Genomic DNA, 72,089 nt, shown 5'->3' with positions numbered 1-72,089 from the left:
GACACCAGTTTACTCTGCGGGGTCAGGGGCTTCAGGAGTCTTCTGAGTAGAAGATGAAGTGGAAGATTAATACAAGATGGATGAGTCAGAAGGGCATTACCAACCAGCAAGTACAGAGGTATAGTGTAGTTCAGGGAAATGCAGGAAGTTGAGGTCTCAGATGTTTTGCATAGATCTCTTTGGGGGCGTCCACCAGCCACGGTGGAAGAATCATGATAATCCCTTCTCTGTTTCCACATTTGACGGGCGTCTAAAATCCTTTCTATCCTACCTTTATGACATTGCTCATATCTGTTCCCTCTGCTCTTTCCCCCTGACTGGTGTTCATCTCCGCATCTCCCCCAGGGCCGTTGCCTTTGCCCTGTGAATCATCTTGCCGCACTCAGCCTTTACCACCTTGGATCTGTTCTCCACAGTGCTGCCAGAGTGATCTTCCTATACTCAAACTTGACCTTTTCTGTGTCTTTAAAACCCTTCTAAATCTGCCTTCCATCTGCCTCCCCTCTGGCAACAGAATAAACTTTTTGCATATTGTTGGAAGCTCTCATGATCTGGTTCCTGTTTGACAAGTTTTATATGTGTTTATATCTTGAAAGCAAACATGAGGTTTTGGGGGACAGAGATAAGAGTTATTACTTACAGCAATGACTGCCCTCGTTTTCCCATATCCAGTAATTCACAAGTGATGCCATGAGAGCCATATGGCCTCCTGTGTGTTGAGGGATGGGAGAGTCTATACTGTGGGAGAGGGCCCTGGAAATTATGAATCTGGGAGTTTATACAGACTACATGTTTCCCCCATCACCTCTGGAGAAAGGGAGAGAAACCTTTACTCTCTCTCTCTCTCTCTCTCTTTTTTTTTTTTTTTTTTTTTTACAGTCTTTTGTAATGTAAAAGACTGGCTTCAAGGCTCAGGGTTTCTCTCTAGCTATCCAATCACTCTTTAACTTCCAAGTTTTATCTTTTAACCCAGGTTCCAATTTTGTTTGGTCAGAAACATGAAAATATTTTCACTTCAGTTTCACGCTGCTGACCTGTCTTAGCTCATGCTCTGTTGCTTCTTTGCTCGTACACCGTGCTCCACAACTGCTGCACTGGTTCCAGTTTTCTATATGACGCTGTTTTCAGCCCTCAGGCCTTTGTTTATTTGTTTCAATTATTTCCTCAATTTTTTCGACTCACGATTTCTATTGAGGAAAAATTTACACACAGTGAAATACACTGATCTTAAGTTTACAATTTGGAAAGTTTTGGTAAATGTAAGTACCTGTGCAACACCACCCCAATCAAGATTTAAAATCACACCAGGAAGTTCCCTTTGTGCCCTCTTCTGGTCAGTTCCCCCCCCCCCCCCTTATTGCAACTACTGTTTTGATTTCTATCATAATTGATTCGTTTTGCCTGTACTTGGACTTCATATAAGAGGAATCTTACAGTTTGTGCCCTTTTGTGTCTGGCTTCTTTAGGTCAACATAATGTTTTTTGAAATTCACGTATGCTGTCGAGTGAATCAATAGTTTATTCTTCTTTCTTGTGTGGTCATTTCCATTGTGTGAATATCGCTCAATAATTTTGTCTTATTCTTATGTGATGACATTGGGTTATTTCCAGTTTTTGTCTATTATAAACAGAGCTGCTGTAAACACTCTTATTCAATAATTTTTTGTGGGACTATCTTTTTATTTTTCTTGAGTAAATAGCTATGGGTAGAATTGCTGGGTTGTAGACAGAATGTATGCTTAACTGTACAAGAAACTCCCAAATAGTTTGCCAAAATGGTTGTACCTCCAGGCTCCATGCTTTTTAAATGTGCTGTTTTCTCTGCTTGGAAGGTTCTTCTGACCTCTTTGCTTGATGAACTCTCTCTCATCTCTCAAGTCATAGCCCAAGTGCCATCTCCTCTGTGAAAGCTTCAGGAGAGTTGATTATATCCACTTAGGCCCCCACTTTGTCTCAATTGTCTCTCTCCACTTCTGCTCCTCCCCCTAGTCTGCAGAAAGCAGGAATAGTGTCCTATGTACCTTACACACTCAGACTGAAATGGTGCATTAGGGGAAGCTACCAATGTTGTATGTTAGATGTCATTCCTTCACTCCATAAACTTCTACTAAGTAGTTACCATGCCAGGCAGAGTATGTGATAAGTTTATAAATAAAGAAAACATATGACATACAGATGTCAATTATTTTTTTTCCTTGGCTGTTGGAGGAATCTGATTGATGAAAGATGTTATATTGAGGATGAGGAGGTTATGGCTGCCAAACTGGCTATGTTCTCCTTTTTCTCTTTATGTGATGAAAATCCAGGGATAGCTAGCAAGAAGTCACATAGGGTTGAAATAAGGCTACTGTTACCTCAACAAGGTAAGAAGAAATAAACATGAAGGATCTGTATGGATTATTTAATACTTAAGGTCACGAAACATCATTATCCTCTAATTCAAACGTAAAAAGGTAGCACAACAAAGAAAACTATCTTATCACTACCATCTTCCATTTCTTTCGTGACATTTTTTGACTTGTGAAGTATTTTATCTTTAATTTATCAAAGGGTCATAACGTTTTCTGTCTCCTGTGAAGCTAGTCTAACCACAGAGCTTCCCCTGACTAGATAGTGGACGCCGTGGGTTGTGGATCAAGATGTGAAACAACATCTAAATGACACGTGTGCTGAGCAACAGAAAACAGAAAATGTATTTATTCTAACGTTTCTATGTGTCCTTTTAAACAAAAAAGATTTCACGACAAGAAAATATTTTAATAGTTCATTGTAGAAAATCAATTGAGGTTTCTCCTCCACCTCCACAATTCCCAGGTAGAGGAGATGAGTTATCATTGCTTAATAGTAAGGTTGATAATTTTAATGAGAAAGCAGTTCTGCAAAGGGGATGGTTTTTAAAGACCTCAGCATGAAGAAGTTGAAATATTAAAGGTAACAGCTGCCTGTAAACGATTTCTGTTAGCTTCAATTTACATATTAAAAAGCAGAAAACTTCTAAGATTTCTTCATTTTTAACATTTTAATGATCAAACTATAAGAATTCAACACTTTAAGTTGGTAACTGTTAAGTTTTATTTTTCAGGAATGCACAAAGGCAGATGAGTAGGGCCATGTGCTACCAAAAACACTATAGGAAAATATTTATGCAGCACCATTCTTAATGTGCCAGCTTTTCTCAGAACACAATCAGGTGCACTTCTATGAATTTCACAGAAGTTGCTTAAAAGGCTCAAGCAACAGAGTATGTTCGTTCTTTAAGTGAACTATAAGACAATGGTGACTTGGGATTGGATTTACCAATACAGTATATGTGATATATATTCACTGAGTGCTTGCAGTGTTCAAAATGCTGTGCAGGAAAACATTAAAGATCTGCCCCCTAGCCGTTCGCTTCGAGAAATTTTAGATTTAGATTATGCTTTGGAACAACTGAGTGGCACATTTACATACCAACATAAATAAATGCAAATTTCAACAAAGCAGACTGAGTCCTGAAATAACTTGAAAGGAAGACTTCAAGTGTGATTTTATTATGAGCTTAACCTACTTTAAAAATGAAACCTGGTGAAAACCAAAAGCCTTTTCTGGCTCTCAGAATTTTATTTTGGGTCACTTGTAAATTATAGATATATTTTTATTAAATTAAAAATGACTTCATTTTTTTATTAATTTATTATTTAGAAAACACATTAAAAAAGAGAATAAAAATTGCTTGTAATTCCAATAACTAGAGAGGATCACTGTTCATTTTTTCTTTTGTATGTTTGTATATGTGTTCATTTATTTATGTGTGTGACCTATTTCTTAATTTACAAATAGGATCACATACGTCTGTAACCTGCTTTTTTTAAACTTAGCAAAATTTACACATGATTTCCAAAGATGAAATTAAAACAAACACCTATTGCATAGTTGTTCCATAATGTATATAATTAAATCCTTGTCATTGGACATTAGATTGTTTCTGGTGCTATGATGAACATTCGTGTATTTGTGCTACACCTTAGAGCAGACTCTAGACAAAGACTTCTTGGGGCTGCCAGCTAAAAATTGGCACTTGCCATCTGCCTCTGCGAGGACTGAGTCACGTTGGCACTTGCCATCTAACTCTGCTTGGATTAAATCATGAGCTGCTGCAGCCGCTGACCTCCAACACTCCCTGAAAGGAGTTCAGGGAGGTGCTCTGTGCTCTGGGAAAAACTGGCAGAACAGGCCTTCAGATAGATATTTTCAGGAGAAGATTTTATGAGCCCAAATCTTGTGTCTCCTCATATCTAGAAAAGCACTAAAATCATTAACAGTGACATCTGCTGTTTGTGACTAGCACCAAGCCTCTGCCTAAATGTGTGCTTGACTGCATGTAACCCCGCTTCACTGAAATCCATATATAATACTGACCTTCCCCCCTTGCCTCTTCGGAGCAGTTCCTCAGAGCTATCTGGGATGTTGTCTCCCGGGCTACAGTCCTCATTTTTCTTGAAATAAAACTTAACTCACAACTCTCACATGTGATTTTAGTTCAGTCGACAGGGCAGAGAATATGTCCTTTAAGATTTTTCACATGTTGTCAAAATATCCTTCCTAAAGCTGAGCAGTTGTAGTCTACCATTTCCTTCCCTTCAGAGTAATGTCCATTTCCATAAAGCCTTGACAAAACAAAATTGCCATTAAAAAGTACCCAAAATTGTTTATACAGTATTTGATGGAAATTAGTTTTCTTACTGTTATTTGAATTTTTATTTCTTTGATTAGTAAGGAGGTTGAGATTTGTGGTATGTTTTTGATCATCAATATTTCTTTTATATATTGTCTGTTCATGTCATTTGCACATTTTTTTTCTCTTTGATAGTCATTTTTTCTTGTTTATTTATAAGAACTCTTACTATGTTAGTGATAACTCTTTGTCATGCATGCCCTTTTAGACAAAGAAGTAATGAGATCTCTTACCATATTTTGCATTCTATGATTTGCACTTAACATTATTTCACAGATGCATTTCTGTGAACTGATATAAATCACAAACTTGTCTTTAGAAAAGTTGTACAATATTCCATCTCACATACATATTTTCTGTTTTCAAATTTAAGCAATGTATGAACATATAAAAAAATCTCACAACATCCCTATGGTTGAAATAGTATTTTTATTCAGAATCTGACTACAATATATACTAATATCAAAACTAGGCTTGCACTCCTTTTTTAGAGGGTCTAGGCAACAATAAAACCAGAATAAATTAACAATTAAAATACACCAGAACTGCAAAATGAGTACCATTCATGTTAATAATCAATGATGTTGCTTTATGAAATCTAAATCATTTCTTAAAACATTAACATGGTATTTACTGTTAAGGTGCAATTTTGAGTTCTGTGTAATCGTAGCCTTGTGGGGGGTGTGAGAATTCAATTATTCTACAGCTTTTCTTTATTTGAACTATTGTGAATGTTTTGTTAACACAGTAAATGAATTTGGCCCTCTCTTGAAAGAAATAGTTTATTCAGGGGTACTAAATTAAAAGTTGGTCATAGATAACTTGAAAATATGCTTATATTAATTCTTTGATATTTTCATCCAAATACAAACAAAAATTTAAAAATTATTACAAAAATAGTTGTATGCTGGTTTGAGAACTTCTGATCCAGATCAGAGTTTCCTTTGCTCTTCCCCATGCTTGAGCATTTAGGTTGATGGAAAAATTCACATGATCTCCAGAATATATAGGCAGCTCATACGACTTAATAAGAAAAAAACAAACAACCCAACCCAAAAATGGACAAAAGACCTAAACAAGCAATTCTCCAAGGAATAAATACAAATGATCAATAGACACATGAAAAAATGTTCAATATCACTAATTACCAGAGAAATGCAAATCAAAACTACAATGAGGTATCACCTCACACCAGTCAGAATGGCCATCATTCAAAAGTCCACAAATGACAAATGCTAGAGAGGCTATGGAGAAAAGGGCACCCTCCTACACTGCTGGTGGGAATGCAGTTTGGTGCAGCCACTGTGGAAAACAGTAAAGAGATTCCTCAAAAAACTAGGAATAGACTTACCATATGACCCAGGAATCCCGCTCCTGGGCATATATCCAGAAGGAACCCTACTTCAGGATGACACCTGCACCCCAATGTTCATAGCAGCTCTATTTACAATAGCCAAGACATGGAAACAGCCTAATGTCCATCAACAGATGACTGGATAAAGAAGAGTGGTATATTTATACAATGGTATACTATTCAGCCACAAAAACTGACAACATAACTCCATTTGCAGCAACATGGATGCTCCTGGAGAATGTCATTCTAAGTGAAGTAAGCCAGAAAGAGAAAGAAGAATACCATATGAGATTGCTCATTTATGGAATCTAAAAAAACAAAACAACAAAACAAATACAAAATAGAAACAGACTCATAGACATAGAATACAAACTTGTGGTTGCCAAGGGGGCAGGGGGTGGGAGGGGATAGATTGGGATTTCAAAATGTAGAATAGATAAACAAGATTATACTGTATAGCACAGGGAAATATATATAAGATCTTATGGTAGCTCACAGAGAAAAAAATGTGACAATGAACATATATATGTTCATGTATAACTGAAAAATTGTGCTCTTCACTGGAATTTGACACAACATTGTAAAATGATTATAACTCAATAAAAAATGTTAAAAAAATAATATAGGACTGTAAGAAGGAGGAGTCCATTATTTATTGTTTGTTTAGTTTTTTGTTTGTTTTGGGGGGAGGTAATTAGGTTTGTTTGTTTGTTTGTTTATTTTAATGGAGGTTCTGGGGATTGAACCCAGGACCTTGTGCATGCTAAGCATGTGCTCTACCACTAAGCTATACCCTCCCCCCCTTGAAAGGTTTTATCTCAACAAAATTATCATTGGAAATCTCTGATTTAGACATAGTCATGCCATTTCTTAATTCTACAAAAATTTGAGCATTCTTTTATTACTACACTTTTCACATTGCATTATAATCTATGTTTTCTCCTTGATAGATTATAAACTCCTATAGAAATTGTATTTTTTATCACTTTGTTCAGCATCTAAATGTCTACCTAGCTCATTTGAAGTGCTCAACAAATGTTATCTTTTATTGAGCTACCATGTATTTGCTGTATTTAAAATAAATGAGTTATACAATGCAGTTGAGATGTTTTAAAATAGTGAAGTACATTATTATTTTCACTTCTTGTCAGTGCAACAAAAGAACTCTTAATTTTTTCTGTAAAAGATCCAAATTTTTATCATTTTCTGGAGGTGATCCTCATAAGGATACCACAGTTGATTTTTCCTGAATGATTGAGGAAATAAGTACATTTTATTGAGTTAAATAGTCAACATTTTTAATTAAGTTATTTGTATTTAGTCTGCTTGGCTTATCAATAATTGAGAGAGGTATTTTGAAATCTTCCATCTTGATGTGAGATTTGTTCATTTATTTTTATAGCACTATTAATTTTGCTTCATACATTTTGAGGCAATTAGGTGTAAATAAGTTTGAAATTCTTAAATTTTATAAGTTAATCAAAACTTTACCTTCATGTAATGATTGTAATACCTTTTGTCTGAAAGTCAATAATCATTCCAGCTTTTCTTTTGGTTAATATTTGTGGCACGTAGCTGAATTTTAAAAATTCAATCCATCCCTTTTTGTTTTTTAGTTGGCAAGTTTACTACTTACATGCTTGTGACTCTGTTATATATGGACTTGTGACTTTTATTCTACTTTTCCTCTCTTTTTCAGTTTCAAATGTTTATCTTTCATCTTTTTTCTCTTGAGTTGAATGTATTTAAATTTTTTAAAATTTATTTTCTTGACTCTTGTTTTCTCCCTCAATTAGTGTGAAGATTGTATATTCCATTTCTATTATTTTAAGGCCACCATTGCAATTTTACCATACAGATTTAATCTAGAGTTAATATCTAAACCTTTCTTACAAATGATACAAAAGCTTTAGAATATTTTTCTGATCACTTAAACCTTCCAAAGAATGCCATTGTTGTCCTGTATTTTAGTTTGGTCCTTTTTATGTGAAAATTATTACTATAATCTTGTACAGAATTCTGATCACTCTCTTAAAAATTACGTGCTATTTTGTACAGCATTTAAATTTGTACCTTTAAAAATTATTTTATGCAGACAGTGTATATAAATTATCAAATATTTCCCAGTTTATCTTCCCTTCTTATATCTCAAACCCTCATTCAGGGATTTTTGTTGTTCCTAAAGTCTCTCCCTTTAGGAGTTCCTTTAGTGAAGGTCTGAAGGGTAAACTCTCTTGGTTTAAATTTTTCTGAAAATGTATATTTTTAATTTCTCATACTCAGAAAGTAGTTTCCTTTGGTTTTATTATTTTCTCTCAGCACTTTGTAAAAATTATTGCACTATATTCTGGTTTTTATTGTTGCTGTTGGGAAGACTGTTGTAATTCTATTTGTTGTTTCTTTGTAGGTGTCCTGTCTCAGGTTGCCTTTTAAGAGCTTTTCTTCATGATTCTTGTTATCTATACATTTATGTCTTTCAGTCAGTTTTTGAAAATTCATGACCATTATATCTTCAAATATTTCCTCTCCTCTTTCTTTTTCTCTGGGAATCTGATAAGATATATATATATAATTTGATCATGGTCTGATTTGTCTTCAGTAGTCATTATAAATCTTTTGTCCTATTAAGTTATTAATAGAGTCCCCTTTTCACTCTCAAAACTATCTGGATTGGATGATCAATTAATTTAACCTTGTATATGTAAGATCTTCTAGGTCTTTCTCATCCATGGCTTTTCCCTTCTTTTTTAATTGTCTATCTCCTTATCTTTCTAAACCATATCAACGAATGCTGTGTTCTCAACCCCACAAACACACATTTTAGGTTAATTTTTTTTCAAACGTATATTCCAATTTACTAATTATTTTTTCAACTGCATCTAATCTGCTATTTAACACATTTATTCAGGTTTTTATTTTAATAATTATGTTTTAAATTTTACATGTTCTACTTGACTCTTTTCTAAATCCGCTTGGTAATCGTTCATAGTCTTTTGCATTTGCTCATTTTTGTACTCATTCTTTTATTAACTCAGAATGTTTTATGCATAGTAATTTTATATTCTGTTATATGATTATCCCAGCTTTGAAGTCCTTGATGATGTAAGTCTGTTATTTGTGTTTTTTTCGAGCTTTCAATTGTGATAGCTTATTTCCCTCTGTGTTTTATAATGGTATTGATTGTGAAGCTGTATTATTCTCAAATATTGGAAATCCAGGAGGCTTACATAGGGAATGCGTTCCTCCAAAGAGAATTTGTGTATTCTTTTGGGAGCCAGGGTTATTACTGACCTAAGGCCATGATAACCACCTTCTAGGATACCTCTTAACATACAAACTGTAAGCTAAGTACTCCAGTGTTGCCATTAGTCCAAAGTATACTGTCACGTTGCAGGGCTTATATTGGCATTTGTCCTTAGGTATTTGCTTGCTGCTGTTGGCTCACTGCTTTAGCTTCAGTTTTTCTGTTTCTTCTTCTTTTTAATAAGGAGAGTGTCCCTCAGAGTTTCTTTGCTTAATTGGAGCCCCCAAATGAATTTAAAGTCTGTTTTCCTGAGATCTAGCTGGTTTTTGTTTTTTGTTTTTTGTTTTAAGTGGGAAGGTCTTTCAGAGTATCTTGTTTACCCTTATGCTAGAAGTAGAAGTCGTAGGTTATTTGTTGTTCTAGTCAGTGCATTTTAAGTATAGGTTGATGAAAAATTCTTAATTCTTTTCAAGCTTTTTAGTAATTTTTCTTTACATGTGAGAAAGCTGAATTTTGGATGTTTTAGCAAGTTTTAATGTTGCATGTGAGCTAATGTATTTCACACTTAGATTCATATATTAAGAAATTGTGTATTTGGTGTTATTACTTGATTATTTTGAAAACTGCCGTATATTTTGGATGTGGCAATCAGTCTTTCAAAGTTGTTCCCCTAATTTCCAGACTCTTATCTTCTAAGCTGAGTGTGTGTGTGTGTGTGTGTGTGTGTGTGCATGCGTGCGTGTGTGTGATATGTTTGTGTGGCTTTTGGATTGGATAGAGTATAGAATGAAAGGTGAATATGTGCTTACATTCAGGTGTGTGTGGACTTTTGATTTGGGTAAAGGTGGAAGTTGGTGGAGGTAAGGTTGAGAACACAGCTGTTATTGATGCTTCTGGGAGGAAGGGAACAGCAGTCTTGAGTTAGGAAGAAATTGTGCAATAAATTACTGTTTATTGAGCCCATGTAAGGCCTTGTTGTTAGGCTCTGTGCTAAGGACTTTGCTTTCATGATTTCAACTAATCTTCAGAGAGCGCTATGAAACCTGTAGCAGTATTACCTCATTTTAAAGATGAGGAAACTGAGGCATGGAGAGGTTAACTATCCTTGCCCCAAGTCACATGGTCATTAAGTAGCAGAGCCAAGACTTGAGCCCAGACTTAGTGACTCCAAAAGCTGTGATCCTTTTATTATTCCAGATTGCCCAAGGAATGAACATTAGGCTGTATGTAATCTTTAGTACTTGTCTATGGGTTTCACATTCCTTTAAATTACAAATATTGAAATGAAATAATTAATTCATTAATATCTTAAAATGAATAATTTTAAACTTTTATTTGAAAATAAGTATTTTTTCCAGAGAATGCTTTGAACAAATGGATGTTTAATATTTTGGTATCTAATATTGGATAGAAAAAAATGAATGTGTTGGCATAGTCAATAGTGAGAAAGATCATATGCTTTGAAGATTGCATACTACTTCAGTCTGTTTAGAATTCCTGGGAAAATGTTTTATATACTTGAATATTCTTCATTAAAAAATTATAACATATGCTCTCTTATTTATAGTCAGAAACATACTAAATTTTTATAAATTAATTTCTCAAATCAATGACATTGAAGCTTTTGAGGAGGCAATTTATTCATAGCTGAATTATTACTTAAATATTAACACTTTGACTTTCATTCTTTTTATTTATCAGTTAATAAAATGCTAAATTTATATGATTAATTACATTTATCAATATTAATATAACATTTAAAATTAATTTATTAGTCAAATTAAAGTAATTACCCATTTAGAAATAATATAATACTTGAAAAGGCTGGGCATTTAATAACACTTCTTAATAATATTTTATATTAAAAGTAACTCCAATGATATGTAACTGCTAACAAAGCTATTGAAGAAACTGACATGGTGTTAAATAGTTTTAATTTTGGGGGGGCTTTGTGTTTTTCTTTTGATTTGGAGCTACACTGTTGTAAAAGAGAGATGATAATACTAGGTTGATATTGGGGCATTTAGTAACCTCTTGGGATCCTTTTGTGGAGGTCTGTGAAGTGGTATCCAGTACAGTAAACTAACAGTGAACACCATGCTAGGAAACACTAGTACATCTTTCTTTTAAGCTATTTTAAAGTATGTGCTTATTGTTTACTCGACTTTTTGAAAATACAGTTATGGAATGAATAATCCTTGAGGGATGCTGTATGAAGATATTCACCAATATTTTGTGAAAGTTTGAGGTTTGATTCTATTTCTTCTTAAGCCTAGAGTTGAAAAGTAATTTAAGAACTAAATAAAAGTCTCTGCAGGGACCTTTCAGCTTGTGGGCTTACTAATAACATTTTGAAAAATCCTATTACTATTAAGTACTGCAGTTTTTCATTAGATTTCCATAGCCCTTTTTCTCTTTCTCTCTGACACTTGGTAAGTAACAGATCTGTACAATTGGAATATAATACTTTACAGTGACTTAATATTAATTGTCTTTCTTAGCACAACCAAATAGCATTTAAAACAATGCTTTGAAGAATATTAACATGAGGAGCAGCCTTTTCAGTCATGCAGAGAAATGATTTTGAAGTGACATTAACTTTCACATAAAATTCTGTTGGGAAACCTTATAATGGCTCATTTTCTTTCTTTTTGGGGAAAAAGACATCCGAGCTATAATTTTTGACTTTCTTTAGGTGCACTCGTACTTTTAGCTTGCTCCATATAAGTCAAAATAACTTGGTATATTAGAGCCTTAAAGTTTAATATTAACAGTTTTAAATAATCCTCTTCCTAAAAACCATCTTGGACATTTCTATTACTTTTATCATTATGTGCTTTGCAGCAGTTTCTTAAAGAGACTTTCATAAAGTCACAACTTTTCTAATCTGTTTTAATCTCTTGTATCTGTGGATTTCATATTTTATTGCATTTTTAATTCAATTCAAATTAAAGTTTATTTTAAAAATCCTTTTTATTTCAATAGAAGTTAGCTGTTTATAGTTAATTTTCTTAAAGTAATTTTGAGTTGTCAGAGCAACTGAGTCAATTAGATTAGTGGAAAAAATTTCCTCTGGATCTTTTCCCTTCTTTTGCATGTAGAACTCAAGAAAGTCAAAGCATCAAGACATGTTTGCCACTTCTTTAGGAATCTCAAATGGCTTTCCCTTTCTGGAACTTCTGTCAACATCCAAGTGGGTGGTATACTTATCTAATGTTACTTTCTTACTGGTAGAATTTGCTAATATTTCATTTACACTATTTGACTTAAAACAACAATGACTTTTTATTTCTGAGTTGTCTGGATGGTTCTGTTCCATGTGGTGTTGGCTAGGGTTCTTCGTGTGTGTTTTTTTCAGTTGGCAGATGGTCTGGGTTGCAAGATCCAAGAGGGCCCTTGTCACATCTTTGGAATCTCAGTATTGACTGTTGGTTGGGTGACTATTTTATCTTCCATGTGGTCTTCAGTTTAAATAGTGTGTATTGAATACTAGGTTTCTAACTAGCACAGCATCACTTTTACCACATTATATTGGTCAAAGCAAGTCACTCAGTTTCAAGGTGATGGAAAAAGACCCACCTCCTGATGAGAGGAACAACAAGCACAAGTCTAGTGTATTCTAGATACAAGTCTCTCATCAGCTCTATGATTTGCAATTTTTTTTTTTTTTTGCGGGGTGAGCAATGGTTTCTTAGATATGACAGCAGAAAGCACAAGCAGCAAAAGAAAAAATTAGATAAATTAGACTTCATCAAGTTTAAAAACTTTTGTGTATCAAAGGACATTATCAAGAGTTGAAAAGACAGGATGGGAGAAAATATTTGCAAATCATATATCTGATAAGGAACTTTTTATCTGGACTATATAAAGAACTCTTACAACTAAACAATAAAAAGATGAACTCAATTAAAAAATGGCCAAAGGACTTGGATAGACATTCTCCAAAGATGATACACAAATGGCCAATAAACACATGAGAAAATGCTTAACATTATTGGTCATCAAGGAGATGCAGATCTGAAGCACAATGAGATACCACATCACACACTACATAACAAGTGTTGGTAAGGATATGGAGAAATTAGAAACCTCGTGCATTCTGGTGCGCATGTAAAATGTTGTGGCTACTGTGGAAAACAGTTTGGCAGTTCCTCAAAATTTTAAAAATATGACTATAAAAATATAGCTAGAAGCATTTCCACTTCTAGCTATGTACTCCAAAGAACTGAAAAACAATTTTAGAAACAAAAACTTATACTCGTAAGTTCTTATGAATACTTATAAATGTTCATAGCAGTACTGTTTACAACAAAAGGTAGAAACGTCCCAAATGTCCAGCAGCTGATTAATGGATAAACAAAATATTGTAGATCTATTCAATGATGGGTCTACAATGATCATACATACATACAAACAATGCAAGATCCTGGATTAGAACTTTGTTTAATGAAACTAGCTGTAAATGTCATTTTGGGGGACAACTGGGAAATTTTAGAGGAAAAATGACCTTATGGTAAAGGTTGCTAGTTGCTTTCCAATAGTTATTCTCCCTTAGAACTAGAACTCGCCAAGGTTTAGCTGCAATCACACTAACCAACCGAGACTACATTTTGCAGTCTTCTTGTGACTTAGGATGACATACTGTTAAGTTCTGGCCAATGGGATGTGAGCAAAAGTGATGTATGCACTCTGAGTTAGGGCCCTGGCTATTACGTAAGAGATAATTCTATCTTGTTCGACCCTCTTGTTTGGGCGTTTCTGTGAAGTCTCAGTTTAACCTATTTCCTAACAAAATGCAAACCCTGTTTGACATTCAGGCAATTGAGGCATGTCATACATACATATACATAAATGCAACAAGAATAAGATAAGAAATAATAAAAAGACAAAGTAACATAGTAAAGGAGAGTGAAAGGGAAATAATTATGTTTATTTAAGACATTCAAGACTTTAAAAAGCTAAAGGAACTATGTGTTAAGATTTTTTTTTCTAAGTCTTGAAAGAAAAATACCAGTTTATAAAGATAGATAGACTTTTTTTGTAGTCCTAAACTCAGAGAATTTATTATGAGGATTTTTGTAGTTGTTGAAATGTCTATATAAAAATCTCTCTATAAAATTGTATCTTTAATATAAATTTTATAAAAACAGATTTTACATATGGCATTTTTATATCATCTTTTGATTAATAATGTGTTCCCTGTGTATAGCTTTTTGATGAACTGGTGTAATACAGGATAACACAAACTAAAGTAACCACCAGGAGGAAGTTAATATATCTTAGATCAATATTTCCAACTGAGTTCTCTAAATGGCAGGACAGAGGAGGGGAATCTATAAATGTTTGATTTGAATTAGGGTTAAATGTTTTAAAATATGTTTTAACCACTGTTAAAAAAATGTTGTTATAAAATATTCTCCTGTGACCTCTATTTTAGTGAAGAGAATTCTGAGGGTGCAGAGTGAACTATTACAAAACTTTTACGATTTGAAATTAATTTCTTTCTTGATAAAGGGAGAATAACTACTGGAAAGCAATTAGAAATCTTTACCATAAGGTCATTTTCCCCCTAAAATTCCCCAGTTGTCCCCCCAAATGACATTTACAGCTGGTTTCATTAAGCAAAGATCTAATACAGGATCTTGCATTGTTATGTATGTATGTAAGATTGTCTCAATATTGTGCAACCAAAACAAAATACAAAAACAAGTTGGATGCTGAGGCTGGTGAAGCTACAGTTGACAACCATAAGCATCAATGTAAAATTTGGGGCGTTCAACCAAGTGACTTCATTTTCTATAAATTTGAACTAAACTAAATTTACACAAATAATATTACTTTATATATTAGAATTGAGAGCAGAGTTTTAATTGACAGAGGGTTGCCTTGCTAGAATAATTTGAAATCTGTTTACTTAGATTTCCCCTCTAGAATATCAGTAGTCTCCACTAGGCTTTGGGCAGGAACCACGGGACAGGTAATTCCCCACTGAGATGGACAGTTGTTGTCTGACAGGAAGACACTCTCTGCTGTTGACTGAAGGAGGATCAATATGTTCTAGATGCCAGTAGCATAGACAGTGAAGGTGCTGATAGGAGCCTCATTTGTATTCCAGGGGTAGTTGAGGGCCACCCAACTTTGCCTGCACTTGGTCTCAAGGCAGGACAAGACTTTTCCTAGACATTAGCTCTGGATCAATTCAATTGCTAAACGCAGTCTTGGTTTTAAGGCTGAGAGTTTTATGCCTTAAAAAAGGAAGAATATCCTGACTTGGATAATTTTGAGGGTACAAATGGTTAAACACTCACATTTATCACTGTAAAACGTTAACACTGATCAATAACTAACATTATTTTTTTGGTGGGGTTTCATCTTGATTTTCCCTCTCAAAATGTCTATGCAGATCAGCAGTGTTACTGTTACCTGGGAGCTTGTTAGAACTACAGAATTTCAGGCATCACCTTACATCTACTGAATTTTAATCTACATTTAAAAAATGTCCCCAGACAATTTATGAGCATATTACATTTTGAGAACCACTGCATTAGATGTTTGTGGCAAAAAGAAGTTGGAGACAGGGAACTATATTCAGTGTCTTGTAATAACCTATAATGGAAAAGAACCTGAAAAAGAATATATGTGTAACTGAATCACTTTGCTAATTCAAACCTGAAACTAATATATTATGGTAAATCAACTATACTTCAATGGAAAAAAGAAGTCTGAAGCAATTCATTGACTAATTTGGTTGAATAGAGATTTCAAGAATATTATCTATCTGGATGACCCAATTCAAAACTTAGGTTTTATTATCAATAGTTAAGTGTTTTCCTGTCAATATATGCCTAATAGTATGAGCTTCTTTTATAAATGTGTTGCTACTCCAAAACAAGCTGTGACTATCAGAAGACATAACCTTCAATTTTGCCAGGCTGCCAGCGTCTCATTCAGTGCTTAAAACCTCACTAAGTCTGGTCTATTAATTTGCTTTTAATTTTTCTTTTGCTTTTTTATTTTAATTTTTGTTCATGTGCTAATTTACTCAATAATTTGCTGTCAATTTTTTTCTCTTCAATTTTTATTTCTTATCCTGTTGCTAATTTTCACAGAAACATGTGTACCTTCTCAAGGTCTTAGAAGAATCTCTTTGTGACGTGGAAAGGAAATAGAGATATGAAATGACTTTAAAAACAGGCAGAAAATACTAAAAGTTTTGACACTTATACTTTTGACAATATGCCATGTTTATTCTAAAATGTTCATTAATTATAAGCCAAGATGATGAAGTTGAGGGAGGTGACAGTTTTCAAAAAGCATGGATTAAAAAATTTCCAACACATTTTTTTGTCTATATGTTGTAATTTACAAAATGAAGTTTCGAAAAATCTTAGGTATGGTTTTAAGCTGCACTTTTCCAGCTGGTCAATAATGGTATTTCTAGAATTTTTGCTTTTCTGTGTCCAAGAACACAGTCTGTCATAGAATTTGGTTATCGGAGATTTCAGGATTTCAGTCAGTTTTAGCGTATCTTGTTCTGAGTTGTGTGTCGTATTGGAATGTCAGGCAGTGTTCTTGCCTGTTGTGTTAACTATCATGTTACATCTTTTATGATGTTCAGTTTGCCAGTGATTTTAAATGATTAGTCACTTACATCTTTAAATGAAAAGTTTTCAAAATACTTTAACATGCATTATCTCATTTTGTCTTCACTGTAACTCTGTGTGGTAGGGTGGTAGCTTTTATTAGCTCCATTATAGAAATAAAGAATCTGGCCAAGGATGATTAATTGTACTAGTCACAGAAGGTGAAGAGCAGAGGCTTGAATCCAGGTTACCTGATTTCTAATTCAGTGCTTTCTCCACGAGACAATTTTTCTTCCCTTCCTGTTGATTTTGTTTATCTCAGAATTTCCTTAAATATCATGTTATCCAGCATATGGGAGTAAATTCATATAGTTCAAAGAAATTGACCTTTTATATTTTCTGCCCTAACACTAACCAAGAAGAAAGCTTTACTAAGTCCAAAGTTTTCTCTTCCAATTTAATTATAATTTGCACTTCAATTTAATAATTCTAAGATCTTAAAATAAAGCAGAATATGTAACTCTTTATGATTTTTTAATGCATTTCTGCTAAAAAAGAATGAGATAGCACTCATTTCAGATTTATTACTATTTTAAACAACGTTTCCCCCTAGTTACAGGGAAATACAAGAAAACAGCTAATAAATAATGGCCATTTATAGCACTTGAAAGGCTTTATTAATAAGTGATGTCAAACCATCTAATGCTTTTTTCTCAGAGTTATTAGTCACCAACACTTCATGGATTTCCACTTGTTATGTTGCTTCTAAAATGTGGGTAGGATTCTTATATTCAGGGAAATACGCTTTTCTTTCTTTGTTGAATTTATTTTGAGGATTAACTCAGTTTAGATTCACTTCCATGTGAAACTCGAGTTCTGAAATTTGTATTTATCATAAAATAATTGTCTCTACGGATTCAAACTACCCCTTTGTTTTTAATATTGCTCATTTTATTTCTTTTTATTGCAAGCTTACTACTATACTGTTTAGTATCTAGGCTAACTGTTTATCATGCAGTGATTTTGGTTCTTCAACTATGACATTTGTGTGCAGTTCAAGAAAATATATAGACTATTTTCTAAAAGTCTAATACCATTTTCCTTCTCTTAGGATGTTAATTAACTTTAATTGTTTTTGTTAGTTCTAAAATAAATGGCCTCCATATTTAGGATATTTTCAGCCTAGACTTTGCATCCTCTCTGTTTGCCCTCAGGATATGTCCAATTAAATGTCTCCCTCTCAACTGGGGTTTGGTGGTTGAAAAGAGAGTTCTTCCTAACTAAATAGGTACTGCCCAGGCTCACCATCTTCACAGGGTCTCAGAGTTTCATTTTGGTGCAATTACGTGCTACCTTCCTTCTTTCCCAGTTCCTATGGATGGAATGTCTGTGTGTCCCCAAAATTCATGTGCTGAAGCCCTAATCCCCATTGTGATGGTATTTGGAGATGGGGACTTTGGGAGGTAATTAGGTCACGAGGACAGAGCCCTCATAAATGGGATTAGTGCTCTTAAAAGAAGAGAAACAAGAGAGGTAATCTCTCAGTCATGTGAGGAGACAGCCAGAAGGTGGCCGTCTATAAGCCAGAACCCAACCATGCTGGCACCCTGATCTCAGACTTCCAGCCTTCAGAACTGTGAGAAACACACGTTTGCTGTTAAAGCCATCCATTCTGGTATCTTACTATAGCAGCCAGAACTGACTATGACACCAATCTTGGTGTCTTGGGCTAAATTTTGTGCCCTCTCGAAACTCATATATTGAAGTCTTAACCTCTGGTACCACAAAATGTGACTATATTTGAAGATATGGTATTTAAGAGGTAATTAAGATTAAATGAGGTTATTAGGGTGAGCCTAACCCAATATGACTGGTATCTCATAAGAAAAGGAAATTAGGACACAGACATATAATGAGCAGTGACTGTGTAAAGACACAGGGAGAGGATGACCATGCTACAAGCCGAGGAGAGAGGCCCTCAGAAGACACTAACCTTGCTTACTTTATACCTTGATCTTGGACTTTGAGCCTTCATAACTGTGAGGAAATAAATTTCTCTTTTTAAAAATAACCCATCTGTGTACTTTGTTAAGCCACCCTCTGTAAACTAGTATATGTTGGCAGTTCTCTGCAATGTCTCTTGAGTTTTGGCCGATTGAAGAGTACATATTGATTCCTTATTGTCATTTTATTTCTCTCTATATTATTCTCTTTTTCTAAAATAGCATTACATTTTCCATATTTTGGCTTAATTTGAAGAGGTACCAATGGTGTTGAAAAAAGCCCATTTGTCTGTTATTTCTCAGCTTAGAAGTAATAACCTCTCTAAAAAGCATGCACATTCTTTGGGCTCCTGTGCACTTAGTGCTTATCTCAATTACAGCACTTTACCATACTATGATACAATTGTACATTTTACCACTTTTCTTTTCTAACTGCTAGACTGTAAATGCCAAAGGTCATGGACTGATTCTTGAATATTATTATAATCCTACCACGTAGGATAGTCCCTGGCACAAAGAATGAACTCAATAAATATTTATGGATAAATTACTTTGTACTTTGCTGCAGTAACAAACAGTCCCCAAATATCAATGTCTTAGAGCCACAAAAGTTTATTTCTTGCTTATGATACTTGTTCATTTTGGTTCTGTTGGAGGCTCTGCTCTGTGTCATCTTTACTCCTGGATCCAGGTTAATGGAGTAGCCACCATTTGGAGTATTGTCTATCACTGTGGCAGAGGGGAAAGGAGAGCATGATGATCTTGAGGTGGCCCATAAATCACTTGCACAGATATCACTTCTGCTCAAATTTCATTCATCAGAGCAAGTGCTCTGGCCTCATATGATGCCGGTGGGGGGAAGAAATTACAATCCTACCACATGCCAGGAAGAGAAAAATCAAGAGATACTTGTGAATAGCACTAGTGACTAGCAGAAACTCCTGTGTTGGTAGATGGTATATTGTTTCATTTATGATTTGGTCTTTTTAGTCATGTTTTTTCTACTATCTTTACCTTAGTGTGCTTGAATTTTGCTAAAATATTAACATTGAAAGTATATATTTTTGCCATATTTAGTCAGAATCTTATGACGGGCTAGAAACTGTTTAGCTTTTCATTTATATTTTGAACCTTATCTTCTTGGAGGACCATAGCATCTAGTTCTTGTAGCTTATGATCATATATTGTGCACTGTGACCATGGATAGAACAAAAATTCTCTGCCTTTCAGTTTATACATAAAATGATGACAGTACAAGTTCCTTCTAGCTCTTTATTTTCCATAAATGTTAAATCTGTGTTATTAGTGACTACAGTTTTTGTAGATTTATTTTTATTTGATTGGTATAGAAATGCATGGTTGTTGGTTTAATAGGTAACTGCTTCATTATTTTAAGAGATTCTCTTGTTTATGATCTCAAATACATACTGACTTTTCTGTCAAAACACAGCTTCTCAAAGTGTAGATGACTCTGATGTGCTGAGCAGAGCAACTTGAATATATCTGGCCTTTCTAAGCATCCCAGGTCAATAAGAATTTACAGTGAAAAAATGAATACATTTGATTATGTATATACTTAAAATTATGGTAAAAATTAACATGAAATATTCAAACCAAATAACATTTTGGGAAAAATGTTTGTAACAAAAATAGACAAAGTATTTATATAACTATTATAAAAAGAGGTCAGAATAGTCAGAGATCAGAACTAATAAGAAGAAAGACAGTCAGAAAAATGGGCTAAGGATATGAACAAGCAGTTCACACTCACACACCCACACTCCCCACCCACATTCCAGTCAATGAGAAAATGCAAAATCTCAGTGCTGACAGAGTGGGGGAAATGGACTTTCCTACACTGTTGGTGAAATGTAGAACGGTACAGTTCTTCGTGGGTAAAGTTGCACAACCCTTTGTGGCATGTATTTTGAAAATTCAAATGTTTATGTATTTTAATTTGGCCACCCCAGTTCTTGGGATCAAACTTATGGAAAGGACAGGGATGCTCATTGCAGCACTATGTGTAAAAGCGAAAACTTAGAAGCAATTTAAATATGTCTCAATATGGGCAATCTAGAAGGAATGGACAAATTCTTAGAAAAGTACAGTCCCCCAAGACTGAACCAGGAAGAAACAGAGAATATGAACACACCAATTATGAGTACTTAAATTGAATCAGTAATTTAAAAACTGTAAAAGACAAAAGTCCAGGATCAGATGGCTTCACAGGTGAATTCTACCAAATATTTAGAGAATTAACACCTATCCTTCTGAAACTATTCCAAAAAATTGCAGAGGAAGGAACACTTCTGAACTCATTCTATGAGGACACCTGATACTAAAACCAAACAAAGATATCACACACAAAAAGAAAATTACAGGCCATAGATGCAAAAATCCTTAATGAAATACTAGCACACTGACTCCAGCAATACACTGAAAGGATCATTCACCATGACCAAGTGGGATTTATCCCAGGGATGCAAGAATTTTTCAGTAGCCATAAAATGATACACCACATTAACAAACTGAAGACTAGAAACCATATGATCATTTCAAAAGATGCAGAAGAAACTTTTGATAAAATGCAACATCCATTTATATATAAACTTCCCAGAAAATGGGCACAGAGGGAACTTAACTCAACGTAATAAAGGCCATATATGACAAACCGAGAGCTAATCTCATACTCAATGGTGAAAAGCTGAAAGCATTTCCTCTAAGATCAGGAACTAGACAAGAATGCCCATGCTCACCACTTTAATTCAATATAGTTTTGGAAGTCCTAGCCACAGCAATCAGAGAAGAAAAAAAAAAAAAAGAATCCAAATTGAGAAGGAAGAAGTAAAACTGTCACTATACAGATGACAAGATAGTAAACATAGAAATCCTAAAGGTGCCACCAGAAAACTACTGGAGCTCATCAAATTGGGTAAATTTCCAGGATACAAAATTAATATACAGAAATCTGTTGCATTTCTATACACTAACAATGAAATAGCAGAAAAAGAAATTAAGGAATCAATCCCATTTACCATTGCACCAAAAAAAAAAAAAAAAAAAAAGCCTAGGTATAAACTTACCTAAGGAGGCAAAAGACATGTACTCTGAAAACTATAAGATGTTGATGAATGAAATTGAAGATGACACAAACAATGGAAAGATGGAAAAATACTTTGAGTTCTTGGATTGGAAGAATCAATATTTTAAAAATGACCATACCACCTAAGGCATGCTAAGGTTATCAAATTACAAATGGTATTTTTCACAGAACTGGAATAAAAAATGTTAAAATTTGTATGGAAACACAAAATACCACAAATAGCCAAAACAATCTTGAGGAAGAAGATCGGAGCTGGAGGAATCACGCTCCCTGACTTCAGACTATACTACAAAGCTATGGTAATCAAAACAGCATGGTGCTGGCACAAAAATAAATCATAGATCAATGGAACAAGATAGAAAGCCCAGAAATAAACCCACACACTTACAGTCAATTAATTTATGGCAAAGGAGGCAAGAATATACAATGGAGAAAAGACAGTCTCTCCAATAAGAGGTGCTGGGAAAACTGGACAGCTACCTATAAAAGAATGAAATTAGAACATTTACTAACACCATATACAAAAGTAAACTCAAAATGGATTAAAGACCTAAATGTAAGACTGGATACTATAAAACTCCTAGAGGAAAACATAGGCAGGACCCTCTTTGACATAAATCTCAGCAATATTTTTTAAAAATTTGTCTCCTAGAGTAATGGCAACAAAAGAAAAATAAGCAAGTGGGACCTAATTAAACTTAAACGCTTTTGCACAGCAAAGGGAACCATAAACAAAACAAAAAGACAATGTACGGAATGGGAGAAAATATTTGCAAATGATGCAACCAACAAGGGATTAATTTCCAAAATATACAAATAGCTCACACAGCTCAATATAAAAAAACCCAAACAACCCAATCAAAAAGTGGGCAGAAGACCTAAACAGACATTTCTCCAAAGAAGACATCCATATGACAACAGGCACATGAAAAGATGTTCAACATTTCTAATTATTAGAGAAGTGCAAATCAAAACCACAATGAGGTATTACCTCACACCTGTCAGAATGACCATCATCATAAAATCTATACATATTAAATGCTGGAGAGGGTGTGGAGAAAAGGGAACCCTCCTACACTATTGATAGGAATGTAAATTGGTACAGCCCTTATGGAGAACAGTATAGAGGTTCCTTAAAAAAACTAAAAATAGAGCTACCATATGATTCAGCAATCCCACTCCTGGGCATATATCCAGAGAAAACTCTAATTTGAAAAGACACGTGCATTGCAATGTTCATAGTAGCACTATTTACAATACCCAAGACATGGAAGCAACATAATGTGCATTGACAGATGATTAGATTAAAAAGTTGTGATACACACACACACACACACACACACTGGAATATTACTGAACCATACAAAATAAAAATAACTTCCAAACTCTAGATGAACAATACCTGAGTTTGAATGTTAGGTCTGGTTTGGAGGGGGCAAATCTTTATTTTCATTGATTCTGCTGCCACTCATTTAGCACCTCCTTAATGATTCTCTCCTTTCCATTCTTCTTCCAGTGCCACAGAGAAGAGAGGACAGTGTGCATGGGAAAGAAGAAAAGGACCAAGACTATTTTTGAATCACTCATTGCTAGCAAAGTGGTTCAGCAGAAAGACTGCTTGCTTTTAGGATCCCTGTGCCCAGCACACCCCTTATTTTCACACAAGCATCCCACATCTCTCCAGATTTCAGGGTGGCTGTCCTGTGACTTCAGTTCTCTGATGAGTTCACAGAAAGTCATTACCTTCCAGTCTGTCCAGCTTTCTTCTTGTTGCAAGTATTAAAGCTGCAACTGAGCTGAGATCACAAGTTAAGTGATAAGATTTTAAGTAATTACTAAAGCAATGCAGGTAAACTGAATTAAGTTAAAAATTAAAGAAAATATGACAGAAATCTAAAGGATGTAAGTTGAGAAAGGATGTGCAACCAATGTAACTAATAACATCAGCCAAAAACAATCCCACCAGTTTTTCAAAAATGATTTATAATTATCTGTAAATATTTATTGAGCATCTACTAAGTGCAATGTATCTTAAGTGCTCTGCTTACCTTTTAAAATTGAATCTTTTCAGCAACCCTCTGAGTTAGGTTCTTGTATTATTTCTGTTATAGGGAAACTGAGGCACAAAAAGTTTGAGTGACTTACCCAAGGTCATAAAATGAATAAATGTTGAAACTGGGACTCTAATTCAGGAGGTCTGAATCCAGACTCTGTCTTCATAATATAAATAAAATGAGGCTATCACTTTTTCAGATATTAAAAGGAAGCCAGTTGAACAAAGAAAGAACATACTGTAAGAAATAGTTCAACAGCAGAAGATACTATAATAGATATGAAAGGAGAAATATTCTCACATTGATGAAAGGAAGAAAAGAAAAGGAAAGCCTGTGAGGATTTTACAGCCTCCTGACCACGGCAGCATGTCTGACCCAGGCAGACACTTCTAAGAGCTGCATGGAACTGTATCTAAGGTTGACAGGAATAAAGCCGGCCATTGTATCATACTTTTCTTGTATATACCCTCAGACTTGTCTCTGTTACTCATTGGCAACTCCAGCATTTGAACTCTGAAAATTCCACTGAAAGTATTGAAGAAAGATGCTTTTTATTTTAGATTATAGCTTCTCACTGTTTGTAGATATTATGTGCATCACATTGCTAAAGAATCATTCTCTGCTTGAGGAACAAGACAGTTTAAAAATAACTTGTGTTGTGATTAGAAGAGTCTTTGCAGAAAGGTACCTGAAAGAGAGAGAAGGTGCACAGGCACCTGTTTAACACATGATGAGTGACAGTTCTTAACCTTGCACGAGGAAGAAACAATTCATTTTGTATAGAAACAAAGTGTAGGCCAGAAAAAAAGCACGATAAGTTAATGGTAGATGTATTTGGCATGTATTTAATCCCCTAAATATAAAATATATAAAATATTGGGAATGCAGTAGGCCAAAGGTCCTCTTTCTTGAGCTTTTAGTGGTGGTAGTGGAGGGGGAGGGAGGAAGGGACACAGGAGTTGGGGGGATGGTATTTCCACTAGAAGAATTTTGAACCTAGTGTGTCAGAAAATAGTCTCCTTCCTGTTGATACTGTTATGCTTGATGCAGACCACGTGTGATTATCTTATTTGAAGGCACCAGACTGTCTTATTCCTGAGCCCCTGATGTGCTCTTCACACCGAAAGGGTGGGCGCGTGCAACATACCCAGTAAGGGGGGATGTGTGGACATCTCACTGTGACTCCAGCAGTTACAGAGAATCCAGGATATTTTTCAACACCGTTCTTTTTTTCAAAGTCCAGCCTAGACTTTCAAAATATTTGAGTAACATTGAATTGTAGCAAAATAACAGTTTGTTGGAGAAAATAACCCTCTCCCATCCCACCTGAAATGGGTTGAGGCAGTAGTAACGTTAGTCCAATTCTGAAAACAAAATCTGCTTCTCTAACCTTGTTAGGAGACAGGCAGACCACGTCATCAGAAAATGTGAGACTGGAAAGTCTAGCTGGAAGTTTTCCCTTTAAGAATTTTCTTAATACGGAGTGGAAATGGGCTCTCCAGCGACTCTTTGCCCTACCAGCATGAAGAGGAGCGGGGCGCTGGTGTCCCAGCTGGAGGAGCCATGGGTTACTCAGTGCCTTTTATTTCAACATTAAAACACCATCAAGAAAGGGGTCTGACTTTCCACCTTTTAATATTGCTCAATCATTTCTTTTTACTTCTTGCTTCTGTGAGCACAGTATGTGGTTTTCTGGGGGAATTTATTAAAAAGAAAATCTTTCACTGTTTTATGGATAGATTTTTGGAGAAATCTACAGTCAAGACATGTTTCTCAGTTCCTTCATGACTGCTCTAATTCTCTAAATCTTGGTGAGGGCATGCTAAAAAATTGGCTCCTAATTTGTAATTTAACAAGTGACAGAATATTTCGCCATTAGCAAATGAAGGGAAATGTTTGATATACCAATGAGTATGGCTTTCTATTTTGGCCACTTGTACCCAGCAGACAATCATAATCAAATAGCAGAGCTGTTTGAAGCCCAGGCCATTTTTGCTGGAACTTTCTGGGTAACTGAGATCATCTGCGGTCAGTCTTGTACCCGTATTAGAGTGGTTTTCTGCTTTCTGTGCTGAGAATGCTCCCCCCTCCCCTGCTTTTTTATTGTCTTGCCCAAAGTTACATAAACATTTTTGCATATCTATTTATAATTTGGAGCCTATAATCATGTTTGGGCTTTAACTTCTTGTTTTCCACTTCTTAAGGACCAATCTCAGCGTTTTGCCAACGTCTCCTAAATCACAGTGAGTAAAAGATGGCAAGAAACAAGCCAGAGAAGTGTCAGCGGTTCGGGGAAAGGTCCGTTGTCTTATGTTAGGTAGAGGCCATGCTTCTGCGGTCTGTATTCATTACCCACTTGGATTCCCTCTCACACAGATTCTGATTTAGGGCATATGGTGTCATCTTTCAGCTGGCTTTAAAAAGGTTCATACCAAATGTACTCTTTGAGAAATCCTTGAAAATAAGTTTATCCAGGTAACTTTCTAGACCAGAAACTTAAAATCCTGTAGGAGGTTTGTGTAACAAACATGAATGAGTGAAGTGGATCCTGTTGACACTAACGTTGCTTTTTAAATCTCTGTGAGAGCATAAAATTTCCGTACACTAATAAGGCCCTCTGGCTGGCTGGGTGTGACCCCTATTTTGTAGTCACTGTTTTCTGGCACTAAGAATACTTAACTATACTAGAGGTCTCTCTTCTTTGGTCCCTGAGAAAACAAACTCCCAGCTGCAGGCCCCGTTTTTAGCTGGGACACATCTCATCTTATTTAACCAGTCTTCCTACAAGTGGCTGAGCTGAGGAAGTTATAGCTTTCTGTTGTCTCGATTGCCTAATAGAAAGTCATTTAACCTAAATCCTAGGACCCCTGTGGGAAAATCCCTATTGGTTACTGTACTTGTGGACTAAATAAGGTGCCGGCTGGCTCCTGCTCATAAGCAGAACTAGTTTTAAGATCTTCACTCACACCACCTTCGTTAACTAGAAAATTTCTTGTTTGTTATAGCAAGAAAGGCAATTCAGTTCTGCTGCTTTAACGTATTATTAGAAAGAGTCTGCTCTTGGATACAATTCAGTTCCTGAATGGGGCTGTTACTGGAAGAGCTGACTGAATATGCTGTATATTGACTTAAGAATATATTTTGAAAACATGATTTATTTGCAGAGAAGTTCTGAAATCCTGTGGTATCCATTAGGTACTGCTTCTTTTGTAAAAATTAAAAATCCATAAATCACTTCTCTTGTCGTCTCATCAAGTACTTAAGGATTGTGAAATAACTATCCTTTTAAAAAATAGGATTTGCTACTTAACTACATGTTTAGCAAAATTAATTAATTGGAGGCTTCTGCAATTCAAGCATGGACAATTGTCCAAGGAACCTGCAAAGGCTTCATGTTGTAGCACATAATGATTATACCTTTCACCTGTGAGGACATTTTATAGATAACTCACCATTAATAGGCATTTATTAAGGCAATTAAAAGTACACTTTGCTTTTATAGCTATAAATAAGCCTTCGCATTTCCTCTGAGAGTGTATTATTAGCCCCTTATGTGGAAAAGTAAATGGAAGTGAAGGTTGAGCATTACTAGTAGGTCTGTTGTCTGCCTGGGCTGATGAGTATATTATGAACAGATTAGTAACTCTGAATAGATTATAATTTTGATATCTATGACTCATCTTTAATAATGCTTAATTCTTTACCATTATCAGCATAATGGAATCGTATTTGCAGTAAAAAGATACCTTATTTGATGGCTTTAAAACGTGGCCAACCAATTTTCTGATACTCCTTCATTAAGAGGTGGGATCTTTGTCCCTTTTCCTTGAATCAGGGCTCTGTGACTGCTTGACCAGTAGAATGTAGTGAAAGTCACACTGTGTTAATCCCTGTCCCAGGCTTGGAGAAGCTAGCGACTTTTGCCTTCCCTCGTTTGGGATGCCTGTTCTTGGATCGCAGCTCCCATGCCATGAGGAAGCCTAAGCTGCCAGCACGGCAGCCCTCAGGGAGCATCCAGTGCACAGGTCTAGCTGAGCTTCCAGACTGTGGCCAGCTCCAACCTGTCAGCCATGAGTAAGCCATCCTGAGAGTGGGTCCTCCAGCCCTCAGCTGAGCTGTCCTTGATGATGCTGTGTGGGTCACAGATTAGCTATCTCTGTTGATCCCCGCCCACGTTACAGATTTGTAAGCAAACTAAGTGATTATTGCTGTTTTAAGCCACTAAGTTTTGAGGTGATTTTTTACACAACAATAAATAACTGGAACACTCTCTAAGGAAATGGCAGTTTCCAGCTCCCTTCTCTACCACGTGGCAAAAACTTAGTACTATTTTAAATTTCAACCCTCGATGCTAATGGCTTGCAAAGGAAGAAAGTGAACACACCAGGTTTCCAAGGGAGGCTTCTAGCTCTCACTGAATATTGGTGGAAACGTTCATGTTCTAGCATGGTGATACACAGCCTAATCCAATGTACTGAGCTTCTACTAAATGCCAGTAAGTGTTGTAGCTCTAATGGAGGCAGCTTTGCTATTTCTTGTTCTGCTGGAGCTACTAATCCACCATGTGATATTTGACAGATTATCCTGTGTTAATGAATCCCATTTCCTCATCTGTAAAATGAGAGGGCTCGGATAAATGTTCTCTCAAGTTCCTCCAGCTCTAATATAATATTATTTATGACTCTAAAACTTCAAGCTGCTCCATTTGAAAAATCTGAATGTTTATTGCCCCCCAAAGGGACTCCTTCCTTCATTATTTGAATGTTCTTTACTTTGTAGAGAGTATTTCATTCCTAAGAAGGGTTGAAAATAAAGCTCACCTGGTCCATATCTGATGCTTTCCAATTGATGGCAATTCTCCAACCTAAATATAAAACCACGAACAAAAAAAGACCTATAAGGTGAGAGGAGGAAGTCCTGATGGGCAAGTCAAAATGGGACCAATAACATTTACCTCATAGGGATGTTAAAAGAGATAACATATGTAAAGCCTGTAGTTCAATGTCTGAAATTAGCAGATACCCAACCAAAGTTGTTCTTATTCTTTTTTTCTTGAGAAGCCAAAATAATTGCTTGAAATGTAAAATTTTGATCATGGAATTTCATAAAATACTTTCCTATTTCTACAATAGTTTCTGAAGTCTTAAATGCCCTGCATTAAAAGATTGTCATTAAATATATCCTATTTCTTTTTGATATATGTATGTTTGATAAATATTGGCTGCCTGTTTTCTCATTTTGCTAAATTTACTTTGTTTGTTTGTTTAAATAAGGAATCACTCTATAAAAATGCAAGCCAGGATGTATGTGATGAATACTTCATTCTAAGAAAATATCTGAAAAGGTGAGTTATGGAATGACATTTTATAAAATTCATAGAATGAATTTTCAGTATTCTTTTGTTAGAGAAACTTTTAATTAAGAATATATTGTTGTTCCTTGCATGTGTTAGTTATCTATTGCTGTTTAACAAATTATCCCAAAACTTAGTGTTTAAAACAACAACAAATATTTATTATCTCACTCAGTTTCTATGGGTCAGAAATTTAGCTGCAGCTTAGTTGGATGTTTCTGGCTTGAGTCTCTCATGAGGTTGTAGATAACATGTCACCATGGCTGCTTTTATCTGAAAGTTTGACTGGGGTTGGGAGATTTGCTTCCACTGGTTCATCCATGTATTGGGAAGCTGGTGCTGCCTATTTTAGGAGACATTGGTTCCATGCTATATAGATCTTTCCTTAGAGCTATTTAAGTGTCATTATGACATGGCATTGGACTCTCTCCAAGATAGAGCAAGGAGGAAGCCACAGTGTCTTTTATGACCTTGCCTTGTAAGTCAAACTCTGCTACTTCTGCAATATCTTATTGATCATACAGGTCGGTCCCATTCAGTTTGGGAGGGGACCACCCAAAATGCTAGAGTACTAGGAAGTCAAAATCTTTGTGGACCATCTTGGATGATAGTTGCTATGTCATACTTAGGCTCTTTTCTCTTTTCTGCGTATTCTCCACGGACAAACCCAACCATATCCATACCTTCACATACCGCCTTTAGCCCATTACTCTCAAATATATAAAGAAGCCTAGATTTCTCTTCTGTTCTTCACACCTCAATGCATAACACCTATTGGAAATTCATTTTATCCTACTGATGTTTACTGAATAGCCATTAGGAACCAGGCTGTAACCTAGTCTGGGTAAACAAGACAGGCCATCTGTTCTTGTGGAGACTGAAGTTTAGTGAAACAGGAGGAACATACACAAATAAAGAAAATTTGTACAGCTTGTGGTGAGTTTAATCAAACAAATATACTGCTGAGATAATAATGGGGATGTGTGGTGGGAGAGTAGAGGGCAGGGTTAGTTACTTTAGATGCAGTGGAAAACAAGAACTCTTTGAAGGAGTGACATTTAAGCTGAGACTGGAGGCATAAAATGTGAAAGATGGGGAAAGGAACTATTCTTCAGTCACTGAGAACAGCACGTGCAAAGGCCCAAGGCAAGGAAGAGCATAGCATGATCTAGAAAATGTCAGAACTCTTGCAGTTGGAGCACTGTGAGTGAGAGAGGATGGCAAGAGGTATGGTCCTTATAACCTAGGGCCTTAAAATACATGTGATGGGGTTTGAGACCATTGGGAAGAGGCTTTAATCAGGGTCCAGTCACATGGTATATACAATGTAACATGTTCATGTGTAATCTCATTAGTCTCATCTCCCTCTCCGAGTTGTGGTTCTCTGATGCTTCCTGTATCATCAGATAGCAGCAGTTAAGAGTGCAGGATTTGGAGTTAGTCAGGCTTGTTTGAATCCTGGGTCTGCAGCTCATGAGCAAAGAGATCTTGGAAGTGTTATTTACCTTGATTGCCTGTGTCCTTATCTTTGAAGTGGGAACTGTGGTGAGGATTAAATTGTCTGACACCTGGTTGTATTTGAAACATGGTAACTGTGATGATCATTTTCTTTAATGTTGGGCCCTCTCACGTTCCTTATCTTACTTCTAGATGAATTGTCCAAATCCTATTTCTATGGCCAGTATTTTAAAATACAGAATCTGGTGCAGTGTAGGGCTCTCACTTCTGGGCAAAATAATTTACAGGTTGAGTCACACACTAAAACAGTGTTTAAAGCATGAGGAAAGTTTTTGAGATTAGCTTTACTCTCCTTTCTCCTCAAATAGACTCAAGATTTTTGTTTCTAGTCTTTAAACTACCCAGGTTCATTATGACTAGGCTTTGAGTACAAGCCCTTGTTCTAAGCCCAAACTTCCTCTAACCACCAGGTTCTAAGTCCTGACACCTAAGTCCAGTATTTCTTTTCTGCTGTATATTCTTCAGGATGCTAGTTCCCAAAGGTTTTTGTAAAAAAAAACCCAAAAACCAAAAAACAAAAAAGCTGATTTAATGGGGACACTGAATATTGTCCCTTCTCTTGGAGACTTAGAATTGTGATGAATGGCTAAGGCTCTATGAGAATCTGTCTAATGGTGTTTATTTTAACTCAGTATTTCCAAACATATTTGATCATAGAAATTCTCCCTTTCCCAAAATACATATTAAACTCCTTCCCCACCCTCACCCCCCAACATTTTTGAAAACTCCGTGTCAGGCTAATTTCTCATTCTCCTGCTTTTCATACCCCTATGTCTCCATTCCAAGTACCCTCAGCTCTGGTGAAGTAACATCAATTTCCCCATCCTAGTTTTTTATTTTCTACCTGATTATCTTATTCCCACACATTCTGTTTACTTGTGCCTCCTTGTCACTCACTGCCAGTCCTGTCTTGTCTTTGTTCATGTCCTTTCTGGCCTCCAGGTTTATTGGTAACATTTAATTAAAAAAATGTTTATAGTCTGTCTCTAAATAACCCTTTATTTTTGGGTTATTATATATATTTTTGTTATACTTCTTTTTAATTGAGATATAATTGACATATAACATATTAACATTATATTAGTTTCAGGTGTACAACATAATGATTTGCTATTTTGTATATTGTGAAATGATCACCACAATGAGTCTAGTTAACATTGGTTACCACACATAGTTACACATTTTTTTCTTATAAACTATAATACATAGTTACATTGTTTTCTTGTGATGAGAACTTTTAAGATTTACTGTCTTAGCAACTTATAAATACATGATACGGTATTAACTATAGACTGTGCTGTACGTTACATCCCATGACTTTCTTATTTTATAGCTGGAAGTTTATACCTTTTGTTCCCCTTCACCCATTTCACCTACCCCCTAACTCCTGCCTCTGGCAACCATAAGTCTGTTCTCTGTATCTATGAGTTATTTACTTATTTATTTGTTTGTTTATTTAGATTCCACAATAAGTGAGATCTTACGGTTTTTGTCTTTCTCTGTCTGACTTGTTTAACCTAGTATAATGGCCTCAAAGTCCATCTACATTGTCACAAATGGCAGTTTCCTTCTTTTTTATGGATGAAAAGTATTTCATTTTATATATATAATCATTCATCCATCGATGGACACTTAGGTTATTTCATGTCTTGGCTATTGTAAACTTGGCTATTGTAGACATTATTATATTAATGTCTCCTAAACTCTTTCTCTATGATCTCAGAAGATATATTGTCTACAAAAAATTAGAGGTATTTAGCATTAAATTTAGTTTTTGTTGTTGGTAAAAATTCCTTCCACATCTCCTAATCAGGCATTCTTTCTTCATTACCCTTAACTAACATTTTAGTACTGAACAGTTCGTCATCTTGGAGGGCAGCCCTCTTCATTTGGACATCTCCAATTTCTAAGAAATTCTTTCTTCTCCTAAAACCAAATATGCCTCACTATCATTGGTGGGCTTAGTGTGGTCCTTTTGCATTAAGTTTTGTCATGTCCTTCCTATACCTTCTCTTTTTCAGAACAGCTCTCCATGTGATATCATTTCATGACACTTCACTATTCAATTTACCCATTTTGAACTGTTGTATGCAAAGAGGAGGCTCTCTTCTTAGTGTTGGACTCCAGTAAATCTCATATTTACAATTTAAATCCTCTTTCCACCAAAATAGTATTAAGTTTGGTTTGGATTGCAGCTGGTGACACCATCATGTATGTGGCCAGCTGGAATAGATTAATTTCATTGCAGGACAGCATGTTGAAGGTCTAGGAGGGAAGAATTCAGAGACTGGAAAAGGAAATTCAACTCAATCACTCATGGCAACTCTAGGGAAAATTCTGAAGTAGCTGAAGCTTGCTTTGACATCCCTAACTTGCTTTTTCTATTGCATGGATTCCCTTCTTGTTCTTCACTTCATGTGCCCCAAACTTGCTTGCTGTTTCCCTCAATTAAGACCTGCTTTCAGGAAAAGATTTAGTGTTAGTTACTTGTATATTTGTTGGGAATATATTGTGCTATCATTCTCAAGTTTATACACACTTTAAGTTTTATTGCTAAATATGGGTTAAAGGTGTTCTCTTGCATGAAAGTCATTTTAAGCTTCATCAACTAGGTGAGAGATTTTGGAGGGCTGGACAAGAGAGTTATACTGGTTTGTCTAAAATCATGCAAATATTTTGGCTGCTTGTTCTCTTGCATTTAAGCCTGTTTTTGCAAATTCTCCTAAATATTCTGTTCTCTTAAATAAATTCTGTAATGTGTCCTGCCTAAGGAATCTCCCATGCACTATTTCTCAAACTTTAAATCAGTGTGCTCCTGCAAAGGGAAGTGAATGCATAAAGCCCTGGAATCTGAGGGTGTGGCTTTGAAGAACAGTTCTCAGAATGAAACTGATTCCCTTTGGGAAATTGTTTTCTCCTCTTGTAGACTAAAAATCAATTTAATTCAAAAGATCAATGAAAATGGAAAATCACTGTGAAAGTCTTATCCGTATAGGGCAGTAATGATGGCATAGCACTAATCTGGAGAATAGCTAATCCCTTTTGTTGAATGGCACAGAAATAAATGCGTTCCAAACAGACATTTTCATGTACTCCAAGCCCATCTTTTATTGTTTCAGGGTCACTTTCATAATGAGGCATTTTATAAATGAAGCTGTCCTGTATAGTATAGACTCTCACAGAGAGAGAGACAGTACTCCATATTCATCACTGAAATCAATCTAACAGAATATCCTTCTTAACTAGGCGTTCTGTGAGTACACAACTTAATATTTCATTGTGATATACAGTCAAGGATTCTGAACAAAGATGAATATAATTTATACAAACTCACCTTCATGCAAATGGCAATTTTGGATTAAAGTTAGAACGCCTATTTCTTAATCATAATTTTTCTTCATTTTTTCCTGATAGTCCTAGGAGTTCTGACACAAGATGCTGGTGGTAAAAATTAATATTGTGCAATACTAAACATTCTTGTGAGGCATCCTTTCCCTTTGCAATTGTTTTTTTCCGAGATTTTTACCATTGTGACCCCTGCAAAACTACTTCTAAAATTACTTCAATATGTATTATCTATGAAGGTAGGTTAATACTATAATATTTTACTATACTTATCCAAGTTACAACAATTATTATTTTAAAGTCATTGACTTGTTATTAAACTACATCTTAATGAAGAAGCCATTGCTGGAGATGTTAGTAATTTTGACCTTGTACTAATACTTGTATATTGAGAATGTGCATTGGACAGCATACAGTACTAAAGCCTCAGAAAACACTTAACATGAAACTAAAAAAAATACAGTTTAAACTCCACGTGATTAAAATGTGTGACTCAAGTGTCCAAAAGAAAGTTGCTTGTATTTGCAGACTAAAACCTATGTTAGTGTTTCCACCACTTGTATAATGATAATTATTAGTCAGCCATTTTATGAATCAGCCGTTCATTAGTGAATGCCTGCAACCTGTGAACTTGGGACGTCAGGCTTGGAGAAGTGGTACAGGGTAGAATCAACATTTAGGAAGCACTGATTCTATTTCATGTTTTATGTGCCCTGGTGATTGGTTTATCATTCCCAGTTATTTGCTTCTTCCTGAAGGTGGCATATTCTTCCCTGTTGACTTTGGGCTTGGCTACATGACTTACTTTGGGCTTGGGCAGAAATGAGAGCATTTAGTGAGCTGAGATTTTAAGAGATTTTGCAGATATCCAGTCATCCTTTTACTTTCATCCCTGAACTATCATTCTGGAACCCAGGGTTCCAGAGCTGAGTGAGTAAAGCAGAAATAAACATTTGTTGTTGGATGCCATTGAGATGTTGAGGCAGTCTGATATGATATAACCTTAGGAATGTTTTATATCTATATACTTGAGATTCATAGGCATCATATGAGGTAGATACAATGTTTTCATTTCACAGAGGAGGAAATTAGGGTGTTAAAGAGGTCCAGTCTTTTTTCCACGGTCACATTGCTGGGAAATGGCAGATCTAACCTGAAGGTCGGTGTATTTATACTGCACTGTGCCTCCTTGGGTAGAAGTATGGAACAAGGGCAAGAGCTCCACCTGAAATCAGGTTCTAGTCTCAGGGAAGTCACTGAGTGTCTTACTCTAGGACGGACATGTAGACTGAGGTCTCTGTTGGGTCACAATTCCCTTTCAGGGCTGGTGGTGTCTCTGATTAGTAGACTGTGCAGACCACTGACATTTACAGAGGATGACTCTGAGTAAGATTGTGCACAGTAAATATTAGCTGTGGGCCTCTCATTTCTTTCAGAGGTAATGTTATTACTTTCCAATGTAATGGGAAGGAAAAGAAAGTATTGACTCCCAGTTCTCAAAAGATTTATATAATTTGTGAGTCACAGACTACAAGTAATCAGATGTTCAGAAACACTTAAAGAAGCTCCAGGGATAATGCCAGTTTCTATATGGTGGCAATTAATGCACTTCCTCCCAGAACAAGCTGAGCAGTCAGTGTTTTATCTGAGTAATTTAGGCCAAAATTGTAGTTTCTAAAAATATCCCTGAATTTCATGGATAATTACACCAACTCCCATTTCACTGGAGACTTATAGAATTACCCTATAGTCATAGATTATGACTAACTTAAACTTTTAGAAGAATGATTCCATCCATATAAATGAGTACTATATGGTATACATGGAATTGCCATTTTGTCATGATTCACCTTTTTTATTTTCCCCTTTCCACAAGTATCATTTTTTTCAAATGAATCATCATACCCTCACAGCAAGGAAGGTATTACAAAATCACCAGTGCCATCAAGTCTTATTCTTGGTACTCTACAATCAGGCTACTTTGTGGACCTCAGTTTCACTTATCATTTCCTACAAAGACAAGTAATAGGTTTTCTCATATAATATCTCTCTTCTGCATATGAGTAGAAAGACCTCTTCAAGTTATAAAGGAAACCTTAGTGCCTTAGAATTGCCTCTGAAACAAGTTTCTTTGACTTTCCTTACTTTTTGTCCTGCCAGATTATAAACTTTTATTTCTTAGCTGAAAACTTTTCTGCTCAAGTTTCTCATGGACACTGCAACCTTGGTTTATTTAAGCACTAGCAAAAAAGTCACTATGCAAAATTTTCTAGAAAATATTTACCTGTACAATAGGACACCTAACGATTCAACTTTTCTGTTTACCTACCACTCCACTAGAGATTCTGTTTCTTCTGTGTAGCACAGGGAACTATAATCAATATTTTGTAGTAACCTATAATGAAAAATAATATGAAAACGAATATATGTATGTATATGTAGGATTGAAACATCATGCTGTACACCATGTACAGTTTACATGGACACACTGTAAACTGACAAAAAAAAAAAAAAGGAAAAAAAGTATCTGATAAAATTCCATTATTTTTCAAACAGCAAAATGAGGCCAGGAGAAATTCCTAGAATTTAGTTCTTTTTTTTTTTCCACTGGAAGATAACTTTATTGAGATTCCACCAGCTGTACAATCTGTTATGACATTAGGCTCCTTCTTCCTTGGCAATTTGGTCTTTCTTAAGTGGTCCCGTGAATGCTTTCTTCTCCTCCATTATCTGGAAGTGGCCATGGCCAAATTTGGAGGTAGTGTCAATAAACTTGAGATCAATCTTCTCCAAGGTCCACTGTTTGGTCTGCACCAGCAAGGACTTGCGCAGGGTGAGCACTTGCGTCTTGGTTCCCACAACGCAGCCTTTGAGCATGGCAAAGTCATTGGTCACTTCACTGTAGTGGACAAAGCCACCCAGAGGGTTGATACTCTTGTCAGACAGATCGTAATCAGTAGAGGCATTGTTCTTGATCAGTTTGCCATCCTTGATGAGGTAGCCCTGGCCAATCTTACAAATCTTCTTGTTGATCTCAGTGCAGTGATGGTAGCCCTTCTGCCCAGCCCGAGCCACAGAGAAGGCCACCCGGGCGGGATGCCATGCTCTAATACAGGCAACCTTGTGCCGTCCTCGGTGGGTCTTCTGGGGCAGCTTCTTGGTGTGCCAGTGGCTGGTGATCCCTTTGTAGCCTTTGCCCTTGATCACCCCAGTGACACTGATCATCTCATCCTGCCCAAACACTTGGTTCACAGGGGCCTGATGCTCTAGCCTCTCATAGGCCCAGTCCAGTTTCTCCACCACAGTGCCTCCGTTCACCTGGATCTCCATGAGGTGGGCCTTCTGGCGTAGAGGAAGCAGGCACATCTGGGTGTGGGCAATGACACGGATGACCCGGCAGTGCTTCTTCATGCTGCTGAAGTCCCTCTCCAGCTGCTTCTTGCCGTCTTCATCCTGCCACTTTTTGCAGTATTTGGTGAAGGCCTTCTTAGATTTATGCCAGTTCTTATAGAAGCGCCTTTTGCTCTCATCACTGATATGCTCAGCAAAGATAGTCTTGAAGGTACAGAGGCCTCGAGGAGTTTCCACATAGCCCACAATGCCCACAATCACCATGGGTGGAGTCTCCACGATGGTCACAGCCCTCACAACTTCCTTCTTGTTCACCTTGGACCCTGGCCTATCCACCTCCCTCACAATGTGGGTCATGCCAGCCTTGTAGCCAAGGAAGGCTGGGAGGTGCATGGGCTTGGAGGAGTCATCCTTAGGGAAGCTCTTCACCTTCCCGCAGTGCCAACTGCTATGCTTCTGAGGCAGGAAGCCCAGGGGCCCAAGCCTGGGAGCGGAGAACTTCCTGTGAGACATCACGCTGTCAAACGCTCCCTGTAGAACTTAGTTCTTAAATCACACTTTCAAGATAGTGAGATGGCAATTATTGCTTCAGAAATAGAGAAAAAGAGGGACAGAAAGAAACGGTCTGGTTGAAGCTATGCAGATCAGAAGCTCTTCTGGAGTGGGTTTCCTTTCACCTACGTTCAGTCTGGATTTGTAAGTAGTGATTGTGATATCCACACGATCCTTTTACACGAAGATGATAAGCTTTCAGATGCAGATTTTCTTAATTTTGCTCATAAAACTTGTCTCTGTCTTTTTAGGCTGTTAAACTGAAATTTCATGGAGGTCTGAACCCTGGAAGTAGCAGTGACTGGGTTGAAGGGTTAGTCAAGTTAGGGAGAACTCACCCTTAGGTTTTTGTTGCTCTTATTTTAGAAGTCACTCTTCTCTTTTTAAAGCAATATACTAGGAATAATGTGACTTGACTAATTTGACAAGAAAATTAAGGGTCAACCACTGTCGGTGTCACATTAGTCACTTTTGTAAATAAACAACTTTCCAATCAGGAGCTTGATAGGCCATCTGGATTTGATGGTTTTCTCTAGCAAAAATAAATACTAAATACTGTAAACCAATCATTTCTAAATTGGCTACAGTACTAAAATACGCTACTCAGCATGTTTACTTTCCATTTGCTAATAGGATGAGATTATTAACTGTATTTGCTGTCTGCTTTTACTATACTGAATAAGACTGTCGAGCTCTAAAAGCCTTGGTGATCAATTAATTCATAACTGACAGGTAAAGGAATTTGTCTGAGTGGTGGTATGAAAAAGTTTAGATTGCGAATTCACCATCTATTTTTATGCAAAAGTAAAAATTCTTATGATTATGAAAGCAAATTTGTGAGGTCAAATGATTTCAATCGATTAACTTTCTTTTCTTCTAATCTAGTCCCTAATCCTATCTTTCACCACCTGCTATAGGATGAGATTTTCTCTTTAGGCCTAATGTGGTGTTTGATGCCTATTTTCCTACAAAATTCCAAAGATATGATTATATTTTATGATGTATGTTACAAAAGTTGTAGCTCTTTGATATGAATTTCCTAAATTTGGGGGTCTTAAAGTTAAAGATTTACTATTTTATTATGTTTAGTTTTATAACATATAAATAGCACATGTGAAACACTGTGTTTTAGGTGCTGTGCCCAAAGCCGTACATGCATTATCTATTTAATTTTCACATTAACCAACAAGGTATATACAATCATCGCTCCTATTTTAAAGACAAGGAAGCTGAAATTTGGAGGGTTTAGGTAACTGTGGTGCATAGTTATCAAGCAGGAGCTAAAAACACAAATTTGCCTGACTGCAAAGCCTGTACTCTCATCTGTTTTGCTACCCTAGTTGATGAATAAGAAAAATGAAGAAACCGGGTGAGGACTAATACATGAAAGCTGGGCAGAGAGGAAATCTGAAGTAGCATCTAATTCTCACTCTTACTACCAGTCCTGGCTCAAAACAGCACTCTTTGCTCTACTTGATGAAGAGGGGATAAACTTGTGACTGGTGGGAAGTAAAATGGAATTTTCTCTCACCACTGACATCCAATCATTGATAAGTTTTATTGATTCTTTCTTCTAAACTTCTCTGAAATTCTTTTTGTTTCACCCTCATTCCTACTGACGTGGTTTTTAAAGTCCCTCTTTAGGTCTCATCTAGTATCTTCTTACCAATCTACTACTTTCCCTGCCAGCCCAGTCCTCCTATCCATTCTACAATATTCCTTCAGTATTAAGAGTTAAATTAGACACAGCTTGTCCCCAAAGAGCTTATGAACTTGTATGAAAGACAGTATATAAATAAGCAAATACAAAACAATATGCAAATCCTCGATCTATTAGGTTCTGTGGGAGCACAGGGACGCCAGAATTTCAGGGAGAGAACTAAGGTAAACAGTGACATTTAATGGAAGTGCTACTTACTAATATTGGAAATAAACATAAAATATTATATTTATACTTTCATTACTCCTGATGGTTATTGAGCTATTCCTTTGTGTTAGGTACTGTGTTCAGTCTTTTTACATATAACATCTCATTTAATCCTCATGACCACAGTCTGTAGTAGGCACTATTATTACCTCCACTTTACACACAAGAAAACCAAGTATTAGGGAGTTTAAATAACCTGCCCAAGGGTTACTAGTAGCTAGTAAGGGTGGGGCTAGGAATCTAACTAAGGCAATCTGAATTAATCACTAATTTCATTTATAGGGAAAGAGGGTTTGAGATTGCATATATATTGCATTTGAGGAGTAGAGGTGTTCCAAAGGCAGTGAGTATGCAGATCTCAGGTTTAGGAGATGCAGAATTGGGAATCACCAGACTATACAAGTTAGCTGAAGCCAAGAATATTCATGAAAGTGCCCCAGGAGAGTGTGAGTTAGAAAAGAGGAGGTCCAAGGAGAGAATCTTGGAGGCTACCAACATGTAAAGGGAAAGGAGATGTGGAAGAATCACTAAAAACATGTCAAGGGAGCACCAGACAGGATCATTATTTGAAGGTAGATATATTTTGGCTGGTTTGGCACATAGGAGTTAAAGGAGATCATTGATTGTTATGAAGACTGTGCTTTAACTCTCTCTGTGCCCATGGATGCTTACTTCTCCATTTCAGTCGACCTGGTTGACGGTGCCCTCCGTGACTCAGCTTTTATATTGATCTAGAGCCGGGGTCAGCAAACTTTTTCTATAAAGGGGCAGATAGTAGATATTTTTCCTTTGTAGACCATGAAATCTCTGTTGTAACTACTCAATTGTGCCATCTGTTGTAGCACAAAAGTAGCCATAGACAATGTGTAAACAAATGGATGCTACTGTGTTCCAATAAAGCTTTATTTACAAAAACAAAAGATGAGTTGGATTTGACTCATGGGCTGTGGTTGATTGACCCTTGATCTAGAGTCACCCTCTTGGTTTGGTGTTCACGCAAAAACTCTCAGCTCTGGTCCTTTCTTCATTAGACACTTAGCTCCACATAGTTGAATGCTCTTGTACGTCTTCCTTATTCCTTTTTTATTCTCCTCCTTCTGGTATATTCTCTGATACATTCCCTAGTAAAATTCTCTGGCAAGAAAGATTTTTAATAGTTATTGTAATAGCAGCTCCATAGGAAGGCTAAGATGGGAGGCTGGTAGTTAACCAAAATATGTCAATGTGAAATTCAGTGTTTTGGTAATCTGTGCTGTTACAACTCTAGTTTCTAAAATGCTTCCTACCCACCCTGCCCCCAAAATTCAGAATGTTTTATTACAAAGCAAGCTTGATTTGTATTTCAGACAAGTGGAATTGTACTTAATAATATGACAAACTAGGTTTTATTTGTGAAGCAAGGATGATTTTGCTTCCAGTGCAGCAAAATCCTTTTTGGTGTGTTTTGCTTCTTTGAGAGTTTGGTAATTTCACAAAAGAAAGAAGGGTCCCTAGCATTTTCTTAGATGGAATCCCCATGGAAGAACACACAGAGCGATTGCAAGATTACCCTGAGAATTGGGGAAATTCAGTTCATCACTGAATATTTTAAGTAGAAAATGAAAGAATTCATTGCATCTCAGTAGAACTGAAAATTGGAAAATAAGTACTAAAACAGTTTACTTCCTGGTAAAGCAAGGGTTTAGAAGATACTGGAAATCTGCTAAAGCATCATTTTCCTTCCCAGTCCTCATCTTTAGGGCTCTTGCTTTGATTACGAAGTACATTCAAATCTATTTTTAAATTGAAAAATCCTTATTTATATACATTGATCTTTACACCAAGGAGGCTGATAGAGTAAAGCCGGACTCTTCAATCTTCCTGATCGTAATTGAGTGGTTTATAGAGCACTTCAAGCCTGCTATCAATTAAACATACACTCTGTGATATGTGAGTTGAGGAGTGAAATACAGTGATTTTTGGTGTCAACTCCATTTGTGATAAGAAATCAATACATGAACAGCAGAGCCAGGAAAACCTTGAATATGGTTGCTATGACTTTCTGTGGCTGGGTTAACTTGTGCTGTTCCATCCCCCCTTTCAGGAAGGTCTTGCTGCCCAGCTGTGGGAAATGAAGTCAGCAGACAGCCTGAAGCTGTCAGCTTGTTTAGGGTTGGCCTCAACTGAGGTCATGCCCTTCAAGAACAGCTCATCATGGATGGTTGTGAGATGGGGTGGTGGTGGTGGTAACAGAGATCAGACCATTGCAGTCTGATGTGGGACAATACTTGCTCCAGAGTTTTTTTTGCAGAGCAATTTAGTTTCTCCTGCCCAATCTTGCTTCTCTCCTTCTGTTCTCAGGGTTTATCTCTCACAAACATCTTACATGGAAAGCTCCATCTCAGCGCCTGCTTCCAGAGAACCTGGCCTGTGGTAGCAGATAACTGAACAGCAGTCCCCTGGCTTCCCTGTAAAAGGGATGGACCTATCAGGAGGATTTGTACTTTGTGCCGTGTGGTTACCAGTGGGGCTACGTTATCCCAGTCATTCACAGTCTCTCAATGGGTCCTCAGAGAGGAATGCCTTGAGGGATAAAATTCAAAGGTGGGTAATCTAGAAGGACTTTCTTCTGAACAGTCTGTAGAAACTGCTAGAAATCTGAGTCGTTTTCTGTCTTTGCCAAAAAATTTTTAAAGTTTATTTAGAGTCTTCCTGGCATATGAAGTCTTAGTGGGAAATGCATTCCTTCCATTTTTTTCCCCTGAGGGCTCCTCTTTTTCATTTCTCCAGTTTTTCCTGGACAATGAGTCTTCCTGTTGCCTCAGCCTCTGTGGCTCTAGTTATAGGCCTGCTTAGGCTTCTGTGGCACAAGCTGGGAGAGGGGTAGAATACAGGAAAGAAGAGGAAGCCAGCACTGGGCCCCATGCCAGGAGAACTCACCCAGTGACAGGCTCCGAGGACTTTGCAGGATGGGGTTCAATCTGATTCCTGTTGATTTATGGAAGGAGACGGATGTTTACGGAAGTTCTAAACGCCCTAGGCTCTTTCCACGTTGTCCTATTTAAGTTTCAAACAAATGTACAAGGTAGATATTTTAGAGTTGAGGAAATTGAAGTACAAAAAAATTTAACTGACTTGTCCAAGGTCATGTGATGGCAGAGATGGTGGTGAAGAGTGAGTGCTGTAGCAGGTGTCACCAGTTTTCTATTAAATAGCCATTCTCCCTCCTTTAACAAGAGAACCCTATGTTTTAGCCAAGTTTGTTATGACCTGAAATATAATGATCTGTTTCCAGTGCAACTAGGTATAGCCATATGACCAAGTTCTCACCAATGAGATATGAGTAGAGTGTTGTGGGGGACTGCCTAGAAGTCTCTGAAAAAGAGGTGATAAGGTTTTTTTTTCCCTTTGTTTCTTCCATCTTGTATGGGATATGATATGATGGCTGGAGCTCATGCAGTCTCATAGACCATAAGAATATTTTGACAATGAAAACCATGCAGCAGGATGAGAGAAGAAAGAGGAGAGCTCGAGTAAGAGATGATGCTGTGGCCCATCACCCCAACCCTGGATTGTTAACCCCAGGTTTCTTATGTGTAAGAGACATAAATTCTCTCTCTCTTCTAAGACTTTAAGCTATTTTCTTGTGGATTTTTTCTGCTATACATAGCTGAACCTAGTCCTAACTGATATGAATGCTAACCCCTTTTGGCAGGAAAGTCATTTCCTACTTGGAATAGGAGTTTAAAATGGATGTTTTGTTGTACATAAATATGAATACAATGTAGTTATTTTTAAAATAACACCATTAAACTCCAGATCTCCCTTCTAGCAGCAGTACTTAGGAAGTAGCTCAGGGCCTTTTTGTTTAACCACTTCATTCCCAATGTTGCTGTGTGACACACACAAATGTACATTTAACAGATGTTCTTTTCATTGACTGGAATTAAATTCATAACATTCAGAGTTGCTGTCAGGGACGCAAATCTTTAGTCTCTGTTTCTACATCCTCTAGTTTCCTGTATCCTCATAAAAACATGGCAGCTTCCACCCAGTTGTATTTTAAAAAACATTTACCCTTCTTTTGCACATTTTTTAGGAAAAATAAGAGGCTTATTCTCTGACAGAGAAAGACTTTTAACTCAGCCGGGGTGAGTGACTTGATCTCTAACCTGTGGCATTTTTGTTCTGAGGGCACCTCACAACCAAAGTGAACACTGCAATAGAGCAAATAGAGATTAGAGCCAAGGAATCGCTGGAGTGAATGTTTGCATCTGACTCTGATTACAATAAGCGATGTGGCCTAGCTGGCAAATGCTGTATTTTCACAACTGACAGACCAAGCAGCCTGCAGCAATCAGCAAAAGGTGGCTTATTTTGAGCAAAAACATCCATCAGACTGTGAAGAGGAAAGCAGAGCTGCAATCAGTGGCAGGTTCTCCTGAGAGCTGCTGATGAAAAATGGATTTTACATGGATCAAGTGGAGAAGAAACCGCTGCTCTCTGTTTTTTTTAACCCCATTTGCATACATGGACAACTACACTGGAAACAGTCTGAACACGAAAGAGAGGGAAACTAGTTCTGTCATGAGTGGGACTTTTCTGACCTGTCACAACACAGTATACCCAGTCTGTAGCAGGAATGTATTGTGTTTTTAAAAGGCAAGATAGTAAGCAATTTCAAAGAAAGATCTAACATTCACTCCAAACTTCTTATGCAGATGTATTATTTTCACCGAAATTATGATGGAAGAATTCTTTTGATGTAACCAATAGGATGGAGATTTTTGATAAGATTTCCAGTATTATCTATAGCAGCTTTATTTGATCTCACTAAAAAATTAGAATTATTTAGCTCTGTGAATCCTTCCATTGAATGATATATCGTGAAAGCTCTGTAGGTTCGAAGTTGGTGATCTGAAGTGAAAGAAAAGTCGTTCACGTAGGAATCTTCAGCTTTCTTCTTTAGATGGCATCTCCTGCTGTGGTTATGAGATTTTTGGTTTTGATATGTGTTAGAATGCTTGGGCGTTTTTCCTAAAGTGGCAGAAAGAGTAGTGCCAGATACAAAATGATCTTTGTTTTTAAGCACTGAGTTGCTCTTTCCTTAAGGCCTACTAACTATGCAAGGCAGCATTTAGGACTGGGATTTGATCTTGGGGCGTTTAGGCTGTTCTGTTTAGTTCTGTGCTGCTTCCTACAGGGGAGCTGTGAGAAAAAAGCAAGATGATATATGGGTTTGGGTTTATTGCATCCAAAGTCACTATTCAAAAGCAGGAGATTTCTCTCCTATCTCCCAGCTCCCATCTTGTTTCCTGGATTAGGTCTTGACTTTTGTATTTGATCAAATTCCTCTACTTAAGTCCATGAGAATGGATTGTTTTTCTTTTTGGGTTTGCTGAAAAGTAAAATAAGCAATCCCAACTGCCTGTCTCTTCAAACAAGAGGAAAATTAATACTTTGCTCTAAAAGGACACCGCAGGCATACCTCAGGGATATTGTTAGGTTCAGTTCCAGACCACTGCAATAAAGTGAATATCGCAATAAAGCAAGTCACAGGAAGTTTCTGGTTTCCCAGTGCCTAAAAGTTATGTTTATACTATTAAGCGTGAGGTAGCATTATATCTAAAAAATATGCATACCTTAATTAAAAAACACTGTTAAAGAATGCTAACCATCATTTGAGCTTTCAGGAGGCTATAATCTCTTTGCTGATAGAGGGCTTTGTCTCAGTGTTGATGGCTGCTGACTGATCAGGGTGATGGCTGCTGAACATTGGGGTGGCTTTGGCGATTTCTTAAAACAATGAAGTTTGCAACATTGATTGACTCTTCCTTTCACTTGAACACTTAGAGGCTATTCTATGGTTATTTATTGGCCTAATTTCAGTATTGTTGTGTCTCAAGGAATGGGGAGGCCCAAGCTGAGGGAGAGAGATGGGTAATGGCTGGTCAGTGAATCAGTTGGAACACACATTTATCAATTAAGCTCACCGTCTTATATGGGTATGGTTCATGGTACCCTAAAACAGCTGTAGTAGCGACATCAAAGATCGCTGACCACAGATCACCATAACAAATATAACACTAATGAAAATGTTTGAAATTTTGTGAGAATTACCAAAATGTGACACAGAGACATGAAGTGAACAAATACTGTTGGAAAAACGGCATTGATAGACTTGCTCGATGCAGGGTTATCACAAACCTTCAACCTCTAAAAAACGAAATGTCTGCTAAGCCCAATAAAGTGAAGTGTAGTAAAACGAGGTATGCCTCTAATTACAAAAAGAATACTATCAAGCAAAGATAAGGTCCCAGTTGCCTCAGGCATGGCAGAGTATCAGTTTCTTCTTTTCGGCCACGTGCAGTCGTTGAGGGCCTAACATGTGAACTCTGGAGCTCAGGCAAAAACTCGATGCAGAAGTTGTTATTCTGAAAGTGAGGTTACTTCCCTGTCTTTTATTATTCTCCCTAGGTTTTATTTAAAACATCTGTAGAATTTGAAAGATGTCACACTAAATGTCCTTGGTCACTCACTCACTGGCTAATGTAAGCATTTTATCTAACTGCTCATCCAGTTTGTAGCAACCAAGGACAGAGTGCTGTGGTCAGCTATTGGCTAAATTGTAAGCAGTTTCAGAGAAAGTTTCAGAGGAAGTCTGGGAATAGTGGCTGATATATCATCCAAAGAGCAGTATTGTCTAAAAAAATATATCCTGCTATTTATTTATTATTTTATATTGAATTAGTTCCCCAGTATCCTCTTAGGCTGAGCACCAGCACTGTTGCCCTGGTTACAGAAACCAACTTGGTGGATTAGGAAGGCATGGGAGACATGCCAACCTGAGCAATTAAAGTGGTAAATGCCAGACTCTATAATGTGTGAATAGGTGTTTGTGCTAAATGTTAAAAATATGTGTTGCCACTGGGGAATGGTGGTGATCTAAGTATTCTCTTCAGAGCTCCCTGCGTTTCCTTGAATGGGAAGTTGCAGAGCATTTCGCCATCAGCGATAGGGGCCCTGTATCCTTTTATCCTCTCGGGGTGGTAGGAGCAAGCCCATAGGACTTATGGTCCATGGTGTCTTCTCCCATATTCAATTCTCTAGGTGGCATATTACATGATACTGTGAGAAAAGCATGCCTGCAATTCAAGTAGAAAGAATTCTAGAAGACTGACTTCATAGTCTTTACTCTCTGATGTATATTGAATGACAATAGCAGTGAAACCACAAACTGTTCATTTGGATAGGGCAGCCGTTGTGCACTTGGATATGACTGTTCTTTTTATCAAATCTCCTGCTATGTGCATTTATATGGTACCTTTCTTCTAAAGCTCTTAAAGCAATTTCAGTTTCACAATACTTGCGTGGATTGGATAAGAAGAAACATACTTCATCTTGCTGTTGAGATAAAGGGAGGAAATTGTCAGTGGCTCTCCTCAGCAGAACAGAACAGAGCACAGCTGGTGCTCAGTTTTCTCCACACTGATTTCCCTGGTGTCAAAGAGAAGGTTATTAAAGAAGGGGTCCAGACACATGGGGGAACGGGGCCACTGATAGGTTTCAGGGCTTCTGTGAATTCCCTGATAAAATGTATAAACTGTAGTCTGCCTGTGTATTTTCCTGATCTGAGGGTTTGCAGGACTTACCAGATTCTCACAGGACTCGAGGACCATGGTCTGGTGCAGTGCTCCTCAAAACTCCCAGTAAATTTGAATCAGTCGGAATGTTTGCCAGAAATTCCTGTCCACGCATCCAGGGGTTCCAAGTTAGTAAGTTTGAGTGGGGCTTGGGGATCTGAATTTTCACACCATGTGATTCTGATTCTGGTGAACCAAGAGATACACTTCTCTAACATTGGCCTACCTTACCCCTGGAGGAGAGATAAAGCAATAAAGGACTGATTGGAATCTTTGTAAATGATTGTTTCAGATTGTGGAGGAGATTAGAGTGCAGGGCCAGAGAGAAGATGCAGAGACTATAATGGTGCACAGAATCCAAACAGCTTTGTCATGTGTCTTAAAACCTGAGTCGTATTTCAAGAGAAGTTAGCCTACAGTTCTTTGAGAGTAAATGATTTAAAATGGAAAATAAAACACCTTATACAGGAATGATTTAAAAGATACAGTATATTAGCATTAGAAGACACAATAGTGTTTTTGGATTTCGCTTATCTATTTTATATGGCCCTTAAGTAAGAAAAATAGGAGCTGCTGGCAGGAAACAAACGCTCAGTGAAGTCTTTAAATATTAAGTAGCCAGAAACTGAAATCTTGTCAATTTGAATTTTAGAAATAAGGTAAAGAAGACCATTTAGTTGCATCGCTGGGAGAAATGAATTAGCTGAACAAAGGTCTGTTCTAAAGCAGGAAAGTATTTTGCGATTTCTTGTCTCTACAAACCCAGGAAAGTATAGTATACGTAGAGGGATTTTTATTCTGTTGAAGGGAGCACTTCTGTTTCCTTCCCTCAAAGAGTGTGTGTTTGACAAGTAGTTCTATGAAACTATTATTCTAAATATAGTCCGACCTGAACTGGGAGACCATCCAGATTCAGTGCAAACTGATGGGTTGACCAGCTGCAAGAGTACAGTTTATTCCACCCCCGACCAGATCTTCACACTCCTCCAGGAACCACTCATGTCAAGGCCCAACACAGTCCTCTTGTTACTCTGTCACAATCCACGCCACCAAATATACCTAGATGTGTGTGGCATCACACTTAAGGACAATTGTTTCATGAACTTTTATTTAAAGCTATAACATTAGCTCTCTACTTTCTCTGCTTGTTACTTTGTCATTTAGTTTGGTTGTAGGAATATGATGTGGCGATGAGTCAATTGCTCTGAAACCTCACTGCAATCTGTAAAGTACTATATTCGTTAAGTACCTTTTGGGAAGTACATAGTGTCTTTCTGAAGAGATTCTTTTTAAATTTAACAGAGCATTTTTCTGTAAATGTATTGACACGCAGAGCACAGAATGCTGGAGGCTGGCAAGATCTTTTGAGAATACACGTACGTGGCTGATGAAATGCTATGATTTGTTTGGAAAAGCTTTTAGGAAATTAAATTGTGTTAAAAGAGAAGTGAGCTTTCTTATGCAGTTATAATGTACCCTAATGTAAAATTGTTGCAAATTATCCTGAAGAGAGACTCGGAGGAAAGCAAAGAAGGGTCCTGACTGAAGGGCTCTCCATCCTTCAGGTTGGCCTGAGTCAACAGAAAGCAGTCTTCCTGCCACTTTATGCAGCTTTTTTGTGATCCTGCTCCTCTTCTTCCGCCTTTCCTCCTGTCCCCGCCTCGATACACATGAAGTCCTATTCATTGTTGTATGACTTAAAATGGAAAATAAAATACCTTAGACATGAATGATTTTTTAAAGAGGCAAGTATAATCGTATTAGACAACACAGTAGCTTATGAAACTGGCATACTGAATCAGGCTGAATCAATAGTTTTAAATAAATGGATGAATGTGCTAAATTTCTAATGGCTTTCCATCAACCTCTGGATAAAAGTCAAAGTCTTTACATGACCTACAAAGCCTGGGTTGATCTAGCCCCTGTTACTGCTCTAGCTTCATCTCTTAATGTGTTTCCCCTTCCCCACCCCACCCCTTCATTCTTTTCCAATATACTGGCCTCCTTGCAGTTTCTCAAATAAGCCATGCCTACTCCTACCTCAGGGCCTTTGCACCTGCTCTTCCCTCTGCCTGGAATGCTTTCCCCACAGATAGCTACATGGCTTCTTTCTCACCTCTAAGTCTTCTCAGTGAAGTCTTCCTATTCCTTATCCCCTATTTCAGATGTCTATCTATTGTTACATAACAAACCACCGTAAAAGTTAGTGGCTTAACTGACTTTCAGTTAAGTTAGTGGCTTAACTGATCAATTGTTTGTTAAGACAGTTCTGCAGGTGGAGTGGATGCTTCTTCCTGCTCCCTGTATCTCCCGCTTCTCTGGGAGTGACTACATTCACCTGGAAGTTCTGCTGGTACATCTTGGGTCTCCTTCACCTGGCCTCTTTCTAGTTGATCATACATCTTCCAGAGCCTCTCCACATGGCTCTTTCTCCAGGAGAATAGTCAGGCCTTGCTTAGATCATGGAAGCTAGAGTCCTGGTAGGCGTACTCCAAGAGGACAGGCCCCAATGTGACTGGCTTATCAAACCTGTGCTTGCACCTCACTTGCTAATGTCCCACTGGCCAAAGCCAGTCCATGACCAAGCCCAGAGTCAATGTGGAAGAAGACTACTCAGGGTGTGAACACCTGGATATATCGTTCATTGGAGGCTACCAACCTAGTAGTCTACCCTACCTGCCTCTGGCCCCAACATCCCTCCCACCTGCAAAGTATACTCACCATCCCCCAAGACCCCTCAAAGTCTCATCCCATTAAGGCCTCCAGCTTAAGCCTTGAGGTCCAGGATCCTACCATTGAGAACATGTCCGGGTGTGGTTGAGGTGAGTGGGTGCAATTCCTTAGGTGCCACTCCTTGAGTGTAACTCCTCAGGTGTAGCTGCCTATAACTGAGCCAGCAAGATCATCCTTTGCCTCTCATCCCCTGATTTAGAAATGCCTCATATGCCTGTCTTCCTTTCCTGTGGTTAATAGAATTTAGTACACTTACCTTCGATCTTTCTCTTCTTAGGTAATTTAAATATTTCCTTTTTGCTCTAGTCTCAGAAAAGACAGAGATAAGTTTATTGTTACATTGTAGTTCTTCACTTTGATAATTATTAATTTCCTCTTTACCTTCCTCCACTCCCTGATGTCCCAGTTATCTATTTCGGTATATCTGTGTGTACAGTATAAGCTCCCCCAAAATTTAATGACTTAAATCAACATTAATCAATTCATTATTTCTTACTATTTTCTGGGTTTGCTGTGCTTTTAGTCTCACCATATGGTGTTAGCAGGTGTGTCAAATATGTCGGCATGCAGGTGAGAGCTCAGAAGGTGCACCTTGGTTCTCTTCCCCTTTATCACTCTCTCTGCCTTGGTCTTATCATCAAGGGCCTCTCCATGTGACCTCTCTCTCCAGAAGATAGTCTGGACTTCCTTACAGCATGGCGACTGGGTTCCAAGAAAGTCCAAACAGAAACTGCCAGGTTTCTTAATGGCTAGGCCTGGAGCTGGAGCTGCTGCCTATTCTATTAGTCAAAGCTAGTCATGAAGCCAGCTAGGATTCAAGGAGAGGTGAAATACAGCACCCCCATCTCTCATAGAGAGTGAGATGTGAATACAGAGAGAGGAGGAGTGGGTGGTGGCCTTCTTTGTGGACTGTCTACTATATCCCTTCTTCTTGATTTTATTTTCTCCTAAGCTCTTACCAATCTGTGTTTATCTCATTTATTTTTTTATTTTTTATTTTTTTTAACATTTTTTTATTGATTTATAACCATTTTACAATGTGTCAAATTCCAGTGTTCAGCACAATTTTTCAGCCATTCATGGACATATACACACTCATTGTCACATTTTTTTCTCTGTGAGTTATCATAACATTTTGTGTATATTTCCCTGTGCTATACAGTGTAATCTTGTTTATCTATTCTATAATTTTGAAATCCCAGGCTATCCCTTCCCACCCTCCACCCCCCGGTAACCACAAGTCTGTATTCTCTGTCTGTGAGTCTATTTCTGTCCTGTATTTACGCTTTGTTTTTGTTTGTTTGTTTTTGTTTTTGTTTTTTAGATTCCACATATGAGCGATCTCATATGGTATTTTTCTTTCTCTTTCTGGCTTACTTCGCTTAGAATGACATTCTCCAGGAGCATCCATGTTGCTGCAAATGGCGTTATGTTGTCGGTTTTTATGGCTGAGTAGTATTCCATTGTATAAATATACCACCTCTTCTTTATCCAGTCACCTGTTGATGGACATTTAGGCTGTTTCCATGTTTTGGCTATTGTAAATAGTGCTGCTATGAACATTGGGGTGCAGGTGTCATCCTGAAGTAGATTTCCTTCTGGATACAAGCCCAGGAGTGGGATTCCTGGGTCATATGGTAAGTCTATTCCTAGTCTTTTGAGGAATCTCCACACTGTTTTCCATAGTGGCTGCACCAAACTGCATTCCCACCAGCAGTGCAGGAGGGTTCCCCTTTCTCCACAGCCTCTCCAGCATTTGTCATTTGTGGATTTTTGAATGACGGCCATTCTGTCTGGTGTGAGGTGATACCTCATTGTAGTTTATCTCATTTATTATGTGTCTCTTACTCTGGGTGGACACTCTAGAAAGTCAGGGATTTTTGTCCATTTTATTCACTGATGCATACTCCCCAAATACTGCCTACCATATAGTAGGTGGTCATATATTTTTTGAAGTGAATGTTTAGTGCACTAGCTGCTGGTATACTTTTTCTTCTCCCTCCACTGGACATCTGTCATCTACTTGGCTCTTCATGGCTGATTTGAACACAGGATGTTAAAATATTTTCATATATGTTTATATATTTGATTTTTGCCATGTCTGAGCCCACCTGCTTTGCCTGTATCTTTGGGAATTAGCTCTGGCATCATCGAATGCTTTCCCTCGTCTGTCTTTGGATGTGGAATGATGATGCAGAATTTGATGCCAACCCTGTGCCCACTTCAGACTGCTTTTGGTTTGCTTTGTCCTCATAAATTCCTTGCTGCCTACTATAAAAACTGATCTTTCAAATAGGAGTAAAAGACACACATATTAGAGCGACCATCATTATAAAGTACAGAAATATTTCACACTCCAGGGTTCTGAAGAAATCTAAGGGGAGGCACCTGATGATATTTGTCAAATAAAAAATATTAAAAACTTTCAACTATTTTTTTAGTGTATAAGAAAATCAAAGGTCGATGTGAAAGTATCTATGCTTACTGATCTGTGCTTTTTCTTTCTTTATTCCATTCCAGTGTAATTTCTCCTCGGTCCTTTTCTTTTTGTTCATGCCTTTCTCCAACTTACAAAAATTTCTTGTTGAAAATGCACAGTTACTTTTTCTCAATTTCTACCTCTAAGTTTTAGCTCTCCAGTGATACTTGATTTGGGAGTATATGATTGTCTTAACTCTGATTTTGTTTGGCCTGAAGCTTCCTGGTAAAATCATTGCGATAGCAAATTACCTGTTGCTTTTATACGATACTGCATTAGAGATAGAATTAACCATATGATGTGTTCATGTCATAATGCCATTGACTCCAGAAACCACATACACCAATAAGCGTAATTTTTTTTAACAGTCACACATCTCATGTAGTAATGAAAGACATTAGAGTGACATATGAAAATCGTATTAATGGATGGTTTCATCTAGTGTCTGTAGCTAGAAATTACAAATGAATTCACTGACTGCTACATGATTGGTTGTGTAGAATGAAAACAGCTATTATGGGCTTTATAAGGTTTCTGTTTAAGTAAGTGAAATATCATAGCCGTGGGATAACTGATGGCAGGATTAGCTAGGTTAACCTTCAAATAAATAGGGAGAAGGAGGAGGGTAAAACATATATAGAGAAGTATTTAAGCAGTGTATGCAAAGCCAATGCTGAGAATGAGATGGAGGTGTCCTGAAAAGTATCATGAGACCTTAATGAATTATTAAAAAAAAAGTCATAACATTATCCTTTCATATCAAGGATAATAAGATAATAGTATAAACTGAGAGCATCTATAAACTTCTCTTCTGGAGGGTAGTGGAGACAGAAGATGATCATAAAGTTGATTGCTTTTGTGAAGTAAAATTAGGGGATACAGACAATTCGGTAGATAACAATATTTAATCACAGTTTCTTTGTAAAATAAGTTTATACCTCTGCCAACTTAGTTTTAGAAAGATAATTTAAAACCCTGCTTATAAGTTGAAGTAAGAGGACATCACTAGGTGTCCTCCATCAGGGCAATTTCAACCATTGTTCTTTCTCACCTACAAAGCTTGATTAAAGGAATCCAACCACAGAACAAGACGGCTGGAGTTTTCGCTGCATTTTTAATTCTTACATTTTGTGTGTTGAACACTAACATCCCAAGAAAAGTTGGGTCAAAATGGGAATTCTAAAACAAGGAAGACATTCACCCCAACTTACAGGAAAAAGTTTATACAGTTTTAAGACCCCTTCAGTCTGTAGAATGAGGACCTCTTCTTACCTTTTTCTGTTGGTGAGAGTGGCCCTGTGGTGTGCTGGCCATTCTTTTGTCTGATGGCAAAGACTCACTATAGTGGAGGCTCAGTTGTGTGTCCTTTCTGGGGCACAGGTACCATTTGGGAATTTTTAGTTATGACCAAGAGCAATGTCAGATTTGGGGAAATCAGGAGAAAAGGGAACATTGTTATGAGCGTGTTCTGCTGGAAACATTGTCTTAGCAGTCATAGAGAAGTCAGGGAGAAAATGGAGTTGCCATCTACAATCATTTATTGATATCCAACTATAAACATACGGCACTTCGGAGGCACTAGTAGAGAAAAGGAAATGCCCACCCACTCCCTGAAACCAAAATAATCAGAGAGGGTTATACCGTCTTTTAGATAAAGGTAGACTTAAAGGGATTTTGTAGAAATAAAAATTTTTGGCAACAATGAATGATGCTTTTAAAAAAATTCTATGGCTCTTTCATTTTTGGCATAGAAATATTAATTTAACATAAAGATTTATTTTCTATTCTAATTGTGTTTCTGCTTTGTAACTTGTTTATTCCTGTTCCTTTATTTGCCCATTTGCTTATGAAGACTTTACTATTTTTCATATCAGGAATGCTCATTTTTAAAGGTAAAGTATTAGCTCATGGATTAAATTTAATTTTAGAGGACAATGTCTAGGAATGCATCTAGTCTGTCTATCAGTTAAATGTTTCAATTTTTACTGTCTTTACAAATATTTTGATGGAAAAGTGCAGGTTGCAATGATCGTGTCATTCTGCTTGTCAGAAGTCTTTCATAGCTCTCTAGCACACAGAGTAAAATTCCAAGCTCTCCAAAATGTAAATGCAGTGTGTCTTTTCATCTTTTCCCTTAATGCACTATATCCCTTTCTGTTAGTATTCTTCACCCCTTTATCTCCACTAAACTTAGATCCTTGTCATACTGGAAATGACATTTTCTGTCCCTCAGCTTCTTCCATACAGACTCTCTCGATGCTGTTAAATCTATCCCACCTTGCATATCTAGGTTCTGTAAGGTTGCGTGTGTTTCACCTTCCTGTCTCATCTAGGCCCGCCCAGATATCCTCCAACCAGAAGTGAAATCTTTGCCCTGTTATCTCATTGTATTTGGTGAACCTATTAGAACACTGCATCGGGGAGGCAGTGGTGTTCCTGAACGGCAGAGAACTAGTGTCAGGTATCATTAGGCTTGCTTGAAATCCTGGACTTCTCTGTTTTCTGTTCCTCCCAGCCCCTCTTTTCCTCACTCTTATCCTTATCCTGTTTGGATACAATAGGCAGTGATTCTAATATCATTTACCACATTGATTCCTCTTTTCTGTTGTCCTTCTACTGACCTGGCGAAATCCAGATCCTAGATGAATCCAATTATCATCCTTACCCGCATACTGAGACTACTGACCACATCTGGGAAAATCTTGCAGTCAGCTGGTGTGGTATGGTTACCCTCCAAACTCAATGAGCTCTCAAAATTTCCTACTTTCTGCAGTGATCATTTCAAGACTTCTTTCCCTGCTTTTCTCAAATCTCTTCACCTGCTACCTCCTTACTTTCTTTTAGATAATCACAACATTTTCTGCTCTACAGATAATATAGAATCGAGGACAAAAACTGCCTCAAATTCCCATCAATAAATCTCAAACTTACCTTCATCTACCAGCTCCATTCCTTCCCTTTGCTTCTTTTCTAGTGGAAAAGTAATTCCTCCTGTATAAAGCAAGACTTCTGCCTTTATGCTCTTAACCCTTCTGCCTGCAGAAGAACCTTGCCCTAGACCAGTGGTTCTCAAGTTTAAGTCTGCATCACAGTCACTTGCTGGTTGTTTGTTAAAAACCAGATCACTGAGAACCACTTCCAGATTTTCTGATTTGGTTGGTCTGGGTGAAGACTGAGAATTTATATTTCTAACAAATTCCCAAATGATGCTGATGCTACTGGTCCAGTGACCATACTTTGGGAATCACTACTTGTATTAGGGTTCTCCAGAGAAACATAACAGATATATATACACACACACACACACACACATACAGAGAGAGAGAGAGAGGGAGAGGGGAGAGAGGGAGAGGGAGAGGGGTGAGAGAGAGAGAGAGAGAGAAACAGATCTACAATAAAAAATTGGCTCATGTGATTAAGGAGGCTGAGAATTCTCAGATCTGTAGTTGGCAAGCTGGAGACCCAGGAGACCCAGTGTAGTTCCAGTCCAGAGGCCACAGCTCAAGACATAGGAAGAGACATTTTCAGTCTGAGTTTGAGGATGGGCAAAAACTGATGTCCCAGTATGAAGGCAATCAGGCAGGAGGAATTCTTCCTTATTTGGGGGAAGATCAGGCTTTTTGTTCCATTTTTATCTTCAACTAATTGGATGAGGCCCACCCTACTGCTTTACTCAGTCTAGTGATTTAAATGGTAATATCATGCAAAAACACCCTCACAGAAACACCTAGAATAATGTTTGACCAAAGATCTGGGCACCCTGTGGCCTCGTCAAGTTGACACATAAAATTAGCCATCAAACTACCCTATAGGTCATTCCCTCTTCCTACTGTATTCTTTGTCTTTGACTATGTATCTTATCTTTCCATTCACCAAAGATGCCCAAGATTTTCCACCTATGTAAATACTACTGGCCAAACCAAAAACTCCTTGCTTTAAACCTATACTATCTTTTGGTTGTCATCATGCATCTCTTCTCCTTCATACCCCAATTCTTAAGATACTATCCATAATTATTGTTGCTATATTCTCACCCTGTCTTCACTGCTGAATCCACAACAGTGCACTCCAGTATCTGGATTTAACACCAACCACACCCACAGTGCATTTGATAACGTTTTCTGTTATTAAATGTAATGGGAAAACATAAGTCATAATTTTGTTAATCTGGGATGACATTTTGCTTTGTCAATCATATCATCTTTTCTGAAACACTCACTTCCTTTGCCTTCTGATTCTACTGATTTTCCTTCTCACTCATCATTATCTTTGTTAGCTCTTTCTCCCCTTCTTGACCCTGATGCTTCAGTGTTCTTTAGGACTAGCTCCTAGGTTCATTCATGTACTTAACTACACAGTTTCAGGGAATCTCATTTACTTTCTCTACTTCGATAACTACTTATATGCCAATTGACCCTCAAGTGTATTTTTTTGCCTGAGCTTATATCTATATATTTAAATCCTTCTTGACATCTCCACTTGAGTACTTTTGGCCAGGAACCTCATCCTCAATATCTGCATGCTCATAACTGAACTCGTCATCTTCCCCCATCTTCTCCTTCTTCTTATGAATTTTTCCCCTTTGAATTCTTCCTTGAGTCATTAGGAACATCTAGTTTTTCAAGTTAGGGCCTTGAGGGTTATCCACCAACCTTCTTTCTCCCTAATTTTCTACATCCAATCTGTAACAAAATCTCTTACATAATAACTTTTAAATATCTCTCAAATGTATCCATTTCTATTTATTGCCGTGGCCATCATCCTGATTTAGCCATCATCATCTTTTTACTGGCTTAGAGTAATCATCTTCTAAATTCACCTTCCTGCCTTGAGTCTTTTTACTCTCAGTTATCATTCTGTTTCCAAAGTCAGAATGATTCCTTAGACATTACATTTGATTATCCTCCTCTTATGCTTAAAACTCTTCAATGGCTTCCATTTCCCTATAAGTTAATGGCCCCAAACCGTAAGATCTTAGAGTAACCTTAAAGCCCTTCAAGATTTGCTTTGCTCTCTGTTTCAGCAACATTAGACTTCTTTCATGTCCCAAACCTCAAAATACTCCCTGTATACTCTGGGCCTTTGAACATGCTGTTCTCTGCTGGAATAAGCTGTCTCTCACACCCAGGACTCCTCCACTCCTCCTGCTCCTCGGCCTCCCTCGCCCTGGACATTACCACTAGGCTTTGCAGTAGTTACTAAATATTTATGAAACTTGCCTGCCCAGAAGGGGCATCTCAGTCCTGAGGGGAATTTTCTGAGTCTTAAGTGAGTGAAAAACATACGTGAAGTTTTCTGTGTGTGCCTGGCATGTAAGATGTTAACTGGGTAGAAGTTATTTTCTCCAACCCAAGAAACCAAGATACTGATTGATGTCAATCTCTTTCACTAGATTGGGAATCCTCCCAAATGCTTTTATTCCTCCACAAGCCATGGCATTGTGCTTTTGAACACAGTAATTTTAATGTCTTTTAAATTAGAATTTGACATAAAGAGGTATTACCATTTCTATAATGATCTTCAGGATTTTTTTGGACTATATATTTCTTGTATATCATTGGTCCAGATTTCTGAAATGCATAGAAATTCATTTTCACTGACAAAGGCCTTTTTTGGAGTCTTACATTAAAATGTTATATTTTCTCAGTCAAAAGGCATATTGGAGAAATTTGTTGTATTTGCCACATAAAAAGTGGCTCTGTTTCGCACCATCTAAAAATAGGCAAATGCATAACTTTAAGTGGGATGACACAATTGTGTGATATGAATAGCTATTATCTGAGATTTATAATTGCATCCAAGCTACTCATGTGAGTCATCATTAGAAGCCTGCATTTTAAGAGAGATATGTAAAACATTACTTTATTTGTCTGCTATGGGAGCAGGAAAGACTTTAATCATAAAAATTACTACTTGTATAAATGCTTAGTTTTAGGTAAAATGTTGCAAAATGCCATTAATGTACATGATTCAAATCTCATAGGTTCCTAAAGAGAATTCTCAGGACAAAAGAAACTTTGGGATTTTTTTGTAGGCTGTGACAAAGTTTCAAAAGTAAAAAAAAATCAGTAAAACCTAATATTAGTTCATGTTATAGGAAAAAAACGTTGAGTAAATTCACCTCTAAACAACTGGACCTTACTAGCTGACTTGTACAGGTGGATACAGGCATGGTAGACTGGTAGGCATCCGTGAAAAGCACCCATGCCACCTTAAAACCTCTGGGAAGGCTGGAAGTAGGATTCTTCTCGCAAAGCTGCAAAAATAGTGATATAGGAAACATATCAGATAAAACAGAAACTCAAGTTGCAAAGGGGAAACATCTCACACGTAAGCAGCTCACAGACCAGGTCATGTGGGTATACCACTGTGTGGTAATTTGGCACTTAAACTGCAAGGCTGCATTTCAGTACTCCCCATTTAGGTGAGTACTGTGCTCTCTGTTCTACGTGGATGTGTGAACTGGCGTACTTCTCATCTCCTCCTAATGAGCACCAGATTCTCCCAGTGCATAAATTAAGCTCGTTTGGAATCCACTACCAGGCCACAGGGGTATCATTCAGTGCATTGAAGTAGTAATTTACTAAATGGGACCCTCATGGCACAAAAGAGTTCATGCAGCTTCCCAAATGCCTACCTTAACCAGGCGATGGTTTATGGTCTGGAGAACCTAATGATTGTTCAGTTACACTATTATGTTTGGAAAGGAGCCTCATATTTCCCCAGAAATTGTGGCTCTGCTTTATGCTTTATCTCAGAGTCAGGTTGTTTTTAGCCTTATTCCCACCAGGCTTTTTCCTCTCTTATATTTTATATTTTGCTTCTGTTAGGTTACCTAAGTAGCACTCCCTTTCCTCCAGTTAATGGTTCTATTGGATTTTAGTTACCATAATTGTTTCCCTAATTGGCTTCATTTGAAAGAATGATTGTTAGGAAAGCTGATAAACATTGAAAAATCTGCTACTTGGTCTCATTCATTATTCTTCCAATTCATTTTCAATAATAAGTATTCTACTTAGAAATTTTAAAAAACACTTTAAAATTTTGACTAATGCTTTATTGCAGCATTAATAGTACAGTATTCTCTGTCGAGATATTCTGCTATTCAGAAATAACCACTTCAGAATTATTTTGAACTTTTAAAAAGATTATCTCTGTTAATTCACTCTGTTTGAAATTTTAAAAGCACAACTTAAAAATTAAATTTGATATCTTATGAATAATTAGTTAATTTTTTAAAAGTATGGCATTAGAATTTCACATTGTTTTTGAGATTTTTGAATTTGATGATTTTAGTTAATAGGACGATATTGCTCTTGCAGTAAATATAGAAGGTTAAGATGCTCTCATTTCTGTATTCTCTAGGTGGCAGCTTAACTCCACCTTTAAAAATCTCCCTTTTACTATTTTTCTCACTGGCATTTCATTTAAAAACTGTAACATAATGCACAACAACATGTAAAATGAATACAGCCAAATATGATCTGCCTGCTTTTAATGTCTTGACAAGGTTTTACATGTAGCTTTGCCACACTGCTGATTTTAATGGAAGGACTTAGATATACAGTACTCCCCAAAGTGCTCTTGTTCACCATTTTCCTTATAGAAAGGCTGATACTGGATTTTTTTTTTTTTATGATGAAGCTGTAGTATAAAGCATCAGCCTTGTTCTAGATTTTGTACTTTTCTGCATGTGTTGTTGAGCCGATTGCCATGCTGTTCAGTCACGTCTGAGTTGAGTGTACTCCTCTCTCTCTATTACAGTTACATGAACAGCTGGATCTGAATGTCATAATATCCTCATTCCCCTCAGTTAGAGCCCAAGTATCTTCCTGAGAATGAGGAAAATAGTAGCTTAACACATTATCATGTGGAACAAAATCTCAACTGGGAGTGATTTTGACCCTTGGGGGATATTTGGCAATGTCTGGAGACATTTTTGATTGTTGCCACTTGTAGGGAGGGAAGTACTGTTAGCATCTTATGAATATAGGCCAGGGATTCTGTTAAACATGCTACAATGCAGAAGACAGCTCCCCAAAACAAAGATTTATCCCGCCCAAATTGTTAACGGTGCTGAGGTTGGGGAATCCTATTGTAGAGAAACAGCTATAGTGATATAACATCAAAATCAGTGCAGAATTTTAATAATCACTCTAATGAATTCATATAAGGGCAGTTTACTGAAGGTCATAAATATAAATATCCTATAGAAAATAACTTGCGTTTGATTAATTCAGTAACAAATATCCCATTAATCTATTCCTTTTCCTATTCTCCTGTTTACTTTTTCTCAAATGGTTTAAAAAAATGCTGTGCCCTATATTACATTTTCCTAATTCAGAATCATTGTTCAAGTCTTATTTTGCATATCTAAAACTCAGGAAATCTCTTGATGAAAACGTTGTATTTACTGAGTACATAAAGAGTTAGTCTGCACAGCTGTCAAGATCTATGTGCATTTTCTTTCCTTTCTATTTTGTAAGTCAGTTTTATTAAAACAGATTTGAAATGTCTCAAGTTTATCAAACCTATTGACTGTGAACTGTATTAATTAAAATTATTGAAAAATCAAGCTTTGAGTATATTGAAGTTCCTGAAGAATTTAGTATAAAAGAAGCTATTTAATTTATCATTGCCAAGAGGCTGTGAAACAATGACAGACTTGTTTAGTATCCTGAAACTGTGCTACAGGTACAATTCATCATCATGTTTTGCCGGAAGAGCCATTATGTGACTCATAATTAAGAATACATACCATATATGGATTAATCAGGTATTCTGTCATCTGATGGGCTAATATAGTGAGAAGTTTTGGCAACCCTATGCTCCCCTTAGATCAGTGATTTTTCAAATGACATCTTCTTCTAAATCCCCATATATAAAATGGATTAAATTTGAGTTACTTTTGCTGTAAGGAGACAGGCCTGCCTTGTCTCCTGCAGCAGCCGCAAGCACCGTCCCAGAAATTCAGCCTTCTGTTGAAAATGGTTGGAAAATCCCTGGCCTAGAGCAGGGGTACATCAGGTTTGCTTTAATAACTGAACTTTGGGTTTTTTCCGGTGTGTGAGTGTCCATCTTAAGGGGAAAAAGACAAAATCTTCTTGCCCTCACATCCCCTCTTGCTCTTATCCCTTTTTTTGCTCCTTTCTCCAGCAAAACTTCTACATATCTTGCTTCACTCTCTCACTTTTACTTCACTCCTAAAACTACTCATCTGCTTCCAGTTCAGCTATCCCAGAGACACTGCTTTTGTCATGATCACCAGCCACCTCCCTGGTGCTACACTTGATGATCACTTTACTCTCATTTTGCTCCACTTCTCAAAAACCATTGACTCAGCTGACCCCTCCTTCCTTTCTCAAACACTCTTCTGGTTCTCCTTTTTCCTTATTGGCTTCTTTTTAGTCTTTCTCTACTCTAGGTATTGAAATTCTTCAGGACTAAGTCTTGAGCTATCCTGTTCCTCTCTGTAAGCTTTCTCTCTAGATTATCTTACTCATTTTTGTGATCTTAAATACCATCCATATGTTGATAACTCCCATATTTTACATCTTCAGGCCAGTCCTTTCCTCTGAGCTCCAGATCTGCACACACAATTGCCTGTTTGAAACCTTCTCCTGGGTGTCTCTTCTCATTTGCCATCCAGAGTCACTCCAACTAGAGACACAGGAGTTATCCTTTACTTTCCATCTTCCTTCACCATCCATGTCCACTATCAGAAACATGTCTGTACTTTCTCCAATCATATCTTCCATGCTTCTCAGTCTCTACTGCTGCCATGTTTAGATAAGTCTCCATCACTTCTTATTTCAAGAGCTTCCTTAGTTATCTTTATGTTTCCACCCTTGCCCTACCCTCATCCATTCTCCACAAGGCCACCAGAGTGGTATTTTAAATAACAAATTGATTATGCATCTTTCCTGCTTACAATTCTTACATAGATTCCTACTACACACAGAATAAAATGCAAACTCCATTCTATGGTCTGGGATTGTCTGCTTCTTCAGTTCCAGTTTCTGCCACTTTAACTTCTTTTCTGCTAATGTTCTGGATGCACTGACCTGGAGCACCTAGAAAAGACCGAATTCTTTTTTTAACTCAAGGTCTTAAGTTCTTCTCCCTGATTGTTTGCATGCTTACTTCTTTTTCATCCTTCAGAGCTTATCTTAAAAATCATCTCCCTAATCAACGTGCATTCACTTTCTGCTATTTTAGATCTTATTTACCTGTTCATTTGTTCATCGTCTGACTTACTAGAATTTAGGCTTCATGAGGACAGGGATCTGGTCTCTCTTCCTTGCCAGGAAGCTGATAGGCATTCAGCACACATTTGATGAATGCATTAACAAGTTATTATACTAAGTAATCATGAGATTATAGAGGAGGGTCCAACATAATAGACATGTATACATTTGCTTTCTCTGTACTTCTTGGCTTTAGAAAGAAGTAAATGACTAAATAGGGAGATATTACTGTATTGGTGTCTAATATTTGAAGACATAATATGGAAAATAGGATTAGATGTGGGCTTGGCATCCAGAAAACAAAACTGAGAGTATGGGTGGAAGTTAAACTGGGAACAAATAGCAGAATGTCAGGTGCTTGGGAGGTGTGGAGCTGTGCCTCACTGAGGATGTTCAGCGGGAGAGCCAGAGGACACCCTATCTGGCAAGTAATGATGGGATTTCTTGCATGATATTGGAACTTGATCCAGGGACTTTGGAGGGCCCTTCTCTCTCTGAGATGCTGGGATTTTGTGATTACGGAGGAGTTTTTACCGTATCTCCTAGCATTAGTCTGTGATTCTATGGGTTGCTCTTTTTCAAGTCACACCTTATTGTCCACTTAAAACCTCACTGTTCTCTCAGGAGTAATGCAGAAACTGAAGAAGCTATTTTGCTTCTGCTTCTATTTTGTTTGTGAAAGGAATGTTAAATAATAAAAGAAGAATTAGATAGAAAATATCTTCTTGATGTCTTAATCTTTTAACAAACATATGTTAAAAAAAAAAACAAAACCCAAATCTGTGTGCTGTAGGCATTGCTTTCAAAGCCTTTTCTTTCATAAAACAGGATCAATAAGAACAACCTTCATTTATTCAATATCCTTGTAAATTACCATCATGACTGGAGTTGGGATAGGGGGTCAGTTCCAAGACAAATCTGCATATTACATTTTGAACTTTATTTTTTAACAATGTCATAAACCTCCCATCATATCCCTTAATATTTCCTATGGAATTTCTAATTTATCTTCAGTCATAAGCCAATGTGTTTGATGTGAGAAATATAGAGAAATAATGGCTTAGCATTCACTAAACATTAATTGACTGGCTTCTGGAAATCATAAAACTTGGTTGGCTAGGTCTTATTGAGCACAACTTTAGGAGAGGTTCAAAGTCCATATTCAACTGGAGAAAAGTCACATCTCCAAGGGTTATTAATGTTTTCTCATCAACAACAATTCACATAAAATTTTTCATTATGTCATGTGACAGTATGTGACTCTGCAAAGACAAATACAAGAAAACCATCTGGCATTTGAAAACTGTGATTTCTTGTTGAAGGCTTTTTCAGAAGGTATGGTATATATAGTATCTTTTCTTTCAAATAAAAAGAATTGCACGTTAATTTGGATGTTATGGATGTGATTTGTCCATACTTTTAATGTTACTCAGGCCGTTTTTTTATCTGATCACATCTAGACACTATCAAAAACCCAGTGCCTTTATGATTTTCTTTACGTACCATTTCTAGTTTCACTTCTTACTTTCTCTTTTCTTTCTTTATTTCCCAAGAACAGTGAATCAATACATGTTTATTGACATTCACCATGTGAAGAACATTGTATAATATCCTCCACTTTACTTCTTTACCCTGAATAACTTGGCCTTAGTCCTGTAGTCTGCCTTTCCTTTGTTACTGTATCTATTGCAGGTAGAAGTTGGTTTTGTTGATTTTCATAAATTATTTTGTTTTTGCCCTCCTTCTACTGTTTCCTAAACTTCTCATCTTCATCTTTACTCTACTGTGGCATTGTAAGTTTACCTCCCTTTGGGAGATCCTTTCCATCATAGTATTTACTGTGAAGCACTGTATGACTTCTATTGCTGCTCTAAAAAATTACCATAAATTTAGTAGCACAAAGCAACATGAATCTATTACCTTTTAGTTCTGGAGGTCAGCAGTCTGAAATGATTCCCAGTGAGCAAAACTCAAGATGTTGGCATGGCTGCATTCTTCCTGGAGGTTCTTGGGGAGAATTAACTTTGTTGACTTTTCCAGCTTATAGAAGCCATCGACATTCCTTGGCTCCTGGTTCTTTTCCTCCTGTCTTCAAAGCCAGCAGCTATGGACAAGTCTTTGTGATATCAAATCACTCCAAAATAACTCCTCTTCTGCCTTCTGCAACCTTAATTCCCCTTTGCTGTACAACAGGCAGCATCTTCACAGGTTCTGGGGATGAGGCTGTGGATATGTTGGGGGGGGGGCTATTATTATGCCTACCATCAACCTACCTCTTTTTCTTTTCATGTTTGCAACCTCTCCTGCAACCAAGCCACTCTCCATTCAATAGGAGAATAGGCTCTCCTGTTCTTGGTTGCTTCTGTGGTTTTCACATTTGTCTCCAGCTGCCATTTGGACTCTGCTGAGTCTGAATGATTATGTAAAATATATTTGTGTCTTGGCTTTTTTATTTAAAACACATTTAAACCACAATTAAATTGTTTTGATATCTAGGTAACTTAGGAAAAAATAGGTAAAGATTGCTGACTACCTTGTTCTCCTTTTATTTAAATTATTTATATTGGTTCTCTTTTCTTCCTTTTTCCTTTTCAAAATATCTATTTTTATGCCACTGGAGACATAAAAGAGCAATATAAAAACCAGAGCTACTCTAAGAAAACATTTTACTTATTAATTATTTTATCTTTATTTGCCACTTTTTTTCTTTGCCATTTTTGTGATTTACTATGAGTTGTACAAATGATTCATACTTGCTCCGTTCTCATTTTAGTTTTGGTATGAACCTATAAATTGTGCTTCTGTCAGAGTCTTTTTTGTGCCTTAAAGTATGTTTATCTTTTTTTTTTTTCTGTTATATATAAACTAAGTGTTTGATTCTAGCAACATGTTTTTGAGAAAAAGCTTTTAGTCTGAAAGAATACTAATGATCTTCAGTAATTAAGACTATATATAGTTGCCAGGTTCTCTAATTCCCAGCATGTAAGGCATTTCTGTAGGTGATAAACTTATTACTTATATGCAATTTAGGGTTTACCTCATTTCTCTCAGACACAAGGAGACAAGTGACACAGACCTAACCACATCCATATCTTGATATTTGGGATGTTGTTCTTTCTTGACATTAAGAAGAGCATTTCCGTTTATGATTTCTCTGAAATAAATGAGAAGATCAAATCTCCACAGAATTTTGAAACTTCATCAGGAACCAGAGTCTTGGGAGTTCTCAGAAAGGAACTAATTTTCTTACAATTCAAATTTACTTTTCACCAGAGGAAAGATATTCATGTGTTTCTGGACTATTTCAATTCATCCAACTCTACCTGTTGTGAATAAAGAGGTTCTTCATACAATCAATGAAGTCAAGCAAAACACTACACTTTCTGAGTTCAGTACAAATTATTTCCCATTAAAAGGGATCCCTGTCATTGGAAAATAGCTTCTCTATTCACAACAACGAGGAGAAAATGACATCCGGCTTTTTTCAATTATATGCCTATGTTCCCTTTAAGGCCCATCATATTTGCATCGCTGACTCTTCAGGCTGACCTCTTGAATTAGGGTCAGATCAAGGAAATGAATGAATATGTACAAATTATGAGACTAAACTGAGACAGCTAATCAGGTCATTTTTCTGTTCTCTGTGCACAAGCACAAGCTTAGGACTTTTCATAAATCACATTGGAATATTTGTCTTTTTATTCATGGCTTTTTAACTTGTTACGAGTAGACTGTATGACCCTAATAGAAAAATGGGAAATAATTTGTGCAATATAACTTCTGGGTGAAAATATTGTCCAGAGATCAGTATAAAGAAAGGAAAGAGTTTGATACAATGGACACTGAGAACTTTGCCTAGAAGTGCCAAAAAGACATCATTAGTTGGTAATTTGCAGCTGGTTCATTTGCCAAACATTGTAGGGTCCAGAGGAAAATGTGAGCAACAGAATCTCCAGGTTTAGTTTCTGATACTCTTATGGCAGGCCAACAAGAGCTGGAAGGTTCAGACATTTATCTTGAAATAATGAGAGAAGTTTTTCCTTTCTGAATTAGTTAGAGAGTAGGTACTAAAACTGCCCCAAGGCATGGACTGTGAATCCAAGTGTATCCACACCAAGCCATCTTTCATTTAATTCTCTTTAATAAATCATCTCCGTAACTGGAGCTAGGGGTATGAAAGTTCATGCCTCTGGCACAGCTGAAAAGGAGAAAAAGATCAGGAGCATGGAAGTTTTCAGAAATGTAATTTTATTTTCAACTTGGGTTTTCTGACATAGAGGGAAAAAAAATGCTATTTAAAAAATATTCCTACTCAGGTAAAAGCAGCAGATTCTAGGTGGTTTAAAATAATGAAATTTGAAAAGTTGGAGATGGCCCAGCTTTTGTCCAGGATTCCGTGAGTTTCATGGAGCAAGTATTAGACTGAAGCTTCCTGAGGACAGGGCTAGGTGACCATTGATTGTTGAATGAATTAGTGAAAGAGTGAAAATTTCAGTTTCTCTTGCCTCCTTCAGATCCCGGGCAAGTTATTTAGATATGAATAAGGATATAGGTTTTGATACCATTGCTGGAGAAATCAGGCATGGCTTCTTTTTTTCCCCATGAAGCTTGTGGATTCTCCCTGGTCAACAATTTCATGGGAATTCGATGAAAACTTTACATGTGTTCACTAAACAGGTTTATACACCATTCATAAAAGTAACGTGATTTGTTTGCGGGGCAAAGATTTGGTAGTTTCATGCGTTCATTCAGGAGGTAAACGTTGAATGTCTGTTATATGCTAGGCAGTTGCTGGTACCCTAGCCTTATACATCTGTCCCCCTGCTCCCACAGATAGAGACATGTAAGTAGTTTAAGATCAATATAGAATAAGTGCTCTAAGGGACTAGGAACGATACATCACAGAAGCATGTAAGATAAAAATCAAACCCAGATTTGAGGAATGAGGAAACCCCTTCTAGAGGAAAGAACATCTCAGGTGAAACCTTGATTTAAAATATCTGTTCTGTTTGAGTGAATGAGACCAGAGTATGTTCCAACACAGATGAGAAAAAGAGCTTGTAGATGAAATACGAGGAGTGGGTTTGGGGTTGGGTAATTGAATTAAAAAAGATCCCTGAAGAGGCAAGAGAGGATAAAGCCCCCAAAACAGCTGTACTGGAGGGGAGGTGGGGCTGGATTTAGGCAAGACGAAACACGCTGACTGGCTGGCAGTGATGGTGACAGGTAGAGGGTGTTGGAAGTTTGAGGAGCTCGAAAAATGTTTGCTAGGGTAGCTGTGGGAAATAGAAGAAAACTGAAAAAACAAAGCAAAAAACCCCAAAACATAGGTAAATTGCCAAACAGCATGGAGGACCCAGTACAAGCTGAATGCCATGAAACTGTAGTGCCACCAATATGATAATGTGATTTTTTTCCTTCCAGCAATGCCCAAGTCCTGAGCTAGGACAAGGAGATAGTGGACATTGTGGGTGTTTTCTAGCTGGATGTGAGTGAAATGCAACAGGATAAGGTAAATGGGACATTTATAAGCAAATACCTAAGTGATGGACTAGGCACTTGTATCCAAACTTTTTTGCTCTCTTGTTCTCAAAAGAATTTTGAAAAACTGATTCCTCTCACACAGTTTAAAGTTGAAATCTAAAAAAAAATGCTAACGCAACTTTAAATATCATAAAATTAAATAGTTGCAAAAGTTGCTTTTTATGGTTTATTTTATGTAATATACAAACATTAAATGCATTTTTATCCGAATCTTAGAGCTCATTTAATTTATAGAGCATGTCCTTCAGGTAATCAGGCATCATTGTTAAACTAATCAGCCAAATCAGAGTTACTTTTCATCAGAAAAGGTATGATTTTATTTTAAAATTCATAGTCTTGAATCTAACACTCTTTTCACCTCTGTATTCTGAGGTAGGTTAAATGATTGACAGAGGAACGACTGATTGATAGGTAGATGGGTGGGTGGATACATGGATAAAACAAGGCGTGGACGAATAGATAGATACTTGTCTTGAATCTGTCTCCTGGATGAAATAAGGTCCCCCTGAATATTTCTTTCTAAAGCTTTTGAGCTTTACTTTCAAAAGACTTTCCCTCATGAAAATGGCAGTCTAGATATGTTCCTATTTTTGATGCCCTGAAGATTTTTGCACCCTGGAACAATGCACCAAAATACCACTTAATATAAGGGAGAGTATGTCTTTTTTAAGGTGGAGAAGGGCAATGTGAAAGATGAGAAAGGAAGGAATAATAGTCAAGCATTAGAGTTGGAGGGCAGGTCAGCTTTTAGAATGAGTTTTTGGAAATTTAGATCTGGAAATTTTTACCGTAAGCCTATTTCTACTCTGGAAAGTCTTTGTGCCCATATTTCAGTTTGAAGACCATCGGACTATTGCGTCAAAGCTGGGTGGGGCCGGAGTGTGAAGGTGGGAGGGTGTAAGGAAGCACAGGGGACAAGGAGCTTGCGATCTCCATCTCCTCACTTCAAAACCTATCATTGTAATGCCTTATGTTCAGTACTTTTTGTTTGTTTGCTCTGGCATTCAGAGACTCTGTGCTGGTTTTTATTGAAAACGGAAATGTTAGGGCACATTTAGCGCTTGTGCTTCTATCTGGCACAGTGTAAAGGGACTGGGCTTTGGAGCCAAACACCCCTGGATTTGAATCCTTGCTCTACCACTTATCCACTGTGGCCGCAGGCAAGCCAGTTCTCCTTTCTATGCATCAGTTTCCTAATTTGTAAAATCAGAATGACAGTATCTACCTGTGGGTTACCAGAGTCAGAGACAACTGGTTCTTCTTATTCTCTCTGAGTCTCTTTTATCCAACAAATATTTACTGAATGCCTACTACGTACCAAGCACTGTTTAAAGAAATGAGTGCAAAATGCCTCACACTGCATTTGGAACATGAGAATAAACCAATCAACGGCAACTGAGAGAGATGTGTTCGAGGGTGGGAGGCCTGTTTATTCTTCTCTGATACAAGGATGGTAATTATTGGGTCAAAGTGAAGGAGAATTGCAAAATATCAGCATTTATTTTTTTTCCTGAAGCTCATAAGGTGCCCAGGCCTAAGCTTACTTTTTCCCCTCTCACTTCTATCAAAATATAATTTTCCGTGAGATAAAAACATGCAAATATGAGAAAATACTTCTCAGAGATCTTATCCAACTCATTATTTAATAAGTGAACCAATGTGAGGATGATACTGCTTCCAAGAGCATTTGTGCAACAAGGATTTGTGTAGTCCATCAGGGAAGATATTGAGAAGTAAAAGATTGTTGGAATAAGATAGCTTGGTTAGATATAAAATTATTTAGTGGCCCATGGGGCAACAAAATGGCAACCTGTAGGATTATCTTTTTGCTATGGGCTGAATGTTTGTATCTCCCCCCACCCTCCCAAATTCATATATTGAAATCCTAATGCCCAATGTGATATAATTAGGAAATGGGGCTTTGGGGGTCACTTAGGTTGTAAGGGTGAAGTCCTTTTGAATGGGATTAGTGCTTTTATAAATGAGGTCTCGGAGATCTCCCTAGTCCTTCCACCTTGTGGATCACAGCCAGAAGACAGCCAACTATGAAATGGGAAGTGAGCTCTCACCAGACACTGAATCTGCCAGCGCTTTGATCTTGGACTTCCCAACCTTCAGAACTTCGAGAACTGTGAGTAATGACACATTCTGAGGCTTTCTAAAATGCGTAGCTGTATGTGAATCATCATACACTCAATTAGACTCCTAAATTTAGACAGTCTTTGGGTAATGCCAAGGTTCCAAAAGTAATACAGTATATAGGTTAAGAGAGACAAAGACGTTTTCACTAAGAGAAAAATTAGAAAAAGCAAAAAAAAAAAAAAAGAAAAAAAAAGAAAAAAAGCTTATCTTGACACTTTGACACTTTTGGGGCAGTCCTGTTAATCTCAGAGACTACTTCCTGTAACTGATTACATGTGTTGTGCCTTCCCTAATGTGTAATAGGGACTAGCAGTCAACACACAAATGCCAATTTTGTGACATATTTGCTCAGAAATAGCTGCACTTATTATCTCAACAACCTTGTAGTTGGAACAGACACATTATGCCTCTCATTTTAAGAATAAAAACCGTGAATTCGGAAGTGGTTCAGCAACAGGGCCAAGACTGTAAATCAATGCTGCTGTCTTGGCTCTAATCTGTTTGACCTGACAGGCTGGAGATGGTTGTAAAAGCAGTCCCCAGTTTTCAGGTGAGTTATGTTCCTGAGGATCATTTGTAGGTCAGTTGTTTTGAACTCCACACATTCTCCCGTAGTAAGAGCATGATGAATAAAGGTTATACCTCCAGCCCAGCCTGCCAAAGCCTTTAACCTATGATGCGTCCGTACTTCAGTGATACAGAATCTTTCACCATCAATTCCTACTGGAGAGTTAGCTCAGGGCTCTGATTTGGAATGCAGGGAGCATATTTTCCTGTGCCCCACCTCCTTCCACTTCAGCATCAGTGCTGAGAGTGGAGAACTTTTCCACCTTCAGAAACAGCTTGTAGCTTGGGTGGTGGCTGGGTGGAGAGAGGCTCTCCCCAGGGGGGTCCAGGGCATCTGATGCAGAAACACTGGGCAGAAACACAGGACAGAGACTGGGACTTTGTGGGGTGTGAATTTGAGGAGGGGATGTTGAAGGACTGGGTTGAAGCCTGTGTTGACAAAGGCAGACAGTTGTTAAAGAGGTGGACCTTTGGCATTGGGAGGACAGTCCCCACCATGCAAGGTGTGTTACAGCTCCTTAAATGAGAATGGCAGAACAGATCTGCAGGTACAGTGGTAAGAAAGAACAAAGTTGCTTTTTGCTTCCTCCCTATGGAGTTCAGCTGATTCAATATACTGGTTGCGTGTGCTCAAATCTCTTTGTTGATTTTATA

At 37.3% G+C, this 72,089-nt stretch overlaps 1 protein-coding gene across 1 annotated transcript; it reads right to left on the bottom strand.

The window, feature by feature from the left end:
- Positions 1 to 34,308: 34,308 nt before the first annotated feature.
- On the bottom strand, positions 34,309 to 38,254 carry LOC105078463 (large ribosomal subunit protein uL3-like). Its single transcript, XM_074365593.1, has one exon. It carries the CDS (start codon positions 38,133 to 38,135, stop codon positions 36,930 to 36,932), a length of 1,206 nt encoding a protein of 401 aa, XP_074221694.1. The 5' UTR covers positions 38,136 to 38,254; the 3' UTR covers positions 34,309 to 36,929.
- Positions 38,255 to 72,089: the final 33,835 nt, after the last annotated feature.

This window comes from Camelus bactrianus, chromosome 6 (assembly GCF_048773025.1).
Source record: "Camelus bactrianus isolate YW-2024 breed Bactrian camel chromosome 6, ASM4877302v1, whole genome shotgun sequence".
Classification (NCBI taxonomy): Eukaryota; Metazoa; Chordata; class Mammalia; order Artiodactyla; family Camelidae; genus Camelus; species Camelus bactrianus.
This window is presented reverse-complemented; position numbering and strand designations above follow the sequence as displayed.

What these genes read in the sequence shown, in the direction of transcription:
- LOC105078463 (XM_074365593.1), bottom strand. Translation starts at nt 38,135, where the DNA reads ATGTCTCACAGGAAGTTCTCCGCTCCCAGGCTTGGGCCCCTGGGCTTC.